General features: G+C 45.1%; 1 protein-coding gene across 1 annotated transcript; it reads right to left on the reverse strand.

The window, feature by feature from the left end:
* Nucleotides 1-4454: 4454 nt before the first annotated feature.
* On the reverse strand, nt 4455-28666 carry psmc4 (proteasome 26S subunit, ATPase 4). The gene is made up of 11 exons (XM_056285609.1): nt 28602-28666; nt 27686-27784; nt 16851-17037; nt 14815-14961; nt 13086-13195; nt 12071-12164; nt 11634-11801; nt 11053-11129; nt 9243-9411; nt 5123-5178; nt 4455-4934 (listed from the first exon to the last, which is right to left on the reverse strand). Exons 1-11 carry the CDS (start codon nt 28632-28634, stop codon nt 4821-4823), a joined length of 1254 nt encoding a protein of 417 aa, XP_056141584.1. The 5' UTR covers nt 28635-28666; the 3' UTR covers nt 4455-4820.
* Nucleotides 28667-72089: the final 43423 nt, after the last annotated feature.

Below are 72089 nucleotides of genomic sequence, written 5' to 3' on the forward strand. Positions count from 1 at the left end.
TTGACAAATACGTTTCGCCACTCATGTAAGTCTAACTAACTGCAGGTATCCCCACCCTTATAAACAATACAGTTGCATAACGACTGAAACCAACGACCACTTTCATATGCAAATGTGGGCGTGACCATTAACTATAGACCACCGGAACACTTCCGGCCATGTGTACTATTTACAGAGAATTCAGGAATGTCACAGCCTTGTAAGGTGGCGACAGATGTCCTCTTAGTCCCCCACCCCACCCCACCCCGTCTCTCTGACTCCCCGTTCAAATCAACGCCCCTATCAAGGATGTGCACATCCTCGTACTTAAATTACAGGATGATCTGTGCCAAGTATGGTGTCAGTACATCAAAGCGTTGTTGAGAAACGCCCTCGGTTTCTGATGACGCGCGAGATTCAGATGGAGGGCAGGAAGTGAAAAGCAGGATGGACGAGATGGAGCTAGTTTAGCCCGAACTGTGCTACTTTAGACGATATTATGAGAGAACGGTATAAATAGAAAGTAAGATATGTTGGACATGATCCTTTATGTTATGAAGAGTGATTTTTTTTTTGACGAAGTGGTCACTGCTCACACGCGCGTTATCCTACTCCGCTCCTCCTTTCTTGCATTTTTTTCCTCCTCATGAACACCGACTTTTGGTACTCAATAAAAACTCCCTGTGGTTTCTCAATTAATGACGCCAAACATGGGTTTGTGATAGTGCTTCATATGTGGAACATTTCCTGCCCGCCATCTGTAGTTCGTGACGTCATATGCAAACAACCTATGGCCATGTGTGCACACGTATGTGCACAGAGGATTTGGGAATGTCACAGCGTCGTAAGATGGCGACAGATGTACTCGTAGTGCCCCCCGCGGTTCAGGGTTGGTCGTTCCCTCTTCAACATAGACAGCCTCTTTAACTCCCCGTTCAAACCAGCGTTCCTCCCTATCAGGAGTGTGCACTGGTCATCCAAGCATGGCGCCAACACATCAGAGCCTTGTCGAGAATGCCCTCACTTCCTGTTTGACGACTTCTCCGCCGATTTCGGTCGACGGTGACGGACGAACGGCTTTGAAAATCAGAAATGCACCGGATAACTTTTGTGAGGCTTGGTCTTGAGATCATCTGTGCCAAGTTCTGATGAAGATTGGGAAAACTTTGTGGCCTGTACATTTTTCTTTTCTCACCCATTTACGCTCCCTTCAATGGAAACCCGTGAGCTCTTGTTTACGACTGGGGGTGGGCTGATCCTTCCAAAAACATCGATACTTCAGATATTACGTCTCGTTTTTTAAACAATAATAATAATATAATAAGCTTTATTTATATCCCGCCTTTCTAAACAACGTTACAAGGTGCGTTAGGATCCATTCTAGCATCAATAGGGTCGAGACCAGTTTAAGATCTAGTTTCTCTCGCATGTCGTACCCACGTCATCAGAGGAGGAGAGCCGTCCGTGCGAACAACGTGGCGTTGTCGTTAACACGTCGCGTGCACTCCGCTTCCCAACTGCCGTTGTCATGTCGCGTGCGCTCAAACAACACGCGGAAGCTTGTGTGTATCCGGAAGCTTGTGTGTATCCGGAAGCGTGTATAGAACAATACATGGCTTTCTTTCTTCTACCGCTTCACACACTTCCCACAGACAGTTTGCACTTCACTATTTAAGTTATTTGCATACTTGTACTTGAACTTACTTGCATACAGCAACTGCACATTGCACACATACGTATTTAACTGGGGTATACCTTCTGTATGTCCCCAGGTATTCTTTTGACTTTTTTTTAATTGTATTGCATTTTTATTTTATTCTAATTTTGTTGTTGTTCATTTTTCTTGTTGCAGTTTTGGAATTGCAAAAAAACTAATTTCACTGCTTATTGTACAGGAAGTGACAAATAAACCTTTGAATTTTGAATCTTTTCGTCCAGTGGTCACCCACCCCACCCCCCGTTCTGTGGCAATCTAAACTTTTTGATTCTGTGCAGTTTCATGATCACGAAACCGATAGCGTTCGCGTGCTTGCTTACCTTTTCTGTTTCGTTTTTGGCGAGTCTCGCGCCTGCTTGCAGTGAAGCTGCCCTTTGTTTTTCTCCAGTCTATGAACTCATGAGCTTCCATGTGAAAGTCAGTGCAGCCTGCTCTAATTTGCTTGCTCCATGTGCTGTCGACTCTTATCATTATCATCAACTCTTCCCTGAACGACTGAGGGCTGTCATCTATGAGCCCGTTTCACTTTAGGGATAGCTCCCTGAGCTTCAGCATGTCAGTAACTTTGATTTGTGCTGCACTGGTTTAACTGGAAGTGCACAATTTCCCCCCCCCAAAAAAAACGCAGAAGCTGTGTTGATATGTTTGTAAGATGAACATGTTAAGGACCTCAGTTATTCTCCTCCCTCCCTACCGAGAGCATCAGACAGGTGGAAATATTTTCCCATACCCAGAAGGTGCAGGAAAACCTTGTCTAGCTCATAGAAAACATTTGGCTTCCTGCAGGACAATTATCACTGAGGGCAACTAGCAAGAGCAGTAGTAGTGGTGATGGTAATATTTGTAGTGGAAGTTGTAGCAGCTTAGTATTTTAATAAAAAAAAAACATGCATTCTAGAACAGGGTTGGTGTTCTAGTTAAAATTGAATCTAAACAAATAACATGTCTACATTTCACAAGACGAAACCATCGATTTCATTGGCTAAAGCACTGGCTGATGGGCTCATTTTATATTTCATTTCACGAATTGATCTTAACTATCAAGCTTCCAACATGCCACAAACCGGATAAGTTTCTGAATATATGCCTTATTATTGTTAGGATAAAAAAAAATCAAGAGGGTACCTGATTCACAGCACACTGAAGACGATTTTTTCCATAGAATATATGCCAGATAAATACGTTTTTATTTTGTTATTACATATTTTAATTCCAGCTCCTCAGCTATGCCATATCAGCTCTTTCCTCTGCATGCCGTACCTCACCAGGCCGGCCTGGAGGCCTTGGTGTCGGCCCTTTGGCACAGGTTCTTCCCCGGACAGCGCATTGGACTAAACCACAAACTGAGTACCATCTTTTCCATGTTGTCCAAATATCCACAAACGGCAACATTACCTATGTGGCTTTACTATTTTGACCAAGTCACTGACTGCCCCCCTACCAGAAACCCAGTGAATTACAAGTGGGTACCATGAATTCATTTTCCATTACAACATTATCGCAGCTGCACCATATTTTATGGAATGTATATGTAAATATTTTTTCATAATTTTATACAATAATAGTAAATTGGTACAATAGTGAGTAGCCATTAGCAATATAGCATATTGGCATTAATGTATTAGTTGTATAGTATATAGGTATATTCTATGTTAGTGCAATTTATGAGTATTATAATCTATGTATAAAAGCTCAGGTATATTTGTTAGCATATTTTATTTATTTCAAACTGGTTTCTACATATGAGATTTCCCTTTGGAAAAATTGTGATTCTCTTCTACTTTGTTCGATTAAACTATGCAAGAGAACACAGCCTAAAATTGTCACCTAATATAGCTGTGGTGTAGTTAGGGGTTAATCCACTTCTCAGAAAGCGGCAGCAGATGAACTTTCTCCACCTTGTGGTCTAAATAAAGGGAGAGGGACAACCTGAGGCTGAGACACTTTGACTCGTGGGCCAACCCCGTCAGGGAGAGCCAAGGGGTCCAGGAGAGGGTGCGAGGTGTCGGGTCGACCCTCCACAACACACAACCGGTGTCTACCTGACTCGACTCTGCCAACTCCGAGATCCAGACATTGCCGGGACTATATCCACGAGGGATTACATTTATCAGATGTACGGCTACTGGTGTTAAGGATGGCCACCAGACTCCGGTACTCGTGAGACATCTCACTCTGTGGGAGCTGCCACCAACTAAAAACATAAATACATGACATGAATCCAGTCTTTGGTTTGTGATGCATTTCTAACATTTTTGGGCAAAGCATGTCAGCAATACGGCTAACATTTTATGAATATTTTTAGGTATTGATAATGTGGCATGTTATCTACATCCCTGCTAAAACAACATAACTTATCTATGTTGCCTAGCAATTTTCCCAACTTTAAATGGCCTTGAAACAAAGTGCAACTTTGGCAAAGTGGCGTGCCAAATGAGGTACTAGGGCAGAACTGCTTTGAAGGTCCTGTATTTTAGAAAACGCCGAGCAGCAACATGTTTTGAGTGGGTCACGTTTCAGCTGCTTCGAGTGTCGTTGCACATCTTCAGCGCCCAAAAAGTAGCCTGTTTATTACAACCTTCAACATTATAACGCCCTCAAGTCATTATACCAATAATCACACCAAAAAGTTACTTCACTAATCACAAGGGTTTTAAACTAATAATAGTAATAATTGATGATAAATCTGTTTAGCAATACATTTTTGTGTGAAGAAAAATGCCAACTGTCATATAGTTTATGGAAAACTTCTTAAATGGGTGTTTTATGGGTAATGTTTATTCAATCGAGTACATACAAACTCTGCGCTGTTATTTGAGCTCTAGTCAAGTCAAATGGACTTATTCAGCTTCAGAGCATCTGTAAAAAAACAAAACTAAACACGGAATCCCGCCTTAGTGTGTGTGTGTGTGTGTGTTTTTGTACGGTCTGGAATCACGGGCCCTGAGATGCCATCAAGCCTTGTGACGTAGCAGGAGCAAAATGAGTCCCAAAGTCAATGATAGTCAGGGTCTGAGAATCCACAAAAAGACGTAGAGTAAACAGACACAAACAGAAACCAAAACCGGTGTCTGAAAACACTGCTTCCTCAAGGAGAGTTGAGGCGGAGGGGGGCTGTACACTTCTACTTGTAGAATTCGTGCTCCTGCTCATCCTTCTTGATAACGGTCTTGTAAGCTTTCTCGAAGTCTTTAGCCAGGACAATGTACCTGTTCTCACGAACCGCCAACATGCCAGCCTTATAACACAAAACAAGAGATGAACAGAAATGTTGACTGGAGTCTGAGAATGCATATACATTCAAATTAATTATTCACTCCAAAAACATTATTGGATTCCATTTTTAGTGCCACTTAAAAAAAGTACTTCTCATAGATAAATATCCAGTGAAAAAACAAACATGTTCATGTGAGAGCTAAAGCTCACCTCCTGGCAGATGGAGTTAATGTCAGCCCCCGAGATCTTGTCTGGTCGGGCCACATCTGCACATTAGTCAAGGACAACTGCTGACCAATAGTAAATGAGAGTCGTCTTCTTTCAGCTGCTCCCGTTAGGGGTCACCACAGTGGCTCATCCGTTTCCATCTCTGCATTTTCCTCTGTCACACCAACCACCTGCGTGTCCTCCTTCACCATCATCCATCAACTTCCTCTTTTCCGGCAGCTCCATATTCAGCATCCTTCTCTCAATATACCCAGCATCCCTCCTCCACATCTCCACATCTGGCATATGTCCAAGCCATCTCAAGCTTGCCTCTCTTGCTTTGTCTCCAAACCGTCCAGCCTGAGCTGTCCCTCCACCCTGCCTCCACTCTCTTCTGCACTCCCCATTACTTTCAACAGTTGAACCCAAGTATTTAAACTCATCCACCTTCGTCACCTCTACTCCTTGCATCCTCACCATTCTGTTGTCCTCCCTTTTATTCACACATAGGTATTCAGTCTTGCTCCTACTGACTTCCATTCCTCTTCTCGACACCTATCGAGGTTCTCCTCAACCTGCTTCCTACTAGCACTACAGATCACAATGTCATCCACAAATGTCATAGTCCACAGAGACTCCTGTCTGATCTCGTCTGTCGACCACCTCCACCTTGAACCCATCTGTCATTCGTACTGCACACCTCACCACTGTCCCACTGCCCTCATACATATCCTGCATCACTCTTACATACTTCTCTGCCAATCCCAACATCCTCATATAATACCAAACCTCCTCTCTTGGCACCGTCATATTCTTTCTCCAAATCCACAATGAAACTCCCTCTGACCTTCTCTATACTTCTCCATAAACACTCGCAAAGAAAACATCGTATCTGTAGTGTTTTTTCCCGGCATGAAACCATACTACTGCTCGCTAATCGTCACCTCTCCTCTTAACCTAGCTTCCACTACTCTTTCCCATATCTTCATGCTGTGGCTGATCAACTTTATACCACTGTAGTTGCTACAGCTCTGCACATCACCCTGATTCTTGAAAATCGGTACCAGTATGCTTCTTCTCCCCTCCTCAGGCATCCCCACACTTCCCAAGATTGTGTTAAACAATCTATCCCAGAAAGTTGAATCAGCCGATTTAACTTTCTGGGATTTCTTTACCTGGATTATTGAGCATGCATCGAGACATTAAGCAATCTAGCTAAAAATTCCACTGCCATCTCTCGTAAACATCTCCTTGACTCCACAGTAAATGAAAGGACAAAACCAATGACATATGAGTAGCCAATGTAAAACACGAAAAAAAAAACATAGCTAGGTACAGATTTGTCTCTGTGCATGTAGATTTCCACAGACAGCAGGTGCATCAATTCTTCTGTTGTGACACAACAGCATTAGAACTATCAAAGACCAACACGGAGGTCCAGGGAACCTCATTGGTCTGACCTGCACTTGATGAAAGTTGCGTGATGAAATGTAATAATGGTGCACTTAACCGAGCGAAACTGCAACCAAATGTCACAGCTCAAATGGTCAACTGTGGGTCAGCCCGGCTGGATGCTGACAGGTAATAAGGATTTAAGTACAATGAAGCTTTGCATTTCTGCCTCTTAACCCCGTTGTTCTAGATTGAAAGATTAAATTACTGGTCTTACTTTCATATACTTTTGATTTCACTGGAAAATACTCTAAATTAAAAAAAAATGTATGCATAACAGAACATGTTTTGACAGCCTCCCTCACATCCCATCATATTCTTGCTGTAGAGTATATCTTTGTACAAACCTAATCCCAAAAAAGTCGTGACAGTATGGAAAATGCTAATAAAAACAAAAAGGGGTGATTTGTAAATTTGATTCACCCTGTACTATACTGAAAACACTACAGCATATTATTTGTTTTAGCTAGTGAATTTGTTTTGTTGAAAATATACACTTTTTTGAACATATTTTAAATCCATATAATTTTGTAATCCTGTTTCAATGTTATATCATTCTCTAACTCCAATGTGTAACTTATGTTTTTTTCGTCTCCTCTCCCATGTATGTGGATGGTGTGATGCAAGTCTCTCTTGTGTGCATGTTTAGCCTGTCCTCCTGTCAGGCCTACATGGTGATGGTGGTCACGTGGCTTGGGTCCTGGGCTGTTGTTCCGGTGGCATCTGGACACTGCTCGACATCCTCCTCATCATATTCATTTATCTTATAATTCCATTATACTTCTGTTATCCTCTTTCAATGTCGTATTCTGTAAATTGTGTACACACAACATCCATTGCATGTCTGTCCGTCTTGGGAGAGAGAGATCCCTCCTCTGTTGCCCCTCCTGAGGTTTCTTCCTATTTTTTCTCCCTGTTAAAGGGATTTCTTTTTAGGGAGTTGTTCCTTATCCAATGCGAGGGTCTAAGGACAGGATGTTGTGTTGCTGTAAAGCCCATTGAAGCAAATTTGTGATAATGGGCTATAGAAAAAAAATTGACTTGACAATTCAAATCTGGTGACTGCAACACGCTCCAAAAATGTTGGAGCATGTTGCAGTGTTTACCACTGTGCAACATCACCACTTCTTTTATAACACTTATTAAGGGTTTGGGCACTGAGGACACCAGCTGATTAAGGTTAGCAAGTGGAATTTTCCCCCAAGTCATCCATTATGCAGGTCTTCACCTGTGCAATTGTACAGGGCCTTCATTGCCATATTTTGTGCTTCATAATGTGCCACACATTCTTAGAGACAGATCAGGAATGCAGGCAGGCCAGTCTAGCACCCGCACTCTGCTTATGCAACCATGCACTTGTAATCCAGACAGTATGTGGTTTAGCGTTGTCCTGCAGGAAAATGCAGGGACATCCTTGGAAACGAGGGCATCTGGATGGCAGCATATGTTGCTCCAAAATTTGTCCATATATTTCTTAATTAATGGGTACTGACACACCTGCATACCATGGCAGATGCTGGCTTTTGGACCTGGCGCTGACAACAGCTTGGATGGTCCTTTACCTCTTTGGCCCAGCAAATACGACAGCTATTTTTTCCAAAAACTATCGGAAATGTTGACTCAACGGACCACAAAACCCGATTCCACGGTTCTATTTTCCGTGTCAGATGAGGCCGAGCCCAGAGAAATCGGTGGCACTTCTGGACAGTGCTGATGTATGGCTTCTACTTTGCATAATAAAGCCTTACCTTAAATCTGTGGTTGCAACAGTGAATGGTGTTGACTGAAAGATGTTTAACGAAGTATTCCTGAGCCCATGTGATGATATCCATTACAGATGCGTGACGGTTTTTAAGAGTGACAGCTGAGGGATCAGCGATCATGCACATTCAGAAGTGGCTTTCAGCCTTGCCCTTTACACACAGAGATTTGACCGGGTTCCTTGAATCTTTTAATTGTATTGTGCACTGTAGAGGGTGAAATGCCGAAAATCCTACCGATTTGTCTTTGGGGAACATCGTTCTCCAAGTGCTGGATTATTCGCTGATGCATCTGTTGGCAAATTGGTGAGCCTTGACCTGTCCTTGCTCTTGAAGGACTAGGCCTCTTTTGGAGGCTCTTTATACACTATAACATGATTACATTAACGTCTCCTGTTTCACATCACCTTGTTATTTCAACTTGTCATATCGTTATTAGTCCTGAACTGCCCCTGTTCCAACTCTCTTGGAACGTGTTGCAGGCATCAATTTAATAATAAATGTGTATCTTCAAAAACAATGTAGTTGATAAGGTACAACATGAAATACCTTGTCTTTATACTGTTTTTGTTTGAATACAAGTCAAAGTATATTTACAAATCACTCCTTTTTGTTTTTATTAGCAAATTCCATACTGTCCCAATTTGTTTGGAATTGGGGTTGTATAATTCTACCTGTCTACCTATCATTTCTGAGAGGCCTGGAAAATAAATTTAAACACAATTAAGTAATGCCTTTATGCATGCCCAATAATCCAGGTAAGGAAATCAAAGAAGGTTGAATCAGTTCATCTGGATACGTTTACGTTGTATCCAGATGAACTGATTCAACCTTCTTTGACAATTAAGTAATAGGTTCGTGCTACCATGACCATGTGCACATAGCACAAATCTGTTGGGTCAAAAGGATACAATCCTCGAGGTCAACCTCTTCAGACAGATTCATCTTACTGGTGATGGTGGAGAAGATGAGGCGTTTCTGCCTACGGTCGGGCAGGGGGAACTCGATCTTTCTGTCCAGACGACCGGGACGCAGCAGGGCTGGATCCAGCGTATCTGCTCTGTTGGTGGCCATGATTACCTGTGTGTGTGTGTAGGGGGGTGGGGGGTGGCAATGGAGGTTAATGGTGGGTGATATGACCTAAAATTCACATCAGATGCTTAAGATATGGTATTGCAACGGACAAGAAATTCCAAATCAAAATTTATAAGCTTTTATTAAAGGTTTAGAAGCTTTATTTAAAGGATGACAAGAGATTTATTTCAACCTTAAATGTCTAGAAAAGTACTTTTTTTTTTTCTTAGCTTTTTTTGTGCAATTTTTTCCACTTCTGGGGTCAAATGATGCAAAGACAACATAAATAAAGGTAATATGAAGTGAATAAAATACAATGTGCAATCAACTAAGAAAATATTTCAAATACTCAGGAGGGTAAACAAAATCAAAACTAATACTGTTGCATGGAAAGTAAAAAATTTCCTCTAACATGTTCAAGATGTTGCCCTTTTACAGCATAACTGGCATCTAACTAAAATTTAATCTAACTAAATTGGAAGAAATCCGTCTGTGTGACTGTCATCCAATTAACTTCACACGTGGCGGGTGTATTGCTGAGGACCCAATGAAGTGCAGTGTGGAGTTGTTTGGATGAGCAGTTCTCGAGAAAACGGCAAACAAGTTTTCAGCGAAGTTATTAGTCATAAAACTTTGTCATAAAACATGAACAGAGCCACTCTGCCATTGCAACCCATAGTGTGGTCAGAGGGGGGATTACACCCGTAGTCCTTCGAGTGCTGAGTGTGAAGTTGTTTGAATAAGCGGTTCTCAAGAAAGCTCCAAGCAGCAATACTGGGCCCAAGCAACTGGCCCATTTTAGACAGGCATTGCACTAGTTATAATGAATGCAAAACTGTTGCTAACTAGAAACTTATCAAGAAATTTTTGGCCAACAGCAAATTACCTACAGAAGCTGAAAGCTATATCACAGTATTGTGATAACCAAATCCCAGGTGACAACAAGTCTCGTATTATGACATCGATATTATATTGATATTTTGTCCAGCTTTTATAGCAGCTGACTACAAATCTATTTGACTGAGGATTCCATGGCACCTTTTACAAATAACTCACAGAAGAGCCTGGATCCTGGGTAAAATTTGATGAAATCTTAAAAAGTGAGGTTGTCAGAGATGTTTGTAATGTTTCCCTGAAATCTAAAGCTGAGAAGTGATATCTTTTTTTTGTTTTGTTTCCTAAATTGACAAAAGGAATGCCACGCTCCATCGAAAGCACCATTTACCTAAATCTCTCCTTAAGAGCCACCAATCGAAGGAATCAGGGATCAACCCCACTGTGCCCGTCACTGGAGTCTGATAAAATCCCCAAGAAGAAAATAGTTCATTGAGATAAGCACAGTCAGCCCTCATGATGACCACAGTCTATGGTCCAAGTTTAAGAGGCACTGTGTTTACAGAGTGCTTGAGGGTAAAAAGGCCATTTGAAGACAGAAAGCATTTCTGAATTATCCTGTGGGAGTACTTCCGAAGCTGGATGAATGGTGAATGGCACAGTGAATGCATGGCTGATGGGTGGGCAGTAGACTTGGTTGTTGTCCGTAGTGCATTAAAGGAACCCAGAGAGCAGGGGACAATAGTCAGAGCAGGAGACAACAGTCATGGTGGAACAGCCAACAGCAGTCTCAGAAGGGCTGAATTAACTCACCTTGACATTGACGTTCTGGTCAAAGCCGTCCATTTGATTGAGTAGCTCCAGCAGGATTCTCTGTACCTCTCTGTCAGCTACAGGATTAAAGAAAGAGGATGAGGTTTGTACAGTAAAATTTTAATCTTCTTCAATCACTGCATAAAGTGATTTGTAATTAACCCAATCTTGAACTTCTGAGGGGAAAAACAGAACCTTTGGTAAATAAAAGTCAATCCTTGTGAAGGAAAACATTATTTTATATAAAAATAATTTCTACATTAATCCATAACTTCTGTCAGCTGGTTACACAACATGTCAGGAGAAAAAAAACAGCTTATAAAATTTGCTTGGTTTATCTGATGTCATTGTCAAGCAGACTGTAAGCCCACTAAACAATGGTCAAACCTAAACAACAAAGATTGTTTTGACTTTGTCAGCTCATTGTAAAAGCCAACATGTTGTCTGCATTAACAGCTATTTTTCTCTGCAGCTGTCTATCATGTCAGTCCAGAGGAAATAGTGGATGCTGCCTGCTAAGGTCTGGTTTGTCTATGTCGAATTGATCTACAGCTAAAGTTAGAGCACACACAGGGGTGTACCTCCAGTCTGTGCATCAAAACGTTTCGTGGCAATGGCATCAATCTCATCGATGAAGATGATAGCTGGGGCATTCTCCTTTGCCAGCCTGAAAACGTCACGCACCATGCGAGGTCCTTCTCCCAGGTACTTCTGAACAAACTCTGAGCCGACCACACGGATAAATGCCGCTGAAACAAGGGGACAGATAAGTGGAAAAATTAGAGATAAATGTATAAGCTGCAGAGATCTTGAATCAAACCCATGGATATCACTTAGGCAACTGAATTTAAGTCATGAGACAATGCGTATTGCATTTTCAATCCAAATTATTTTGTCCAATCAAAGGGAAAATTGCTTTTGACCTCAACTGGTTTACAAAGCAGCAAATACACAACAGCTAATGCCGATAAATACATGTGGAGTTTGGTAATGTGTCAGATGCGCATTTTGTCTTTACCTGTAGTATGGTGCGCCACAGCCTTGGCCAACATGGTCTTGCCACAGCCTGGTGGTCCATACATAAGGACACCTCTGGGTGGGTCAATGCCAATCTGAGAAAACAAAGAGGCATAAAGGTCAATTCATACTTCCCGTGTCCACGAGCGTCTGCATGATGTAAATGTCGTCATCCGTCCATGTTCGCGAGGGTCCGTGCGGACCCCTATGCGGACATCCGTGTGCAACCCAAAATTTGTAAATGCGCAGACTGTACGCATAGCAATCACTCTGACTGCACATGCTCCAGATAAAGTGGATGCTTATTTTGAAGAGGCTGTGCAAGGATAAAAATATTGAAGTAACGGGCTTATAAATAGTGTATTTGATAGTGAAGATGGCAGCAAACACAAAAACAATATGCTAATGTGAGTTACATATACGAACACAGTAATATAACATTAAATGGATTATCTATTTTTATGGCAGTTGGCAAACAATATTATGGTGCATTACCGCCACCAACTGGAATGCAGTGTGAATCAGGTAATACGCATGCGTGGAACGCCAGACCGATGCGGACCCTCAATTGTAGTACGAATGGAACCACGTGCACATCTGCACGACTGGTACAAGTGTGCAGCTGTCCATGGAACGTGAAAAGTATGTACAAGCCTTAAGACAACAAATGACAACCAGTTTTTACATCTTTATGCAACAGGTTGTCACAAGCTAAAGAAAATAAAAACTCATTATAAGGTCAATTCGAGGCCTCAGAATGGCATAAAATTAGTATGGTGGTGCCCCAACACACACCTTCGCAGCAGTGCAATGTCCATCACCAAAAACTGTCAACTGCCATTTTAAAACGCCACATTTTTTGATGAACGTGTGTAGTGTTTCAGGTCTTTGGCTTGATATAACTACCACAACGGTCTGTTAGCATCTATCTAACTGGATGTTTACACACTGGTGGTGTCAAGCTTATGAACAAATTCCCACAACCTTTTCTCACCTATTTGAGAAGTTCAACGCACCTGTTTATAGAGCTCAAAGTGTGTGAGGGGCAGCTCCACTGCCTCTCTAACTTCCTGCTTCTGGATATCCATCCCTCCAATGTCAGCATACATCACATCTGGCTTTTGGTCTGGAAGGAGAAACGCAGAGGTAACAAAACCAAGTAACTCAGATCAATCCTGCTGTTTAAAAGCAGTGTTTACAGAGGGTTGCAATGAAGTCAATGGCATTCAACATGTAAAGAATACATCTAGAGATAAATCAGAGCTACATAAAAAGATGACATCAAGCATTTTTGCACAAACCACTAGTTGGGGGTTTCTGTGAATTGCTATCAATATCTAAACAGAATGTTTATTACAAGGATTTTTTTCATTAAGTCAGAGTGAGTTAAAATAATTTTGAATAAAATGGATGATATCAAGCAAGCTGGAGTAAAACAATTATACTTTATAACAGTGATAGAAAAAAAAGAATATAAAACTGTAAAGGTGTAAAACGAATAAGCATGACAGAAAGATACAGCACAAAAAATAAAAAAGTGCATTGAGATCAGGAATAAGTGTCAGAAAACTGCCTAACAGGGGTGCTCTGAGAGTGTTTTTCAATCGGGTCCTCAGGGACACCCAGTACTGCTGGTTTTCTATTCCATCAGTTCATTACATTCACCGGTTGCATCAGGTATTCCAGCCATGTAATTGGTTGGGTTGTGTTCAGTAGGTAGCCAATCACTGTAGTTTATTAGATTTCCGGCACTGACAAGGTTACTGATTCAATGAAAATGTAAATACCCTGATGACTCACTGACGGTAGCTTGCAAGGAATGGAACATATGAGCATTCGTTCTACTAAGCAATATTTTTATACCATACAGTTTTGTTTTTGCATGTTGTATCTTCAATGTAACTGATAAATCTGTGTCGTGATAGTGAAATATAACATGAACATTCTACTACATCAACATTTCAACTTATTGTCTCAGCCGATATGCAAGCTATGTATTTTTTTAAGCTATGTATTTCCGTCCAGCAAACGCTAACTTCAATGCTTTGCATAGCATAGTAATTGTGTTGGCTGCATTAAGAAATGTAGCTTACTGTGGCTAGGTTTGAAATATGAAAACATGAAAAAGCATGGCGTTAGCCATACATGTAAAACACACTGAAAAATAAAGAATAAACCGTAAAAACTGTCAGCATATGTAGCTGTATTAATGCTTGATAAGATTTGGTCTCTCGTCTTCCATCTTGCCTCAGCTCAGAAAGGGTAGCCACAGCCTAATAGGAGTTAGATAACTTCAAGGTAGTGAGCAAAGATGGTCACTGGTTTTTATGGTGAATTCTGGGACTTTTCCAGGTGGCTCAAGTTTCAGTGCACTGGAACAGTTTTGACATTGAGACAACCTAGAAAATGTCTGACTCCCATGACAATTCACTATCTACTGAACTAAGAAGCGGTTTGAGACACAACCAGAGTTTTTAGAAATGGCAAAACAGGCAAATATCATTAACTACCTAGCAAAAAAAGCAGCGTTGGGTGGGGGGTGAGTTCCCATAGGACTGGATTGATTACTGCTTCTCTAAATGAAAGGCTATGCTTTCTGTCTTCAGGTCAATGTAAAATCCTCTGCGGATTGTGAATAGAATAGAACTTTATTTGTCATTGTACAAGTACAACGAAATCTGAAAGTGCAGCCCCACAGTCTCTGTGGTCCTTACATATGTACCTAAGTAATACTGAGTCTTTTACCTGATGTCAGCATCATGATGCTGCTGTCAGCCTCTGGGGGGAGCACGTCCACCAGGGCATTGCTGTGCTTGTGTAGAGCCACTGAGGCGTTGGGCTTCAGCAGCTCTCTGTCGATGGTGCTCAAGATGCGCACATAGTAGTTGGAGCCTGAGAAGGCAATACAGCAGATGAAGAAACAATAGATGGGAGTATGAGAGAATACCATTACCGATTCATTGCAAATGCTTCAGATGTATACTAGTTATAGTTAGAATACAGAAATAAAAGTGGCTTAGTGCAAAGTTGTTGTTTTTTTTAAATTTATTCTTGACACTTACATTTATCTGATTTATTGTATCCCAATGATCTCTGTAAAAAAAACATTTCATTCTACTGTAGTCAGGGGTTAAAGCAAAAAAAAAAAAAAAAAAAAAATCCTGAGCCTGAACTTTGTGTCTTTGTGTGTGTGTGTGTGTGTGTGGGGGGGGGGGGGGTTGTCGTCCTGTGGCGTGGACACATTCGCAGGGTAAAAAAAAAACAATTGGAAATGAATGATTGCAGATTATGGTGGGCCTTTTGAAACTGCAATAACAAGAAAGGTCAGTAGGTGGCAATAGTAAAACGAACGAGGACATTGAGGACTTTGTCCATGTTCTGGTTGGCGGCTTCGTCGACATGTAAAAAAAACATGCCGTTTTTTAGCTTTTCCGAAATATGTCTTTTAAACTCTGGTGTTATGCCGTGTGTGTTCAAATAGCTGGCATGCTGATTAGATATTGACAGTTTTGTCAAAGCAATTTTGTCTTCAGCTATTTTTTTGAATAAATTCACCAGGGGTTAGGCGAGCTTGAAAGACAGATCGTGCTCTGCGATGAACGTGCACACGCATATTTTCAAGTCACACACACGGTCAGTTATTGATGCCGGTACATCAGCTGTGGTTGTTGCTCCTGGTAACCGCGTTGTGTGTTGGAGAGAACGAACAGCTGCTCTATGAGCGGGGTCTGACTCATGACGTGGTAGCACTTTTTTCCCGCTAGTTGCATATACTAGCTTTCTCGAGCACAAAGTGCAGAAGCAAGCACCTGCTTCTCTTAACTTCTTACATCAGCTACCAAAAGGCTTACCGTCCTTCCCTATCTCTTCTATCCACGGCCAGCGCCATTTATTTTTTAATCCTTTATCAACTAGGAGGGCATCTTCCCCAGGATTTATGAACTTACTCTCCATCCTACTCTCCTTCGACGTAATGTCTCTCTACTCGAGCATCTATGCAGCATAGGACTCGGTTGAAGCACATTTTCCCAAGACCCGCCCCATTCTACTTCTGATTGGCTAATAATGTTAGTTTGAGAGCGGGAGAGTTGTGCTCCTCTCATATCATTGGCAGACTAACTCATAAACTCGAAAGTGATGTTGATGATATCAAGACTTTTTTTTTAAACAAAAGACTTTTTTTTAAAATAAAAGACTTTTTTTTTTCCTGCAGCCAAACGCTGCACGCCGGAAATCCGGCACGGTGCTGGAATACTTTAAGCCCTGTGTAGTGTATTCTATTTCATTGCTGTGGGGTTCAGTCTTAGGAGACTGTCTCATTCATATTAAATAATACACAATTTAATGTGCCACCATTCCAACTGAATCAATGGACAGTAAATGTGCTAACTGAAGGCAGGATTAACAAGAGCTCCATCTGTACTTGCTTCACAGATGACCATTTTGATATCAACCAAGATTCTGTGCTACAATTAACTTTCATGTCTGGTAGTAAATTCTTTCATTCAACAAAAAATACAACTAGTTCAAAACATGGTACTGTATTGGAGAATTTCTAAAATCTTAAAATCTGATGGCTAGCACCGCATGTAACATGTCAGAAAAAAAAGTATATGACTGACATTTTTGATTGTTTATACACACAGATTGGCATCTAATGATGGATTTCAAGCTTAGCTGAGAACTGACAACTGGTTTAGGCAATAAGAGGTGCTTTCATTATATTTCTACCACTGATAGGTCTTACAGAGATTATACTTGATTTTTCCTGCTAATGGTACCTGTGGTGGATCCAACAATGGCTGTGTTCTGGTCCACAGCCTCTAGGAACTGGCCAATGACCAGTGGGATGCTTTGTATCCTCTTCACCTCCTCCTGGGCATGGAGGAACTCCTTCTTCAGGTTCTTTTGTTCATCTTTGATGTACTCCTCCTGCACCTCCAGGAATTCCAGCTCCTGCTGCAGCTTCTGAAACCACAGCAGGAATAGAGATTGGACAGGCTTTCAATGTGAATGTTTTTAATGTGCTGAATGCATAGCGTTATATCAGAAGTTCAAAGTCATAAAAGAAGCTAGGATCCACACCGAAAAAATTGCTTTTTGTTTTTTTTTATATTTTATTCAAATTACCGCATGTAGCCTATATACTGCCATATGTATGATGTTTTATAACAACAGTATGTTTTATGTCATGTCATGGTGGTGAAACCTAAGACAAATTTCCACATTGTGGATAATAAAGATTTGAAGCATATCATACCGTATTCATTCCAAATCGCTCAATTAATAGAGCAGCATTGTGTTGTGGCTGGACTGCAAATGCATTGCATAAATCTACACCATTATGCAACGGAAAGTATTTTTGTAAAGAATAACATTGTCATAAACATGATACACAACATTAATTGATATAATCCCTAAAATTAAATGTTTACCTAAGAGAGTAATACCACAATAATTATACAATTCAAGGTAAACTAGTTAAATATGGGCAAAATACATAAATTTTTTAAAACTACATTCATTATGAGACCACAGCTGTGGAAACTTATCTGTATCAGCCTGCTATACCTGGAAAGGAAGCAGGCCATACAAAAATGTGCATGGGTAAAAGAGCTCCTAAGGACCATAGTTATAAGACTTTTGTCCACCTTCAAATGCAGGTGAACCTTCTGTATTGCTCTGCACTGTATGTGCATAAAGATGAGACACACAAACAGAAGTTAGACATTAATTGCATTAACACTGTTAAGTGGTAAATGTTGTCAGCATGGTGAGTTTTATGTAGATAAGAGTTGTGACACATCATATATGAGCACACAATTTCTAGAACAAACAAACATTAGAAAGCATTCTGAAGCATGAAGCCAAGAGATAGCACCACTCTGAATCATCCAAAAGACAAGGAAGCGATGTAAGATGTACAGTATGAATCACATTTTCACTATGGTGAGAAGCCAAAAGTTCTTTTAAAGGACTGCTTCTGTATAGGTGGGTGGCACCCTATACTTAAAGAAGACAATCTCTTCTACAGGTAGCCTCAGCTAAAAGAGTCAGATTCTAATTATATGAAGGCATAGTGCTTGGGGATGTTTTTTGTTTTGGTTCCAAGCATGCCTCTGTTCTTAATCCTATTCATAGCACCACCAGAGGGTGGTGAATTTAAAAGTGTTTTTGGTGTGTGTGTTTTTTGTTTCCCCTGAAAACATTGATGCTAGAAATCAGCACTACATTTAAGTAGGGTTGGGTATCGTTTGAATTTTATCGATTCCGATTCCGCTTAATGATTCAGGTTCTTATCGATTCCGAGTTTCGATTCCAATAGGGTAAAAAAAAGAGGTCAAATGTTTAGGTAACAAAAATAGCTTCATTTTTTTAAGCATTAACTGAACATTAATAATGCTAACACACATGGGCGACATTACGGGGGGGGCAAGGGGGGACAAATGCCCCCCCTAACTCACAAAGAATAATTAAAATAATATATCACATAACGTAATTTAAAAATATAGAAATATTTGCTGTAATTACACCTACGAGCCGCTGGGGGCAATGTAACGATCTGAAGCGAACCATTTTATCAATAGCTCCGATAAAGACGGGCGCGGCCATAACATCTGTACACAAATGAGCCACTCATATCTCTGGCTCTGTTTGCGACGGGCGTTGGTAAACATCGAATCACAAAGAGCCACACATATCAATAGCTCTGACAACGACTCCTAGAGGATAAATTCTGAGTCTCATCCCCAGCCAGTCAGACTAGCTTGGTCTAGTTAGTCCATGGGCCAGAGCCCAAAATTTCCTATTTCGGTACACTCAAGGTGGCAAAACTTACTTATAATTTTTGAAAGGATCCATGTCTATAGATGATATTTTGGTATGATAACCATTCCTGAGTGGCAGCTGTATCACAGTTATCAGCTCATGAAGTTAACCACCCCCTAAAGTAAATTGCATTTTAGACGCTGGTGTATATCCTGGTTTAGCCTCATGGTCAGGACATTTTTCAATGTTCTATAATATTGTCTTTGGTATCATTTTAAAGGGGACCTTCTTAGCTTTCATTCAAGCCCTGTTGTGGATATTTCTCACAAATATAGAGGTCACTTGAGCTCTTCAACCCGTCAATAACACACATCTTTCTGCAATGTTCGCCTAAACTATATACTTTCTTTTAGCCCTGTGGCATCTAGGAATATCAGGGACACAAAACACAAAAACTGGAATACTCACAGGACTGTAAAGATTCAGGAAATGTATAATATACCCATACTATTTCATTGTGTGAGGTGATTGTGAACCTTAAATTAGAAGGGCATTATTACTAAGAAACTAACTAGACCAAAGCCAGTTAGTCCTTGGGTCAGACCAGATATCGATATCACCCAAGGTGACACAACTTCACTGGTGCCATTTTATTTGGTACACTAACAGAAGTAAAATAATACATGATAACCTTTCCAAATGAGCAGCTATTTCATTTTTCTTTCAGGAAACCTGTTTCTGTGCCTCTCACGATTGTGTATTTGCCCAGATTTTTACAAATATAGCATTTCAACACCCCTGGTACTGATTAGCCTAGCTTAAACTCTGGGACAGTTCTTAGTTGGCCAACAACCAAGGATAACCAGTACTGTGTACTTCCATTCATTGTGCTAAGCTAGGCTAACGTGCAGCCAGATAGCTTTCTACTAAACACATATAGAGGAAACTGGTATCTATCTTCTTGTCTCACTCTGGAGAAGATTGTAAGCTAATTTCCCATAATGTTAGCATGTTCTTTTAATGTATATGTTAATATGATTAGTTAAAGTGGCTACGAGGAACTTTCATCTTGTGTTGATTTTAGCGGCCTCATGTGGACAAAATACAGCTGTTGCATAGCAACTAGGTAATGTATCTATGTGTGGCTATGTAAGATAAATAATGGTAATATGACGCTGGTGAAGCAAAGTAAACTTTGTTTTAGTAGTGTTCATACACCTAAGTTACATGTATTTGTTTGTATGTGGCAGGTGAAAACTGACTGAATATGGCCACTGGTGAACAAGCAAGTTTTTACCCAATACCAAAGCGCCCAGGGGTGGAGTGCATTATCCACTGTTCTGATGATACAGATAAGCTGGTTTCACTACAAAGTGTCGACTCATCGAGAACTCTGCTCAGGGCAGCTCAGATACGAAATCATGCACCAGTTTTGAAACTGGCAAAAGACATTCCTGAGGGACAGATTCCAGCAATCTACTACCACAGAAAGTGTCGCAGTATCTTCACTATGCAGCAAATTCTTGATGGCCTCCTTGCAAAAGAAAAGAAAAGTTGTGTCTCTGCTGAAGAGAAACAATCTAAGAGAGTAGCTCGACATGCTCCAAGTACATCTAGGACTTATGATGTAGAGTGCATATTTTGTCAGAAAAACAGCAAATATTCCAAGAGACAGAATACGAGAGAAGTACTGGTGCAGTGTCGAGAACTGCGAGCTGATGCAAAGATCAGGAGTGCAGCCACAAAGAAAAGGGACAGCAGAATCCTTGCCATTGTGAGTAGAGACCTTGTAGCAGCTGAAGGGCACTACCACAGGTCATGCTATAGACTTTACACCAAAGAAGAGGTTTCCAAAGGAGAGGTTGCCAGCAATGAAGATGATGATGCTGCAGCCCAGTATGAAGCTGCTGTGAATAAGGCATACAATGAGCTGTTCCTCTTCATCAGGATGGAGCTTTTTGGCAATCCTCAAGTGATGACAATGACTGATCTCTCTTCTAGACTGGTAGCTTCAATGAACTCCCAAGGCATTGCCCAAGTCAGGGAATCAACCAAGAAGCACATAAGGCGAAACCTGGAGAGTGAGTTTGCTGGAGCCTTGCAGATATTCCCTGATGAGAAAGGAAAATTCCTCCTCTATCCCGATAACTTGTCCATGAGGGAACTTGCCAAAGAAAATCAGTCTCTCAAAAGAGAGCTGCAGACCCTGAAAAGTGTCAGTGCACAAGATGTTATAGCCAAAGCAGCCATCAAATTGAGAGCAGACATTAAAAGTCAAGATGTTCCTCAAACCTGGCCGCCTGAAGTCAAACCAGAAGCAGAATGTCCTACCATTCCAGAGTCGCTCATTATCTTCCTGTACTCTCTACTCACAGGCTCAAATGATCCTGATCATGCATCCCAGAGAGTGCAGTGCCTTCTGCAGTCATTTGGCCATGACATAGTATATGCAGTGACATGTGGAAATACCAAGCCTTCCAAGCACATTGTTCTGCCATTCAGTGTCAAATCGTTGACAGGAAATGTAGAGTTGATAAACATCCTCAACCGACTTGGTCACAGTGTGTCCTATTCACAGATGGAAGAGATCAACACTGCCCTGTGTCTCCAGAAACTCTCATCATCAGGGAGTGGCATTGCCCTTCCAGCTAACATCCATCCTGGCATATTCACAACTTTAGCCTGGGACAATATCGACCGTCTTAAAGAAACTGTCAGTGGTGAGGGAACATCTCACAGAGTCAATGGGATTGCTGTGCAAGCAAAGCCAGTCAACCCACTTCCTGTCCAACCCATGCCCACTGTTCCCAAAACAAAGAAGAGAAGCATTGATGGACCCCCACCAATGTTACCAACTTACAATGCTGGACAACGGGTAGGGCCACCACAAAGCAAAAAGTCAGATGCCGATACTGCAGCCAATACTAAGCTTGCCAGAGAGAAAAACCTTCTTTGGGTCCTAGCACGCATGTCACAACAAGAAGAACAGTCAGTCAGCAGCTGGACAGGCTTCAACATCCTGACTCGAGGAGAGATGACGGTCATCCCCGACAATATAGGCTATCTGCCTACCATCAATGCTCCAGCGACACAAATGTCTACTGTCAACGAGGTGCTTAACCAGTCACTGAGCATCATGCAGTGCTTAGGCCTGAGGAAGATTGTCTGTGTCTTTGACCAAGCCCTGTATGCGAAGGCTGTCGAGATCACATGGAAACACCATGACAAGTTCCATGATATCATCGTTAGGCTTGGGGTATTCCACACCATCTGCACACTGCTGGCAATAATAGGAAAGCGTTTCCAAGATGCTGGACTCAAAGACATTGCAGTCTGGCATGATTGCAGAAGGCTCAATTGCTGGTGTTATGGATGGCCGCAAGTACAACAGGGCAGTGCGACTACACAAGCTCCTGTATGAGGCTCTCATGCGACTGACCTTGAATGGTTTCCTGTCCTGGTTGGAAGAAACTCACAGGAATGACATGGTTCACCTGAATGAGACACTGAAGACCATTGACAGCCTTGGGAAAGAAGTCTCACAACATGCTTTGAAGGAGGTCCTCGAGAACAGCTCTTGTACACGCATCATGGATCTATTTGAAGTCTACCGTGAGTTCCTTAGAGGTGGAAACGGCAGCCTCTCGAACTTCTGGATGTCCTATTTGGACATGGTTGAAATCTTGTTGGGGCTCATCCGAGCATCCAGAGAGGGAGACTGGATGCTACACTTGGCTAGCATTCGAGCAATGATCCCATGGTGCTTTGCTTATGACAGGATGAATTATGCACGCTACCTCCCCTACTACTACGCCCAGATGTCTGAGCTGCCCATCACACACCCAGATGTGTACACAGAATTCATGGAAGGAGGCTTCTCAGTCCAACTGGGCTCCACCAATCCCTTTGGCCGAATCCCTGTTGACCAAGCTATAGAAGAAACGGTGAACAAAAGACACCCAAGCAGCTGGAGGGACAAAGGGATTCAGCTTGAAGCCAGGAGCTGTGACCAAATATTATCTCACAGCTGAGTATAGAAGCATGTACCTCAGACCGCTGAGAGACCTGACAGGTCAAGGCAGGTGCAAATGGTCTCATCCAGATCTACAGAGTCCAAGGATCAAGAGAGATGAAGCAGATGTCCAGTCTCTCATGGACCTTATGGAGAATAACTGGCTCAATCCTATGTCCCCTGATGAGATTGATTTGGTTAGCCTCTCCACTGGCAACATGGCTCCACCTGATGTGACCATAGATCTCTTGAGAGCTCTTGAGAAAGGAGAAGAGACCTACCAAGCATTCCAGCAAACAAGGTTAGATGCAGACCCACCACCTGTGAAATTCCACGACAAGATGACCAAGCAAAGTCTGAAAACATTCTCCAATGTCAGCACAAAACAAGCTCATGGAAAGAAAGCACAGGATGTGGTTCTGAAGGCAGATAGAAACCTTTTCAGTCACATGATCCTGGTGGCTGAAAGCAGGAAGGTGAATCTGAAGGATGTCCTTGCCTACCCATTGGGCCCACTACCATGGGCACTGGCAAATGCTGATGGGTCCTTACGAAAAACAAACAAGGCTGCACTTGCCAGAGAGCTTGAAAAGAATGTATCTCCTGCAGAAGACATCCCAATCCCATCTACTTCCATCATTGATGGGATGAGCCTGGTCCAAAAAATGAATGGCAACAACAAAACCTTTGCACAGGTGGCAGAGTCAGCCTTGACCCAGGTCCTCCATGAGGGAGCACAGAGTGGGAGGATTGATGTTGTTTTTGATGTCTATCACCAGACTTCGATCAAAGATGCTGAACGACTGAACCAGGGTGGAGACATCACTCTCCAGTACAAGAATCTTGCAGGGGGACACCACGTCCAGCAGTGGAGAAAATTTCTGTGCAGTTCCTCCAACAAGACCAGTCTCATCAAGTTTCTGGTGGAAGAGTGGAAACTCCCACGATACAGAGCTATGCTGCATGGCAAGGTGTTGTACATGACCTGTGAGGAAACCTGCAACAAGTTGACAGAAGATGGGTGTGAGGAAGCAGCAGAACTGCACTCCACACATGAAGAAGCTGACACCCGTCTGCTCCTGCATGCATTGCATGCAGCAAATGCGGGCTCAAAGTCAGTTATCATCACAGCTGAGGACACTGATGTCATGGTGCTTTGTCTTGGCTTCCAGAAGGACATCACCTGTCCCATCTACCAGAAGTGTGGGACTCAGAACCGCACACGGTTTGTCGACATCACCAAACTGGCAAGTTCACTTGGAGACAGCATCTGTGACAGCCTAATTGGCTTACATGCCTTCACAGGCTGCGACACTGTCAGTGCATTCGCTGGTCGAGGGAAGCTGAATGCCCTGAAGATAGTGAGAAAGCACACTTCCTGCCAAGAGACTTTTAGTCAACTGGGACAGACATGGAATGTGAGTGATGAGCTGTTGCAGAGAATTGAGCAGTTCACCTGTCGGATGTATGTTGCTAATAGCAGCACTGCTGAGGTGAACAAACTGCGTTACCAGCTGTTCTGCACCAAAACGGGAGAGGTTGAGTCCAGCCAGCTGCCACCATGTAGAGACTGTCTCTTTATGCATGTTCAATGAGCCAACTATCAGGCAGCAATATGGAAGTGCTGTCTGCAGGCTAACCCTGTGGTGCCAAGCCCTACTGAGTATGGATGGACAGACGATGAAGGCCAGCTGGCCCTTTACTGGATGCGCTCCCCACCTGCACCAGATGTGGTCTTGGAAATGCTAACATGCAAGTGTGTGCATTCATGCAAAATGCCAAGCTGCATGTGCTTGTCAAATGGACTTCCATGCACAGACATGTGCAGGTTACAGACCTGCAGTAACCAAAAACAGCAGGATGGTCCAGAACTGGACTTTGAACTTGGGGAGTCAGATGATGAGAGAAACGAGCAGTTTGATGAATGACAGTGTGATGATTCTGATGGTATTACTGTGGTAGTAGTCTATTGATGCACAGGATGTTGATTCTGGACTTGGTTACCCAGAGCTTGATAACAATAATGTAACCATATTCACATATACCCATTACCCTACCCATTACCATTACATATACCCACTAATGATATGGGATTACATGTATCATTGACTAAGTATATGTAAATGTCAATGTTGTTTAAAATATTAAAATAGATCATTACCTCACTATGGTATTCCTTTTTATCATGTATTTTGATTGTGTATTTAAACAAATGTATAGAGACCAGTTTGTGACCTAACTGGCTTTGGTCTAGTTCTCATTTAAGGCTCACAATCACCTCACACAATGAAATAGTATGGGTATATTATACATTTTCTGAATCTTTACAGTCCTGTGAGTATTCCAGTTTTTGTGTTTTGTGTCCCTGATATTCCTAGATGCCACAGGGCTAAAAGAAAGTATATAGTTTAGGCGAAAATTGCAGAAAGATGTGTGTTATTGACGGGTTGAAGAGCTCAAGTGACCTCTATATTTGTGAGAAATATCCACAACAGGGCTTGAATGAAAGCTAAGAAGGTCCCCTTTAAAATGATACCAAAGACAATATTATAGAACATTGAAAAATGTCCTGACCATGAGGCTAAACCAGGATATGCACCAGCGTCTAAAATGCAATTTAGTTTAGCGGGTGGTTAACTTCATGAGCTGATAACTGTGATACAGCTGCCACTCAGGAATGGTTATCATACCAAAATATCATCTACAGACATGGATCCTTTCAAAAATTATAAGTAAGTTTTGCCACCTTGAGTGTACCGAAATATCGTCTGGCCCATGGACTAAGTCAGACAAGCACGAACTGAGGAAGCCTCTTGGATGAGAGGCGAAACGTCTTCATGGATATACAGTTGCACTTGATTCAACTCCTTTGGATACAAATTTGACATTGAAACCGCATGTTTTGTTTATTGCACACTAGTTGTACTTTTACATTGATACAATTAAGTGATTAAAAAAAATCTTTGCCCCCTCAATTTTGGGACCCAAATGTCGCCCATGCTAACACATATAAATTAACACATCATCCAAGGAAAATACTGGTGTCCAAACAACACAGTCATATTTGTAGATAATTGGTAGCGGAAAATGCTCTCATCTCTCGTATATTCCACCTGACAACAACACAGTGAAAGCAGTAACGGTTGAACCATTTGCTAACATCACTGAGCTCAGATATTTAAAATGTTAAAACTTTTCCACCTTGTACCATGCAGAAATCAGTTGATCGCTCAACTTATATTTGGGAGGGAGGAGTGTATTTTGAATTTAGGGCCCTGGTCATCTCCCTGCAAATAAAAATTCAACATGACAGTAACTGTTACTGCACAAGTAACCTACCATCATTTTTTACCATCTTGGTTTTTTTTTTAAACCTTTCCAACCTAAATGAAGGGGGTTCGACAGCTGAGAACAGGTGTAGCCCTTTCACCACAAAAGCCGTTACTGCTCCGCAGCACTCCTCAGTTTTCTTTTTGGTCATACTTCATTTTATTGCCAAAGAGAACGGTGTCTTGCGGCTTGCCGTCTTCCCTGGCTCTACTGGAGGTGCTTGCAACGTGCTGGCGCTGTCCAATTCTGACACACTCGCAGTCGGAGACCACATGACGTCAAACACTGTACATTCTTTCAAATCGATGCCATGCTGCCTTAAGCATTTCGTCAGATTTGAGGTGCAATCTGCCTTGCAGCTAATAAACTTCCCACACATTTACTGCACTTAGCCTTATTGTTGCTTTCTTTGGCAAAGTGCAGGCACACTTTGGACCGTTTACCAGGGTCCATCTTTCAAACTGCTGCTGTGATGCTAGTCAAACATGCTAACCGCTAGCTAATATCAAAACAAATGGACATGGAGGTGCGGTTGCGTTAATGTGTAAAGTAGACAGGTCCTGGCAGATATATATGTATATATATCCATCCATCCATCCATCCATTATCTTAACAGCTTATCCTGCTCTCAGGGTCACAGGGATGCTGCCCTCTCTCTCTCTCTCTCTCTCTCTCTCTCTCTCTCTCTCTCTCTCTCTCTCTCTCTCTCTCTCTCTCTCTCTCTCTCTCTCTCTATATATATATATATATCAACAAGGATACAGGAGTTTTCAATATAGAATATCAATACAGAAACAAACATTTCTGTATTGATATGTATCCATCCATCCATCCATTATCTGAACCGCTTGTCCTGCTCTCAGGGTCACGGGGATGCTGGAGCCTATCCCAGCAGTCATTGGGCGACAGGTGGGGAGACAACCTGGACAGGCTGCCAGGCTATCACAGGGCCCATACACACACAATTGTCCCTAGGTATTGACAAAAAGCCACCAAGGTTCTTGCAGACATATGTAGCCGTTGTTTGCAATAATAAAGATTTATCTCTTTTAGGAACCGGTAAGCAGAACCGAAGTTCAACTTTTTTAAATGGGTACCTGGTGCCTGGCATTTTTACTCAGTTCTAATTTGGAACCAAGTTTTGGTTCCCAACCCTACATTTACGTTTTTTTTTTTCAGAGTTAACTACTACTACTATTAACACCTAACAGGAGCAGCCGAAAGTAGTAGTAGTAGTAGAGTTAAATTGGACCAAATTGTACTGTTTATTTCATTTGTTATTTTCTTGAGAGGTGGTTGTAATCTTCTGGCTATCATACACACCACTTCAGAATAAATATATAGGAACCATTTGATGTTATTCACTGGTAGTATTACAACTGAAGAACATGCAGGATGTGTCATAATTGTGTTAAGTTCTTTAACCACAGAGGTTCAAGTGAAATGTAAACATGATGTTGCAATGGTAAAATAAAACATGACGACCAATGAATGCTGACATCAGACCTTGTATCTGCTGTAAAGGTCCTCCAGGTCCTCTGGTTCCGGGGCCAGGAAGGACAGACCTGTCTGAGGTCTGGAGCTGAGCATTGCCGGTACGTCGTCCTGTGTATAAATTGATGTTAATCAATCAATCAATCAATCAAGTTGCATTTTATAAAGCACTTTTCTAGCTGCAACAGCAACTCAAAGCACTTTATAGATTAAAACGTTTAGCAGGTAAACAGGCCCTTGCACTCAGAAAAAATAGCGTGCAAGTTTATTTTCAAGCTTTTATAACAAAAAGGATACGAAATCATAGTTCATAACAGCAAAACATTGGCAACACGCATTGCCAAAGATAAATTCATTTTTTTCATGAATTCATTTTTTCTGTCTTTAATCTACTTTTACCATCACAATTTTTCACCAGTGGAATCCAGTTAATGTCTGTGCATTTGAATGCAGGAAAAGTGCCATATTAGCCAAATACTGATTGACTGAAATCTTATGACGAACTCGCCTGACGACTGCAATACAAACTACCGTTGGCTAGCCGTTAGCCCGCAGGTGAGTAACGTTAGCCAGAGAAACAAACTCTTTAGGGCTCACAAACGACAACACACGCAAGAAATACTCTCGATAACCTTTTCAAAAATACAAAGCAAATAAGCCACTCTGCGTTGGTTTTAACAAATCACTCTCAGCATCAAGCTAATGGTAGCAGCTAGGCTAACCTCAGCTTCAACTAGAATGACATAGCGTTATGAGAATGAATCGGCAGGTTTAGATCTTAGTAATACTACATGAACATATGTGAACTAACCAGAGTAAAACTTCAAATATTAAAAAAAAATCAAACACTTGTACTCAAAAACAACATACAATAACACATTTTTATTCTAATTCTGCAGCTTAACACAATCCTGCTAATGATTCATACCGGGTTCTTTTCCACGGCCAGGATATCCTCCATGTTGGCTTCTTCTTCTTCTGCCTCTTCGTCTTCTTTTCTTGCTCTTGGTTAGGTTAATTGGCAGTTACAAACAACGATTTGGCACATTACCGCCACCAACTGGAATGGAGTTGAGGACCAGAATGTCCATTTACTAAAAAAACGGACTCATAGTTTATCAATCAAACTAGTTATTCTAAGATGTTGAAGTAAAATTCGATAACACTCATTTCCTGTGTTCTTTAGTAGAATGTATATAAAGTCCAAGTTTACCTCTTCCTTTCTGAGGTTTCAAATCAGTTTCCTTCCTTCTTTTTTTAAACTTATATTTATTGGATTTTGCATTTTACAAATCACATAATTAACATATGAAACATCCAGTATTTTTCCCATCCCTCCCCTGCTCCCTAACATGTCGTCAACCCCCTCATCCCATCCCATCCCATCCCATCCCATCCCATCCCATCCCATCCTCTGAAATGACATCAAGTACAAATAAATATATTGTTGTAGAGCCGAAGGAACGGAGAAGACCGTAGGTTCACACTTCAGCCGTGTAGGCAACTTTCTTTAATCAACGGTAAATCAGAGAGATAACAAAACCACAGCTCGACTGAGCGGAGGCGGCAAGAATAACCAGAAAACTGGCTGAACAACCATAACTTAACCCTGCGTTAACCTGCCAGGGCAACCCTGACTTAACCCTTAGTTCCTGGGGTGAATTCTATCCCCAATACGTGTCCACCACATTGTAGCCAATTCGGGGGGGGGGGCAACCACAGGAACCGCCACAGCAGGGACGCAAACCCGTACCTCCCGCACCGCGGAAGACGTCGCTAACCGCTCGACTAAAGGGTCCGTCCCGTTAGCCAAGGGCTACCGAGCCTATTCATCCGTGCACGTTACATTATCCCCTCCCTCCTTCGGGAAGCGCCTCCGACGGAGGGGACCGTCATAGACGGGACGCGAACCCGGCTCTCCCGCACCGCGAGCGACAACGTTAACCAGTTGACTAAAGGGTCCGACCCGTTAGCTAAGGGCTAACGTGTCTATTCTTCCGTGATCGTTACAATATGACAGATATACAGCGACCTCGTTCACATCAACACAGACAAGGGAGAAAAGAAAAAACAATAATTTAAAAAACAATAATAATGTAACGTGCATGGATAAGAAGACACGCTGGCCGCTGGCTGGCTGGCGGGTCTGACCCTTTAGTCGAGTGGTTAGCGATGTCTCCTGCGGTGCGGGCGATACGGGTTCGCTTCCCGGCCGCGGCAGCTCCTGTGGTTGCGTTGTCTCCCGAATTCGCTACATTGGTGTCAGAAGTGGGATGGAGCGACCGTAAGGCCATCGGAAGCGTAGGCGCCCTGAGGCGTGAAGGAGCTGATATGCTTAAGCGCGGGGACGCGCTTCCCGAAGGAGGGGGGTAGTGTAACGTGCATGGATAAGTAGACACGTTGGTCCTTGACTGACGGATCGGACCCTTTAGTCGACTGGTTAACGTTGTCGCTTGCGGTGTAGGAGATACGGGTTCGCGGACTGGCTCCCGAATTCGCTACAATAATAAAAAATACACTCATTTTTATCTTTTTAAACTAATTCTTAATTAGACTGCTACAGTTCTGCTTCAACCAAGAAATTGGCCTTTCGCAAAGTACCGCCCCAGAACGGTGCTTGTCCAATCCTACCTTGGCAACAGTCCGTCAAGCTTTCAAACACACAACAAAATGCTGAAACGGTGTGCCTATGGGATCTGCAAATCGGATACTAGATATCTGAAAAGTTTGGAGGGGGTGTAATTTTCTTTCCCCTCCCGAAACCCAGAACGCAAGAAGCGCAATGTTGGCAATAGATTTGGCAGTATAGCAGACCCCATGGCCAGCTTAATCCATCCAAAATCAACAACAATACCTGTCTGCTCCAAGCTAAGCTTGCTGCCAGCTAATATTGATAGCTGATACAGCTAACGTATTATTACTGTTACTTTTACCCACACAATGCGCTGATTTCTTCCTTCATGTTTTGCTGTTTTCCGGCTACTTCCTGGATAGTTCTGAAATGCTTGACGGGCATAGCAACAGTAACTAAGGGAGGCGGAACTTTGCGAAAGGTCAATTATTAGGTTATGAACTATCCCAGTCTGTTATTTGGGTTAGGTTATCATAAGAAAAGGCTTCCAGACTCAAATGTATTTTCATTCCCTTTCAAAGTAAATTAGACTTTTTTTCTTTCTTTCAAGTTTCAGGTAATACATAATCTCTTTAAACCATCTTGTATGGGATGGTGGCACAGCTCTCTTCCAATTGAGGGGGATGAGACGCAGTGGCGCCCCCAGAAATTTTTCATCGGGGTGGCCAAATGGGGCCACTGAAAATCTCACCAAAACCAAAAGCCATGACTGAATTTTGGGAATTCTGTGCTGCTGTTGTAGTATTCTGTATAGGCTAGTTGAAAACTGTCAATATGAGAGTTAAGAAAAATATACATTATTGATTTAAATGAACAGCACCTAATGTAAGATATCAGATAGAAGCATATTATGCATAATCAGAAGCATATTCTGCATATGCGACTCGTGGCTGGGGGGGCCAGCGGGGGGGGGGGCAGGGATAGTATCAGGGTGGCCGTGGCCACCCCTGGCCACCCCTTGGGGGCGCCACTGATGAGACGTCGAGCTAACAGAGTAGTAAATGCAACCATATTGCACATTTCAGTCCACCACACTGCATCCTCTGGCCTCAGTCCAAACAGGGCAATAATGGGCTGAGGTACAATTGTCATATTATAGTACATGTCACTAAGGGGTTCAAAGACCTTTTCCCAAAAAGTCTGAAGGCTTGAGCATGACCAAAACATGTGCAACCAGTTTGCAGTGGTAGTCTTACATCGACCACAAGTGGGATCAATGTTTGAGTATATCCTTGCCAGTTTGTCCTTAGTGAGATGAAGACGATAACTTATCTTGAATTGTATTAGACCATGTCTAGCACAAGGAGAAAACGAGTGTCCTTCTTTCTGCCTAATATCTTTGACAGTGCAGCATAGCATGCTCTATCCATTCATCTAAGTGACTTATGAATGAATGATGATTTATTTCCGCTTCCGGTGTGGGAAGACGGCTACGCGAATTCACGTTCGCAGCGGCCTCACCCAGTACCGGTGTGGGAAGATGGCGGCACGAATTAGCATTTGTTGCAGCCTCACCCAGTACCGTCGATGCTGTGTCTTTGTCCACGTCTAAGTTTTTGTCTTTGTTTGTGTTACATCTGGCACTGTTACGACAGTGCATTGCTTTACGTTAATTTCAGTGTTGCGTTTACGTCACCTGTTTGCTTGATGGTCAGTTCGGTATGTTGATTAAATGGAGTAGGTTCAGCTCCAAAGGCAGCTCCGGTTTTGTCTGTTATTTCAACATAACACTGGCGACGAGAGATGGCTGATTGTTCTGTACCACCGCCCTCTCCATTCCTGGCCCTGCCGGGCGAGCCACCGATGGCGTGGCCCTGCTGGATATCCTCGTTTGAAACTTATATCCTTGCTGCCGGCTTGGACGAAGTATAGGTCGAGAGGAAACGTGCACTGCTGCTGCACCGTCTAGGAACAGAGGGGCAACGCGTGTTTGGGACTCTCGGCACCGCAAATACGAACAGGCTGCGGAGTTAATAAAAAATAATTTTGCCGCTCCACAAAGTGCACTTCTCCGCCGAGTCATATTCGGACAGAGACACCAACGGTCGGGTGAGTCAATGACACAGTACGTGGCTGATCTAAGAGGTTTGGCTAGCTCGTGCAAATTTGGGGCGTTACAAGACGAAATGATCCGAGACCACCTCATATTGCACACGAACTGTGACAAGATTAGGGAAAGACTGTTGGTAGAAAACGATGACCTGACACTGGCAGCAGCTCTACAACTAGCCGTTCAGGTCGAATCGGCTTTGCAATGCGCTGCTAGTTTGTCTGCCTCTTCCAACTCGCCAGCACAGGAAACGGGCGCACACAGTTCACAGACGCACCCCCTCGACGCGAGTGCAGTCTGCAGACAGCAGCGGGGGAAGCGTACTACTAGCCTCTCAGTCACGTGACCGTCTGCACCAGACGTGTGGGAATTGTGGCTCTTCTACACACAACTCCAGAGCTCAGACCTGCCCTGCCCTGCCCATGGTAAAACATGCTCCAACTGTGGAAAGCGGAATCACTTCCACAAAGTCTGTAGGTCTGCCCCGGCTAGAGCCTCCCAGCCACCTACCACAATCATCCACAATGTCAGCTCAGGATGAGTGCTATTTAAAACATGCTCATTGATGGTTGGTGATGTCACCCTGCCCCTCCTCCTGGACACTGCAGCCACAGTGTCCCTTCTGAACCTGGCAACTTACTCACAGTTCTTCTCCCACAGGCCACTGGGGCCACCCACCACCACCCTGCGTAGTTATGCCAACTCTGAGATTAACATCATGGGCTCCCTCCAGCCGCCGGTGAGATATGGAGAGAAGACACTGCCAGTCTTCAGGTTCAATACTGCATGCCATGGGACCAACCTCCTAGGCCTCGACCTATTCAACGGCCTCGGTTTCACCCTGTTAGACACCACTGGCTCAGAGATTCACACCGTGGCCATCCCATGGCAGCAACAGTGGCCCGCGCTGTTCAGTGGTGTGGGCTACCTCGAGCTCTTCACTCACCAGTCCCTGTTAGACCCGAAAGTGACACCTGTCATCCAGCCTCTCCGCCGCTCTCCCCTGCTAAGCTACACAGCATGCTCGACGGCGACATCATCAAGCAGGTGAACGCATCGCCCTGGATCTCCAACCTGGTGGTGGCGAAGAAGAAGTTTGGGGGGCTGTGACTCTGCGTGGACTTGAGAGCGGTAAACAAGGCCATCATCCCTTGACAAGTACCCCCTGCCAACGACAGAGGAGCTCACCGCCCAGTTCCACGGGTCCACGGTCTTCTCTAAACTGGACCTCCGCCAGGGCTACTACACCCTGAGAGCCGCAACCTCACTGCATTTATCACCCACAAAGGGGTCTTCTGCTACAAACGCATGGCTTTTGGCCTAAGCTCTGCCCCAGCTGCTTCCAAAAGATCATGGCCTCCATCTTCGCTGGAATCCCAGGTGTGGCCATCTACCTTGATGACATCATGGTGCATGGGGCCACCATTGACAGCCACGACGAGTGCCTCCACAGCGTGTTCAGTGCGATGGCCAAGCACCACCTCACACTCAATGGCGAGAAGTGTGTCTTTGCTGCCCCAGCCATCAAGTTTGTGGGGTTCCGCCTCTCGGCCGACGGCATATTCCCACTCCACTCAAACAAGGAGGCCATCCACTGGGTCCTGGAGCTCACCTCAACCGCCCAGTTGGCCTCCTTCCTGGGCATGACAGCGTTCTACCTCCGCTTCCTGCCACAGTACTTGGCCGCAACTGCGCCACGGTGACAGCTACTGAAACATGGCGAGCCCTGGCTCTAGACACCTGCCTGCCCAGATGCTGTGCGCCTCCTGAAGTCCCAGCTCACCTCACCACCAGTTCTGCTGTACTTCAACCTGGCCAGCCCCACCCTTGTCACATGCGATGCCTCCGCCACAGCCATTGGTGCTGTGATGTCCCAGCTGCAAGACGGGATCGAGAGGCCAATTGCCTTCGCCTCATGAGCTCTCAGCCCCAAAGAACAGAGGTACTCGTGGGGGAGCGGGAGGCCCTAGTGTGCCTCTGGGCATGTGAGCGCTGGCACATGTATCTCTATGGATGCTTATTCACGCTGAGGATGGACCACCAGGCCCTCACCACCCTGCTGGCCACATCAGGCACCGGCCACAAATCACTCCGTCTCCACCATTGGGCCGACCACCTGCAACAGTACAACTTCCGCCTGACCTGGTGGTGGCTGACCTGCTATCAAACTCGGTCCCCAGCCACCCTCAGCCCAGCCTCTGGGCCCCGAACGGGACCAGGCCGAGCACGACCTCGTCCAGCTCCTCCACACACCCCTTCAAGAGATAGTGTCCCTGCAGGAGCTCCAGGATGCCTCAGCTGACAACCCCAACCTCTCTACACTCTCGACCTACGTCAGGCAGAGCTGGCTGGTGAGAGTACCAGAGGAGCTGTTCCCCTACTTCAAGGTCAAGTACGAGTTGTCATGTTGGAATGACACCTGCATCGCTCGCGGGCTCAGCACTGTAGCCCCAGGTGCCCTTTGGGTGTGTATCCTTGCTATGGTGCATGAGGGCCACTTGGGCATAATTAGGCTCAAACTGCGGTGTCGCGATGTCGTGTGGTGGCCAGACATCAACAGGGAAATCGAGACCCTGGTCAAGGACAGCACTGCCTGTCTCCTCAGGGCCCCAGCCCCACCCCGCCAATGCAGCCGTTGGACTGGCTGTCCCAACCCTGGGAGCACCTGCAACTTGACGTCTGCGGCGAGCTGCATGGAATACTGCATCACCAGTGCTTCCTTGTCGTGGTCTACGACCGCCACGCTAAGTGGCCTGAGGTGACACCCATGGACTCAGTCACAGCCAAGGTGTTGATTGACATCCTCGATGCCCTGTTCGCACGTTGGGGCCTACCCAAGAGGATCATGACCGACAACGGCCCCCAAATGGTCTCCCACAAGTTGTCCTCCTATCTGGCAGGGAAGGGGATCCGCCCCATCCGCACAGCCTTTTAAAACCCTGCTGCAAACGGGGGGGGGGGGCTGAATCAATCACTGAAAAATGGAATAAGGGCCCACCTGGCACAAAGGTGCATGCTCACCACCAGCTCCTCCAGACGCTGTTGCATTACCAGGCCACCCGACACACCACCACAGGAGTCTCCCCAGCTTCCCTCATGCTGGGGCAGGAGCTCCAACTACCTCTGGACAGGCTCCACCCTACACCAGCTGAAGTCCCAGTCTACCCAGTTCAAGACACAGTTGCCACACACCAACGCCTGATGAAGAATCGTTTCGACAGGGCCCGACATGCCAGACCTTCTCCCTGGCGTTGACTGGTGTTTTTGATGTCGTCGTGTGTAGTGCAGGGAGGTGTGTCAAGGGTGTCTGGCTGGGAGAGCTAGCGCTGGATCGGCTGGGAGGGCTTGGTCTGCTTCGTCCGGTTGCCACAGGGACCACGGCCCCTGCCTGGAGCTGTGCCCGAGGAAGAAACACGGAGGGCGGTCTGACAGGATGTGTAAATTGGGGCAGGCCAGGCTAACTACTAGCCCATGCAGACCGGCGGTTCCGACAGTCATCCTGGCTGGCGTTTGTTCCCTTGGACAGTGATTTATTTATTTTTATTTTTTTTAGTTTGGATATATATGTGTTAGTTTGAATGTGTGTTCTTGTAGTTCTTGAATGTGTTATTGTCTGATGTTGCACTGCTGTGGGCTGGGGGAAACCGCATTTCATTTCATGTGCGCAAGTACATGAAATGAGATGACATAAATAAATGATTCCTCATTAATTTCGAACATGTAAATAAGCAGGATATAACATACAGATAAGCCATTACTGATTCGAATGTACGTCTTAGAATGCACTGGGACACATTAGTGATGTTTCCTGAGGTCCTCGGGTGTTTCACGTCTTTCAACATCATGCACCCTCTCTCAGGCGACCTAGCCAGGGGTGATCAGGCCCTGGCTTGTGTCCCTGCAGCACTGACCCACAGATCACCCCTTCTGATCAAAAGCCATCTGGAGGCCCTCTCTGCAGCCTCCATGGAAGACCTGATGACTTTCCTTTTAGCAGCCCCAGTGATGCCAAGTAGAGTGTAGAGCTTGCACACTGAGCGGCGTTTATTCACTACCAATAACCAACACGAGCAGATATTCACTGCGCGAGCACAAAACCACTTTCACGCACACAAATTTCAAAACGGAGAGTAAAACAATGAGCTGCACGTGGGCTGGTGGACCCTTGTTTCTCCTTGCTTGCGAAGAGCCACTTTCTCCTCGCGCAGAGTAAAATTGATTTTTGTCAGTGTGGGTGCGGGGATGGGGGGGAGATTTATGCTAATGTGTTCACTTGTATGATTGGTCACTTCAAATACGAACCACGTCTGGCTGCACCAGAGGAGACGATGCTCTGATCGTGAGGTCAGCGGTTAACTTACCCTAACATTTGTTATGTTGTTTAGCAGACTACACATGATTACACGTTAGAGTTAGATGAACATAATATAATACTGTCTGTCAGGGTGATTCATTTGATTTATTTATTTGTTCATTTTAGGATGAGTTGATACGTAACGCGGCCATGCATTTGGTCACATTTATACGAAGTTCCCTCAATAGCTCTAGCACCTCCAGTCAAACTTCAAATAATAGTAAGTAGCCAACGTTAGCTGCGGCCAGTTCACATGACTGGCTGACAGTCATTCAGGCTCTGTGTTTTCCTAAATCTTTGAAAGTAAGCTAGCTTTTCTGCAGTGTTATTACATTTGCTATGGGAGTGTTGTTGTCATGCTCATACAGCTCAAATCTACTCTGAGTCCTAAAGCGCCACATTATATGAAGTTACTGAACTGGTTGTCTTAATAAATAATAATAATACTTTATTCCTATATCACCTTTTACAACGTTACATGACATGCAGCTCAAAGTGCTTTACATTGTAGTAGATCGAATAGAAAGCAGAGATAATACATGCATAGACAGAGGCATTTAGGTAACATGAAAAGAAAAGACAGTAAAATTTTAAATAAAAGATCAATTAACATGGTAGAACAGCATAGATAAAAGCTTTTAATCTTGAATGTATTGTGAATGAAGTGCAGGGATAGAGCTACACTCCACCGCAAACTCCCCCAAGGAGTCCTGCTTCAGGCCAGGGAAATATGCCAGGACAGGCACAAGGAACAATCCAGCAAAATATGACCAGGTTTGAGAGATCTGTCTAAGTATAAAGGCAAAGAGGATAGTTTCTATGGAAGCATCATGACAAAGGACTTTGTTGGTCCTATTTAATTAACACAGCCTTGCTGCTTGTTGGTCACAAAACAGGAAGTGATGCTTTTCTCTATTGTAAAAAAGACCATATTTTTGTAGGCTATTTAGAACATGCTATAACAGTAGTCTCTTAGATGCATTCATTGCAGTTATTGCTCTGCTCTCTGAATTTGAGAACATGTTTTGCAAACACAGAATTGCTCATAGAAATGTCTCATGTAGCTAAAATGAGACTCATGGAATATGGTGTTGATGTTGACAAACTGGTACAGATTGTAAGTAAACGCTTGAAATAATTTCATTTCCCTCCATCCCTTTCTTGAAGTGCCTTTCCTGGACTTTATAAGTCAAAGAATAGGTCGACACCTGCCACTAGGTTGGCCTAAAAAAAGTCCAAAGCTAAAACGACCCCTGTTCAGTTCTTCCTACTAAATAAGAGCATCGAGAAGACACCAAAGCCTAGTGAGGAATTGCTGCTACTACAGGCTAGGTCGAGGAGAAGAACTATCAGCATACCAGACGATGCTGACAACTCTGAGGTAAGTCACTAGAAGACATGGTTAATGAAAAAGGAAGTGGGGTCAAATTTGAACCTACATATCAAGACGGTCATATCATAAATTAGAAATTTAATCACAAAACCCGGCATCCATTGCACCCATTAATTTGATCAACTTTTGCAAATCATGCTTATATGCTTTAAATCTATAGCTTGCAGCACTTCTTGTGAGGCATTCTTAAGATGTCAGCATTGGATGGGGCATGGATGCTGCACAAAGCTGTTGGTAAGAACCAGTAAATTGAACTTGTTTTTCTTCAGTGTTACAAAGTGAAGAATATGTATTAACTTGGACTGCTGTATCCTATATATCATTTTAAACTGGCCTATATAATTTGAAATGGCAAAATCCTTACAGCAAGGGATAGAACAGAGATAATTTTTTAAGTATTTCAACCCTAACAGGAGGATCAGGCCAACGCAAACTGAATCTTGTGTCACCGGATGCGGAGGGATACACTGGGACTAACATTGTTAAGGCCTGGTGAGGCAAAGGCTGTCTATACATCATCCAGTGGCGGCGACAGGGTATGGCTTCAGCCCAACCAAGTATGTATTAGCCCCACCTTAGACCCACCACGGAACAACCAAGAAAATTACCAAGCAGAATTAGCCAACCTAGCGCCTCCACATTAGCCTGGCATCGCCAGAACAATGCGCAAATGCGAAGGGAAACTCTCATTTTCGATCTCCAAGCGGTGTTATCTAGGGCACAGACCAAATGCAGCTATTAAAGTGATGATGTGGTGGACGCGTATTGGGGACAGAATTCACCCCAGGAACTAAGGGTTAAGTCAGGGTTGCCCTGGCAGGTTAACGCAGGGTTAAGTTATGGTTGTTCAGCCAGTTTTCTGATTATTCTTGCCGCCTCCGCTCAGTCGAGCTGTGGTTTTGTTGTCTCTCTGATTTACCGTTGATTAAAGAAAGTTGCCTACACGGCTAAAGTGTGAACCTACGGTCTTCTCCGTTCCTTCGGCTCTACACTGGTGACCCCGACGTCGGTTTTCGGATACGTTTTCTGAAACCACACACATTATGGCTACGAACGCCGTTGCAATTAAACTGCCGGAGTTTTGGGAGTCTTCCGCAGCTACATGGTTCGCGCAGGCTGAGGCACAGTTCACGCTCAGAGACATAACAGCAGACGAGACCAGGTACTACTACGTAGTGGCAGCGCTGGGGGGCGCTACGGCTTCCAGGATAAGCGGGTTCATAACCAACCCACCGGCCGATGGTAAATACGCCGCACTTAAACATCTCCTCCTCGACACTTTTGAACTGTCAACAACGGAGAGAGCACGTCGCCTCTTCGCAATTCAGGGCTTGGGAGATGGCAAACCATCGGAGCTAACGAGCAGGATGTTAAACCTACTGGGTCAAGAAAAGCCATGTTTCCTGTTTATGGAGCTGTTTCTGCGCAGCATGCCGCCCCACGTCCAGACTGCGCTCGCTAACTCCACCATCACTGATCCCCGTGAGCTGGCAAAGGAGGCTGACCGATTCTTCGTCGCTACACAACGTTCCTCCCATGCCGGGGTGCTGGCTCCTACCTTCACTGGCCCCCCGTCGACATCGCGGGCGTGGCCCGACGGTGGCGCCATAGCGTCAGACCGCTACAAGCCCTCTGGACTCTGTATGTACCACGCTCGATTTGGTGCGAAAGCTAAACGGTGCCGTTCCCCCTGCAACTACAGGCCGACGGGAAACGAGAGGGCCAACACTCAGTAGTGGCCATGAGTGTTGGCGATACGAGCCAGGCTACTCTTCATCCTCGACACCATCTCCGGTCGGCGATTTCTCTGTGACACGGGCGCACAGAGAAGCGTGCTCCCTGCTACTGACGTCGACATCATGGGCGGGGAGCGGGGCCCCCAGTTGGCGACGGCTGACGGCAGCCCTATCCACACCTACGGCGTGCGGTCTGTAGAACTGTGTTTTGGTGGACAACGTTTCACGTGGGAGTTCGTCATGGCCAATGTAACGCTTCCCCTCCTCGGAGCTGATTTTTTGTGCGCTTACGGTTTGCTAGTGGACATTCAGAACAGCCGTCTTGGTCGATGCCTTAACCTTCTCCTCCTTCGCATGTACGCGGAGGGAAGCGGCCTATGCAGGTCTAGCCAACTCTCTCAGAGGCAGACAAGTTCACCCGCCTCCTCGCTGAGTTCCCTGACCTCACCCAGCCTACCTTCTCGGCACCCACCGCTAAGCATGGGGTGGAGCATCACATTGCTACGAAGGGGTCCCCGGTCTACGCCAGAGCCAGGCGTCTCGACCCCGCCAAACTCGCCATTGCCAAGTCTGAGTTCGAGCACCTGGAACGCATGGGGATCATCCGCCGCTCTGACAGCCCGTGGGCGTCCCCACTCCACATCGTCGCTAAGCCTGATGGAGGTTGGCGCCCATGCGGGGACTACCGCCGACTAAATGACGCCACCACGCCCGACCGCTATCCTGTCCCGCATATCCAGGACTTTTCTGCAAACCTGTCTGGCAAACGCGTCTTCTCAAAAGTCGACCTGGTCCGTGGTTATCATCAAGTTCCCATGCACCCCTCGGACATCCCCAAGACAGCGGTGACTACCCCATTCGGCCTATTTGAATTCCTACGAATGCCATTTGGACTCAAAAACGCGGCCCAGTCCTTTCAGCGGCTGATGGATTCAGTGCTCCGTGGCCTTCCTTTCATCTTCGTCTATTTGGACGACATACTCATCGCCAGCGCCTCCGAAGAAGAACACCTGTCCCATCTTCACGCCCTCTTCACACGCCTCAGCCAGCATGGGCTGATCGTCAACCCGGCGAAGTGCCGGTTCGGGCTGACGGCCATTGATTTCCTCGGGCACCGCATCACTGGGGACGGAGCGGTCCCCCTGCCCTCAAAGGTGGAAGCAGTGGCGGCCTTTCTGCGCCCCCAAACAGCTCGTGCGCTCAGGGAGTTCATCGGGATGGTGACATTCTACCACCGCTTCATTCCCCGAGCCGCCTTTATCATCCGGCCATTGTACGAGGCGCTGAAAGGCAAGTCCCCCAACCAGGCGGTCGACTGGACAGCAGAGGGGGACTGTGCGTTCACCGAGACTAAAGCTGCGCTCTCCCAGACTACCCTGCTAGCGCATCCTTCACCTACAGCGCCTATTTCCATAACCACGGATGCATCGGACTATGCTGTTGGTGCGGTTCACGAGCAGTGGGTGGGTGGGGGGGGGCTTGGCAGCCTTTGGCCTTTTTCAGTCGCCAGCTTACACCCCGAGAGCGCAAGTATAGTACTTTTGACAGGGAACTCCTCGGTCTCTGGCTCGCCGTCCGGCATTTCCGGTTCCTGCTAGAGGGCCGCGAGTTTACTGCGTACGTGGACCACAAGCCCCTCACGTTTGCCATGTCCAAGACGGCCGAGCCATGGTCTGCTCGCCAGCAGCGACAGCTCTCCTACATTTCGGAATTCACTACCGACATCCAGCACGTCGCTGGTAAGTCTAACCAGGTAGCTGACTGCCTCTGTAGGGCAGTGATTGGAGCGGTCTACCTAGGCCTGGACTATGCACAGATGGCCGCTGACCAGGCCATGGACCCGAGCATCCTCCGTCTCCGGACCTCCGACACGGGGCTCCGCCTGCAGGACGTTCCTTTCAGCGACACAGGTGTCACCCTCCTGTGTGACGTCTCCACAGGACAGCCCAGGCCCATCGTCCGGACAGCTGGAGACGCCCCGTGTTTGAAGCTGTGCACGGCCTCTCTCATCCAGGCGGTAAGCCATCCGTGCGCCTGACCTCTGCTAAGTTTGTGTGGGAGGGACTTAAGAGACGTGAAAGCATGGGCCGACTCGTGTGTTGCCTGTCAGCGGGCTAAGATACACCGCCACATTAAGGCGCCCCTGGAACGCTTCGCAGTGCCGGAGAGACGATTTGACCATGTCCACGTCGACCTGGTTGGTCCCCTACCCCCCTCCCATGGGTTCACCTACCTCTTCACTGTGGTGGACAGGACTACGCGCTGGCCTGAAGCTGTTCCCCTGGCATCCACGACGTCTGCTGATGTGGCCCGGGCTTTTATTGGGTCGTGGGTCTCACGTTTCAGTACGCCTTCCGACCTTTCATCTGACCGCGGGCCACAGTTTATCTCAGAGCTATGGAATGCTGTGGGTGAGGCTCTGGGCGTCAAGCTTCACCGCACTACCGCCTACCACCCTCAGGCGAACGGCCTATGTGAGCGCCTCCACCGGTCCATGAAGGCTGTGCTTCGGGCTACTCTCAAGGACTGCAACTGGGTCGACAAACTCCCATGGGTCATGCTGGGCCTGCGGACCGCCCCGAAGGAAGACCTACAAGCCTCCTCTGCGGAGCTGGTGTACGGCACGCCGCTGCGAGTCCCAGGTGATTTCATGCCCAACGCAACGCATTCCTGGTCAGCTGTGGACCAACGAGCCTCCTTGCTGGACGGGGTCAGAGCTTTCACACCCGTCCCTACCGCCCAACACGGCGCTCCGGTGTCCCAGGTGCCCCCAGGTCTGCAGTCAGCGGACTACGTGTTCATCCGTCACGACGCACACCGCCCCCCTCTGCAACCCCCTTATGACGGCTCCTTCCGTGTCCTGGAACGGGGAACTAAGCACCTGGTGGTGGATTTCGGGGGCACGGCCGAGCATGTTTCAGTGGACCGAGTTAAACCCGCACACCTGGACTTGACGCAGCCGTTGGAGTTAGCCCAACCTCTTCGTCGCGGTCGTCCCCCGGCTCCGCCTCCTCCCCCCGTGGAGGCCCGCGCTGCCTCTTCTGCTCCTCAGGCCGACCTCCTCAGGCCCGCGTCAATGCCTCCCAGACACTCCGGCCCCTGTTACCTGGAGCCGCCGCGGACGGCCTGTCGACCCCCCGCGCCTGCCTGACTTCGATTACAAGGGCGAATTCTGGGGGGGCTCATGTGGTGGACACGTATTGGGGATAGAATTCACCCCAGGAACTAAGGGTTAAGCAGGGTTGCCCTGGCAGGTTAACGCAGGGTTAAGTTATGGTTGTTCAGCCAGTTTTCTGATTATTCTTGCCGCCTCCGCTCAGTCGAGCTGTGGTTTTGTTGTCTCTCTGATTTACTGTTGATTAAAGAAAGTTGCCTACACGGCTAAAGTGTGAACCTACGGTCTTCTCTGTTCCTTCGGCTCTACAATGACATCATTTTCGTAAACAGAACGGACCCACATTCGGATAAATTAGCTTGCTAGCTAGCGCTATTGACATTTATTGTAAGTTATAATCACTCATACGAACAATTACACTGCCAAATATGAAACTCTCAGACACACTGTTTACTGTTGGTGTTCAGCACTACGGATAGGCCAATGTGACACATTGTTTGTGTTTATATGCTACATGTTATGTTCTTGTTTTAAATGCTGCCGCCGCACAGCATGCAATGGACGGGTGTGCCTGACAACATGAATGAGTTGAAATAGCATGAATAGTATTGTCTAAACTCGGTAGTAGTAGTGACCGTCCACGTCTGTTGCGCTTGATGTAATTTTGCGTGTGAAAAAAGGAGCGTGCAGTCATCTAACCCATAGTCGCCTAATGCGCGGTATTTCTAGCTGTTGGGAGGGGGTGCTATTCTATTGTGTATATATTCACATTTGAAATTCTTTTTTTTTCTTCCCCTTATCCCACCCGATTAACCCAATGGCATATGGCCAGAACTCTTGTCGAATAACTCCCCTGGCTCACGTTTCCACAGGAAGGAGATAGGCGTAACACCAGCTTCCTTCAAACTCGTGTCGGCTGCTCTCGCTATTTTACACGCTGAAGCCTCGCATGGATTGCATCACCTTCAAGCCGCGAAGGAGACGTAGAGAGAATGCTTTCGGTTGCTTGGCTGCAGGCGCCCGGGTGGGCCAGAGGGGTCGCTGGAGAACGAGTCCCCCAACACTACACCGATCTACACCCACCATCCCTCGGGTAAGGGTGGCCTAATGACTACCTTACCCCGTGGACGCTCTGGCCGTGACCGGTTACGGCGAGTCTGGGACACGAACCTCCCAGCCACATGACGAGCGGATTGCAAGAACGGCGGTTTATTCCGCTCGGCCATCAGAGCGGCCTCACATTTGAAATTCTGACTTTGATTTGAGCCCTGCCACTGTATGGATTAGCCCCACCGTAATTTAGCCAAAAAAAATACTCTGCCGTCGCCACTGATCATGCCTATGTAGCATACTTTGGCTACTTCTCCTTTGCCATACGCCGCAAATGACTTTCAGGCCATGCCAAAAGCCCGATGTGTCTCCTGCCATGACTGTGTGCCTCTACAGCTCCTTGGACTCTATGTGGAGACATGCTCAGAGATTAAGTATGAAACTAAAGATGAGGTTGTGGTGACCCACATCTATTCGCGTCTTAAGCTATGACGTAGGCACGTCCCTGTTGCGTAGGCGCGCGCGCGCGAATTTGCTTCCGGCTCCATCGACTTGTTGACAATATGCCTCACTGCTGTGTCCCCCTTTGTTTAAATCGATCAGAGAGTAAAACTGAGACCAAACTGTCTTTCTATCGCTTTCCTCCGAAAGACAAAGATAAGAAGAGGTGGCTGCAGTTAATACGGTAAGTTGCTATTGAAGAAATGCATTGAAAATCGAAGTTTGGCGCCGACTTTTGTGCTAAGTGCAGACTAGCTACCCTGCACTGCAGACTAGCTACTACCGGTAGCTACCCTCTTGTTACCGTAATCCACGTTACATACTAGACAGGTATTTAGATTTTTAGCTAATTCAACAAGCGAGGATCAATATATGTGCTTTTCCATATGTTTTTTCTGCTCAATAAGGCTTTAATCAGAGTGTAGTGGAGGGTAACAAGCATCGGTTAGCCACTTATGTTGTTACTACTACAACCCTGTCTGTGAAGACATACAGTTACTGTAAGCAAGCATTATGTCAGCTACACACTCGGAAAACTGCATTATTCTATGCATTCTTAGCCCATGATTATCTAAAACGAGATGATGCATCTCAAGGGGATTATCATTAAAGAGACTTGGAGTAAATGCATGAATAAGCAGGGGTACATAACGTTAGATAGTCCAGGTGAATGTGCTGTTTCTGCCTGTTTTGTTACAGTAGTGTCACCTCTGACTTTTCCCATATAAATCAAACAATGAAACTTCATATCTACAAAAAATAATGTTTCTGTAGGGAGACTGACATCTAATTCTAAAGCCTTACTATGTAACCTTTCCTTTATGAAAAGGCTATGAAAAGGCTATAATATTTGCCCCCCCCCCAAAAAAAATCTGTATTGTATAGTATGTGAATACAATATAACTTGCCCAATCTGTATGGTAGACTGTTTGTATAATATCATTATACAATCTTTACAGAAGAGTATGTTAACACAATAGAAATTTTGTTTTAAATAATTGATGGTTAAAATGGCATTCTTTAACTTTTTTTGATAAAAAATAAAGTTGATTCTGGTCACAATTTACCACTATCTTTCACTGAAGGAGGTAACAGAGGACTGATTTAGCCTATTTCCCATTCACAAATCCTTCACCATCTGTTACAATGCCCATGTTTGTGACTGTGTCTAACCAGACACAGACACAAAAATGGGCATTGTAGCAGATGCTGAAGATTTCATGAATGGGAAATAGGCTGAATTAGTACAGTGTTACCTCCTTCAGTGAAAGATAGTGGTAAATCTTGACCAAAATAAACTTTATTTTTTATCGAAAAAAGTTAAAGAATGCCACTTTAATTGTTCAAATCCAGGGCAGACGATAAGTTACAATGCAGCTTCAAGTTTTCATTGCCAATCATTTCTAAATCTCTCATTCTTTTTTTGTTTTACAGGCGTGATGGCTTTACACCAAGCCCCTGCTCAAGGGTGTGCAGTTGGCATTTTCCAAATGGCAAAGCTGCTGGCCCATCACGTTTTGCTTGGAACGAGGGGAAGACTTTCCCAGGCCACCTCAGCCTTCCACACAAGAAGAGAAAAACAGTACCACTCCCTCCCAGTGGTGAAGAAGGGACAAATGAACTTGAATTACAAAATTCAGACATTGCAACCGCAGAGCCCCCTAGTACTTCAGACAACCCAACCGCAGAGACCCCTAGTACTTCAGACAACCCAACCGCAGACACCCCTAGTACTTCAGACAACCCAACCGCAGACACCCCTAGTACTTCAGACAACCCAACCGCAGACACCCCTAATACTTCAGACAACCCAACCGCAGACACCCCTGGTACTTCAGACAACCCAACCGCAGACACCCCCAGTACTTCAGACAACCCAACCGCAGACACCCCTGGTACTTCAGACAACCCAACCGCAGACACCCCTGGTACTTCAGACAACCCAACCGCAGACACCCCTAGTACTTCAGACAACCCAACCGCAGACACCCCTCGTACTTCAGACAACCCTTTTAACAGTGTTGCGCTGCTAGAGATAGAGGTTGACATGTTGAGAAGAGAATGAAAAATTGAAAAGAGAATTGGAGAAACAAAAACAGACCTTTTCCTTCAGCCAAATATCTTCCAATCGTGTCAAAGTAAAATATTTCACTGGCTTACCAGATGTTGCTACCGTCCTGGTTTTGGAAGCACTCTTATCTAAGTTTTAGCTACAATATCATTCGAATTGGACAGTCCAGTCTATGCCACTAGTCGATCAGTTGCTACTGACTTTGATGAAGCTCAAACTTAATTCTGGTCATGAAGACCTTGCAACCAGGTTTAATTGCAGTACAGCCACAGTTACCAACATTTTTATCACCATTGTCAGTGCCCTGTATGACATTTTATATGTTGGTATGCTTGAGAACAACATCCCCTCCATAGAGAAGAACCAGGCATCGTTGCCAGAGTGTTTCCGTCCGTTTCCTAACTGTAGGATTGTGCTCGATTGCACAGAGTTAGCAGTCTCCAGGACAGAGAGGCTTGACAAACAGAATCATTTATGGAGCCAGTACAAAAAACGGACCACACACAAAGCCTTAATAGGTGTGGCTCCTAATGGAGTGATAACATTTGTCAGTGACTATTATGGTGGAAGTGCCTCAGACAAGGCTATTACATTAGATTCTGGAGTTCTCAATCATCTACACCCAGGAGACATGGTGATGGCAGATAAAGGCTTCACAATCCGGGACATCTTGCCAGAAGGGGTTTCACTCAACATCCCGTCTTTCCTTGTTAATGGACAGTTCACACAAGAAGAAGTTAAGAAAAACAAACTCATATCCAGTGCTAGGATCCATGTGGAGCGCTCCATTCAGAGGTTGAAATTGTTCAGCATTTTGGACAATATCCCATATCAGTTCACTAAAAACATAAACAAAATACTGAAAGTGTGCGTGTGTCTTACCAACCTACAAACACCAATTCTTCGGGAAATAGCATGAAATGACTTGAATAAATGTAAGCAGAATCAGATTCATGTATTTATACTTTTAATAAAGTAATACTGAATTAAGAACACTGCTTGATTTTTTTAATCAAAACACATTTGTAACAAAATGCATAGTGCAAAGACTAATGTCACTGTAAAAAGTATAAAGTGCAAAACATCAACATTGGTAACAAAATGCATAGTGCAAAAACTACTGTCAACGTAAAATGTATAAAGTGCAAAACATCAACATTGGTAACAAAATGCATAGTGCAAAAACTACTGTCAACGTAAAGAAGAGGATCACCATATGATGAATACAACATTTAAATATGCAAATTTGCATATTTAAATGATAATGATGTACCGTGCATGTTCACATCATGTATACTTTACATTACTTAACCACTTATCCAACCCATATGTTTGGACAGAGTCCTTCAGGGCTCTAACTAAGTGTCTTGTGTTTTATGTTATTATGTTATGCTCTCCTCGAACCATCACCTTAACGTGGTGGAGAGGTTTGAGTGACCCCCATGAATCCCGAGAGCTATGTTGTCTGACGCCTTGCGCTACTGTAGGGTCACACATGGCAAACTGGTCTAGGAGGGAACAGACTAAGAATGGTTCAAGAGCTGTGAGGAGTTGTGCCCCACAGTCCTTAAATACGCACAAAGGTTTAAATTTGATTAATTTGATTAATTAAATTTAATTAAAACCCTTGGCAAACTCGTCTGAGGATGACTAAATTAATGCTGGGGTTCATGTGGTTAAGACCATTCTTCTAATATTACATGTTTCCAAACATTTTGGACAAAATAGAACATTTTACATCAAGGTGCCCAGAGATTTCCTGGTGCCCAGCTGACCTGTATCCAACGTGGCCTATAACGTTAATAAGAAACAGATCGTAGCACACATGGTAGCCCTAAAATGGCTGTGATCTTACATGTAAGTCTATATTTCATTAATTCCTAATATATATTTTAAATTCATTAAACCTTTACAGCGTTACAGTATGTACGATCATAGCCATTCTGGAGCTAGACACATGAAAAGCTAGCCTTGGATCCAAGAACGTCAGAGTTATTTTAACAAGTCAAACGTCGGAAAACAATTATCTACCGACAAAATAAAGCACTGGCAGTCTTTATCCAAGGCTTATGAATCGCCAGTAAACGTGGGATATAACATCAGAAGCCAGAATACCCAACATTACCAAGCTAACGCTAGCTAACCCTGTTAGCTCACTCACCTCAACCTGATAAACTTTCTGTTTCATGGAAGCCTGTACCTTGCCTTTTATAATGCCCCCTGAAACATTTACGTTCACAACTCTATCTGAATTGAAAGCATTGAGACCCCTTTTCACCCTGAGAGGTTCGTCTTTAAAAAAAGACGTTAATGTAAATATATTTACGGGTTCAGACATATTGTTTTGAGTGGAAAATAATGCAGTGAGATTCCCTAAGGCACCGGAAGTATAACTCCGCCCACACGTGACGTTGCGTCGTGCGTCGTGACGTCGTGCTTAAGAGCCGAATATAACTAGAGACATTCACCTAAGAGATAATGCACTTCCGCTTCCGGTACCGAGTTCAGTGTCGTTGCCGAATGTATGACATGCAAAGTTGGAGGTAGTAAACTACCTCGACTACGTCTACTCTCACGTCTCCCGTCTCGTTGTTTTCTAACTCCACATTGGTGACCCCGACGTGATCGAACTACTAATACGAGTATGTCCAACGACGACGCCGGTGCTAACAACATGGCTATTGCTAACGCTAGCATTTACACCGCTACTGTGAAGCTACCCGACTTTTGGCAGCATAATCCACGGCCGTGGTTTCAACATGTGGAAGCCCAGTTCCAGCTGAGAGGGATAACGCAGGATGCAACGCAGTACTTCCACGTAGTAGCGGCGTTAGACGCATCGACAACGGCGCGAGCAATGACACTGTTGGAAGCTCCGCCAGCTGCTGGCAAGTACGATGCTATAAAGACATTCCTCCTGAAACTATTTGAACTGTCGGAGCTGGAGAAGGCAGACCGTTTACTGTCCCCGAATGGCCTCGGCGACGGCAAACCGTCTGAGTTAATGGAAAAAATGCTGTCTGTGCTGGGATCGGCTGATCCGGCCTTTCTTTTCACACACATTTTTCTGAGGCAGCTCCCCGCACCTGTACGCACAGCACTGGCCAGTTCTCCTCTCGCCGCCTCCAAGGACTACCGTTCTCTGGCTGCTGAAGCAGACAGGGTTTTCCTGGCCAACCGGCAACAGTTTGTGCATGCCCTGCTACCCCACCAGACCGCCCCACCACCACCTGTGTACGACTATATGGACACCGCGGCTGCGGTGACAGCCCGCCGCCAACCTGACGACGGGCTCTGTTATTACCATGCCAGGTTTGGGGCAAAAGCAAAACGGTGTCGCAAACCCTGCAGTTACAGGGTTCAGGGAAACGCCAAGGCCGGCGCTCGTTAACGGCTATGGGCGCCGGCCGTGACTGCAAGCTGTTGTTCATCAGAGACTCCTTGTCGGGCCGACGGCTGCTGGTTGACTCTGGCGCTCAACGCAGCATACTACCAGCACAAGCGGTGGACACGATGACCGACAGTCACGGCCCCCAGATGGACGCCGCCAACGGCACGTCCATTTGGACGTACGGTATCAGACATGTGGACGTGTGTTTTGGCGGCCGACGTTTCGGCTGGGACTTTGTGATGGCTGCTGTATCCACCCCGCTCCTAGGTGCGGATTTCCTCTGTGCTTTCATCCTGCTGGTGGATGTTAAAAACTGTCGCGTGATTGATGCCGTCTCTTTTGCGTCATACCCCTGCACGCTTGGGGGCGCTGGAGCGCTGTGCCTCGCTAACACACTCTCCACCGGGGATCCATACCAACGCCTGCTCGCAAATTTCCCCGAGCTCACCACACCCACCTTCTCCTCGGCGGTGGCCAAGCACGGCGTGGAACATCATATCAGCACAGTGGGCCCCCCAGTTTACGCCCGGGCCCGACGCCTCGACTCGGCCAAGCTCGCAATAGCCAGGGAGGAGTTTTCGACTATGGAGCGCCTCGGCATTGTCCGCCGTTCTGACAGCCCGTGGGCTTCCCTTCTTCACATGGTTACTAAGGCCAACGGGGGTTGGCGCCCGTGCGGGGACTACCGTCGCCTAAACAATGCCACGACCCCCGACCGGTACCCCATACTGCACATACAAGATTTCTCTACCCACCTGGCGGGCGCTGCCATCTATTCCAAAATCGACTTAGTGCGGGGGTATCACCAAGTGCCGGTCCACCCACTGGATGTCCCAAAAACGGCTGTCATCACACCCTTTGGGCTCTTTGAGTTTTTACGTATGCCTTTCGGCCTTAAAGGGGCGGCGCAGACGTTTCAGCGCCTTATGGATTCTGTGCTCCGCGACATGCCATTTTTGTTTGTGTACTTAGACGACATCCTCGTGGCCAGCGCGTCGGCGGAGGAACACATGACGCACCTCAGACAGCTGTTTGACAGGCTCAGCGAACACGGCCTCATCATCAACCCAGCTAAGTGTCAGTTCGGGGAGTCGTCCATCACCTTCCTCGGGCACCACATCACTCCACAGGGGGCCGTTCCCCTCCCTGCCAGGGTTGAGGCTGTCACCATGTTCCCCCGCCCCCGCGCTGTACAGTCGCTGCAGGAATTCCTGGGCATGGTGAACTTTTATAACCGTTTCCTGCCCCGTGCCGCCCACATCATGCGTCCCCTGTATGAGGCCCTGCGGGGTAAGAAGTCTAAGGACGAGCTGGACTGGTCTTCGGGGATGGACGAGGCTTTTGTGGCCGCCAAGACCGCGCTGGCCAACGCTGCTAGCTCACCCGTCGCCTGCCGCCCCCATAGCCCTTACAACGGATGCCTCCGACTATGCCGTGGGGGCCGTGTGTGAGCAGTGGGTGGGGGGGGGCTGGCAGCCGTTGGCGTTCTTCAGTAAACAACTCCGTGAGAGCGAGCGCAAATACAGCACCTTTGATAGGGAACTACTGGGTCTCTTCCTCGCAACGAGACACTTTAGGTTCCTATTGGAGGGCCGACAGTTCACCGCTTTCGTGGACCACAAACCGCTGACGTTCTGTATGGCCAAAACCTCAGAACCGTGGTCTGGGCGTCAGCAGCGCCATCTCGCGGCGGTTTCCGAGTTTACCACGGGCAAGGATAACTCCGTCGCCGACTGCCTTTCACGGGCGGTTGTTAACGCCGTTCACTTGGGACTCGACTACGCCGCTATGGCAGCGGACCAAGCCAAGGACGCAACCGTTCAAGACTACCGGTCGACCCCTACGGCGCTACGGCTGGAGGACGTGACGTTCGACGCGGCCAACACCACCCTCCCCTGTGACATCTCCACCGGTCAACCGCGCCCCCTGGTGCCTACTTCCTGGCGGCGCCGAGTTTTCGACACCGTTCACGGCCTTTCCCACCCGGGAGTGAAGGCCTCGACCAAGCTGGTGAGCGTCAAGTTTGTTTGGCCTGCGCTCCGTAAGGATGTTAGAGCCTGGGCCGGCTCGTGTGTGGCGTGCCAACGCGCCAAGGTGCACCGCCATACCAAGGCCCCTTTGGCGCCGTTTGTGGTTCCAGAGAGGCGGTTTGACCACGTCAATGTTGACCTGGTGGGTCCCCTGCCCCCCTCCCGTGGTTATACGTTCCTCCTCACTATTTTGGACAGGGCCACCAGGTGGCCAGAGGCTATTCCCTTGTCCTCCACGACGGCAGCAGAGGTAGCACGGGCGTTCATCGGCTGCTGGGTGGCCCGTTTTGGCACGCCGGGTGACATCATGAGCGACCGGGGCTCCCAGTTTACCTCGGAGCTCTGGACGGCGGTCGCTGAGCACCTGGGGATGAAGATCCACCGCACTACGGCGTACAACCCGCAGAGCAACGGACTTTGTGAGCGGTTCCATCGGGACATGAAAGCCGCTCTGCGGGCAAGCCTCACTGGCTGCGACTGGATGGACCGGCTCCCATGGGTCATGCTCGGCCTGCGTTCGGCCCCGAAGGAAGACCTCCAGACCTCCTCCGCTGAGCTGGTGTATGGCCAGCCGCTGCGAGTTCCGGGGGAGTTTCTTCCGGATGCTACGGCTCCCTGGTCGGCCGCCTCTCACCTCAGTGCGTCCCGGAGCGCTGCCAGTGCCTTCGCTCCCGTTCGGGTGTCTCAACACTGCCTCCCCCGGTCCTACGTCCCCAAGGATCTGCCATCGGCGAGGTACGTCTTCATTAGGCACGACAGCCATCGGTCCCCGCTGCAGCCCCCATACGACGGGCCCTTCCGCGTCCTGGAGGCGGGGGATAAGAACTTTGTGGTGGACATGGGGGGCAGGCCGGAGCGGGTCGCTATAGACCGTCTCAAGCCCGCTCACTTGGACATTGGGGAGCCAATGCAATTGGCCCTACCCCCGCGGCGGGGACGCCCTCCTAGGTCGGCCCTGGCACCTGCCTCTGTTCCTGCTTCGGCCCCACCTATGGCCCGGGTTTCGGCCCCATCTGTTTCCCCTCCTGTGAAGCGCAGCCGTTATGGCCGCAGGGTCCGCCCCCCGACTCGTCACTTGTTTTCCCCGTGACTTTGCACTATGTCATTGACTGTTCTGTTGTAGAGTCTATTTTTATGTTCATGACTTGCGCTTTTGCTGTTTTGCATTGTTTTGTTTAGGTGAATTCTGGGGGGGCCTGTGTGGTGACCCACATCTATATAACTAGAGACATTCACCTAAGAGATAATGCACTTCCGCTTCCGGTACAGAGTTCAGTGTCGTTGTCGAATGTATGACATGCAAAGTTGGAGGTAGTAAACTACCTCGAATACGTCTACTCTCACGTCTCCTGTCTCGTTGTTTTCTAACTCCACAAGGTACGGCTTGCTTACATACAACTTCGTTGGCATTCTACTGTTCTTTTTCATCCATGTTAGATATACAGGTGGGTGTACTACCTGCTAGGCATCGCTGCCTCCACCGATGCCCTGGAGCCAGCTGCAGGATCGTCGGCTAGGAGCCACCTGTCGTTTCATCCCTTTAATCCCAGAGCATCTGATGGGTGGTGTGACCATGGCAGGAGTTTCCCTCTGCCACCCCCGCAGCTGGCCCCAAACTGGCTAACATGAAACTTAGGGATACTGTTGTTCTTTTTCATCCCTCAATGTTTTTTTTTTATCTTGTCACACACTGATGATAACATTATCAACATATACAACAATGACAACTATAACAATAACATGGTGAGCTCTCACAAGTCTTAGTTTTGAATCTGGTATTCCTATTTAGCTGTCCATGTTATTGAGTCATTGAGTCATCCTTTAAAAATATTCAATTTATTTGTAAGATCTAGGCATTTATGTCACAACTGACCCAATTACATGTTTTACAGGCATCCCCTGATGTTTATCCATCCAGTTCGAAGAGTAAGGTGAGCAGAGCACGGTGCTACATCAGATTTCCGAAACATTTCTTCTAAAAAAAAATTTAATTTATAAATGGCTAGATTCCACGTTTTGTTTTTTTTCCTTTCATAGGTTGCATGTCCTTTGTGCTCTGAATTGTTTTCAGAGGATTACATACATATCCCAGCCACTGAGGATGCACAAGCCAGTGCATTCTTAGTGCCGGTCCCAAGCCCGTATAAATGGGGAGGGTTGCGTCAGGAGGGGCATCCAGCATAAAATCTTTGCCAAATCAAATATGCAGATCATAAATAAGATTTCCATAACGGATCGGTCGAGGCCCGCCTTACCAACGACCACCACCGGTACTGTTAACCAGCAGGGTGCCAGTGGAAATCATGCTACTGTTGGGCGAAGGAGGAGAGGGGGAAGGCATGTTCAGAGGCAGTGAGAGAGGAGGAAAGGTAGGAGTGTAGAGGTGAGAGTCGGAACTTTGAAAGTTGGCACTATGACTGGTAAAGGTAGAGAGCTGGCTGATATGATGGGAAAAAGAAAGGTAGGCATACTGTGTGCAAGAGACCGAGTGGAAGGAGAGTAAGGCCAGGAGTATCGGAGGTGGGTTCAAACTTTTCTACCATGGTGCGAATGGGAGGAGAAATGGGATAGGGGAAATTCTGAAGGAAGAGTATGTCAAGAATGCGCTGGAGGTGAAGAGAGTGTCAGACAGAGTGATGAGTATAAAGCTGGAAATCGAAGGTGTATTGCTGAATGTTATCAGCGCATATGCACCACAAGTTGGGTGTGAGATGGAAGAGAAAGAAGAATTCTGGAGTAGGTTGGATGATGTGGTGGAGAGGGTACCCAAGGACGAAAGAGTGATGATTGGAGCGGACTTCAATGGACATGTTGGTGAAGGGAACAGAGGTAATGAGGACGTGATGGGTAGGTATGGTGTCAATGAGAAATGTGGAAGGACAGACAGTGGTGGATTTTGCAAAAAGGATGGAAATGGCTGTGGTGAATACATATTTCAAGAAGAGGGAGGAACACAGGGTGACGTACAAGAGTGGTGGAAAGTGCACAAAGGTGGACTATATCTTAAGGCGCAATCTAAAAGGGATTGGAGACTGCAGGTGGTGACGGGAGAATGTAGCTAGGCAGCATCGGATGATGGTCTGTAGGATGACTTTGGAGACCAAGAAGAGGAAGTGAGTGAAGGCAGAGCCAAAGATCAAATGGTGGAAGGTGAAGGAGGAAGACGATTGTGTGGAGCTCAGGCAGGAGTTAAGACAGGGACTGGGTGGTAGTGAAGAGTTGCCGGATGGCTGGGCAACCACTGCAGAAATAGTGAGTGAGACAGCTAGGAAGGTACTTGGTGTGTCATCAGGACAGAGGAAGGAAGACAAGGAGACTTGGTGGTGGAATGAGGAAGTACAGCAAATTATACAGAGGAGGAGGTTGGCAAAGAAGAAGTGGGATAGTCAGAGAGATGAACAAAGTAGACTGGAGTACAAGGAGACGCAGCGTAAAGCAAAGAGAGAGGTGGCAAAGACAAAGGAAAAGGCATATGGTGAGTTGTATGACAGGTTAGACACTAAGGAGGGAGAAAAGGACTTGTACTGATTGGCTAGACAGAGGGACCGAGCTGTGAAGGATGTGTAGTAAGTTAGGGTGATCAAGAATAGAAATGGAAATGTGCTGACAAGCGAGGAGAGTGTGCTGGGAAGGTGGACGGAGTATTTTGAGGGGCTAATGGATGAAGAAAATGAGAGAGAAGGTTGGATGATGTAGGGATAGTGAATCAGGAGGTGCAGTGGGTTAGCAAGGAGGAAGTGAGAGGGCAGCTATGAAGAGAATGAAGAGTGGAAAGGCAGTTGGTCCAGATGACATACCCATGGAGGCATGGAGATGTTTAAGAGATGTAAGGGCTGCTGTAGCTGTCCTGATAAAATAAATAAAAGAGAAGAGCCTCATGGTTGATGCATGCTCCACTTGTCTGTTTGGTCCAAGAGTGATTCTTCCTTTGCATTTTAAGTAATTATTTAAACTTCCTTGAAGACATACAGTGAAATAATTAATTGCATCCATGAAATAATAACTTTTAACCTGACCTAATACATGTGTACACAAAGCTCAAATACACATAGGCTATGCACGGTCCAAAAAACCGTGTGGCTCCATCCTTCCATCAAGGCAACTCACTCTTTGCTTACTTCCTCTTTTGGAGTGCTTCAACCCAGGAACACCCTTCTCCAGTTCTTAAAGTGACATGCACCTATCTAAGACTACACAGCAAACTTAATACATACATAAAAAAAGCAGTTACCTAAAGTATATGATGTGTGAAAAATAAGTATTTAAACTAATTATTCAAATTACTAATTAAAACATTAATTATCAACCGTTAGGAGACATTTGGCTCCTACATTACCAGCCCCTAACTGTTCTGATAATGCTAAAGCCTAGAACAATTACCATATCCATAACAAATTCCATATCAAATTACATCAATACATAAAATGAACAGGCATTTGTATTATCACACATCTGATGTTACAAAATATGAAAAGGAAGTGCTTGGTAAGCACACAGTCCAATATTTTGCCAGTCAGCTTGACAGGTCCGTTTTCTGAAAGAAAAAAGAAAAACAGAGAGAGAGAGAGAGAGCCAGAGGTTTCCAGCACATGGGTCATCGTGGGGGCTCAGTCTTTACCACCTGCCCATTCAGATTCCATGAGGAGACAGATCTTTGTGATGGGTCTGTCCAAGATGTTGGTCTTTGTCTTGATGCAAACTCTGCGAACAAGCCCCTTCTTGTCTGGAATTGCCTCAATGACTTTTCCCATAATCCATGAATTTCTTGGAGCACAGTCATCCGCCAGAAGAACCACATCTCCTTCTGCGAAGTTTCTTGATGCTGTGGACCATCGTTGCTGCTCCTGGAGTTGAGGTAGGTACTCTTTAATCCATCTCTTCCAAAACAAATCTGACATATATTGCACCTGCCTCCATCTACGCCGTGAGTAGAGATCATCCTTGTCGAATAATCCTGGTGGTAATGATGGTTTCACCTTAAGCAGCAGTAGATGATGGGCGTCAGTGCCTCCAAGTCACTTGGGACTGATAGGTCGGCTGTTGATGATCGACTCAACCTCACATAAGATTGTGTGAGGGCTTTCTTCATCAAGGACTTGTTCTCTCACAGTGGAATTCAGCACCTTTCTAACTGATCTTATTAACCGCTCCCACACTCCACCATGATGAGAAGCTGTGGGAGGGTTAAATGTCCATTTAATCCCATATTGATGAAACAAATGCTGAAATTTGGAGGTGTTCCAGTCAGCAATGGCTGGCTTCCGCTCACGATTGGCCCCAACAAAGATTGTCCCATTATCTGAATGAATCTCTTTCACTTGTCCTCTCCTTGCTATGAAGCACCGGACTGCATTTATGCACGACTCTGTGTTTAATGATGAGGCAAGCTCAATGTGAACTGCGCGAACAGCTAAACGACTGCACATAACACCACATCTCTTTGTGAGGCTTCTTCCACGTTTCACCTCAAATGGTCCAAAATAGTCCACCCCAACTCTGTTGAAGGGTGGATCATCTGGCATCAACCAATGTCGTGGAAGATCAGCCATTAGTTGTTTCCCAATTGTTCCATGTAAGCGACGGCAGTAACACACTTGAGAGAACTTTTTGAATGGCTGTGTTGGCACTAGGGATCCAAAATCTCTGTCGCAGTTCGGAGAGCATATGATTGCGGCCTCCATGTCCAGTATCCTCATGGATCTGTCGTAGAACTACATCAACAATGGGAAAGTCTCTAGACAGAATGACAGGCTGCTTACAACTTTCTGGCATAGCCGCTCTACATAGCCTTCCACCAACTCGCAACAGACCATTTTGAAACAGGATTCAGCTTATACAAGTGGCCACTGTGCTTCACATTCTGTCCCTTGAGCTAAAATCTCATCAGAAAACTTCTCTTTCTGACAGAATTTGATCACATCGAGCTCTGCTTCGTTGAGGTCTTCCACAGAAATGCATGTATGCTTGAAGCTTGCTTTAAAACGATCAATATCCCTTTGGATCAGCTGGACCTGTTGACCATTGGCTGCACGCAGCTCTTTATGTTTATGACAGTGCCCCAACAGTAAAGCTTTGAGCTTCAAGAACCAGGCCACACTTCGTCTCAGCTTCATCCACGATGAGAAATGGTTAATCAGTCTCTTGAATGGAGTCATATTTTCTTCCACCTTTATGGAATTTACCTTAACTCTTTTGATCTCAGGATCATCTAAAGTGATTTATGTATGACTCACTGGAATCCTTGGCCAGTACTCAACTGGACCACAGAGGAAATCTGGACCGGACGACCAAGCTTTGTTCTTTATGCATTCTTCCACCCTTTGCCCTCTTGAGGCACAGTCGGCTGGATTCTTTTCAGTGGTGACATGTCTCCACTGTTCTACTTCAGAGCCTTTCAGAATAGCTGAAACTCTGTTCGCGATGAATGTACGGAAACGCGTGGTCTCATTTTGGAGATACCTGAATACCACTGTACTGTCAGTCCAAAAGATCGACTGCAAGATCCAGTTGTAGCTCTCTTCTCATAACACCATCCATTTTCACAGCTACTGTCACTGCAGTCAGCTCCATGCAGGGACTGGTAGGTTGCCTGAGAGGCGCCACTCTGGATTTGCCCATCATAAATGCACAATGCATCTTGTTATCCATGTTCCGCAACAAAAGGTAACTGACTGACCCATATGCGTCTTCACTTGCATCAGCAAAGTGATGTAATTGCGTGAATGCATGAACTCCAAATCTCTCAGGTTTAAGACATATTGGAACTGAGAAGTGTTCCAAAGCTGGAAGGCCAGCTAACCAGTCAGACCACCGCTTCTTAATGTGTTCAGGTAGGTCGTCATCCCATCCGATCTTCAGTCTGCATAGGTCTTACAGAATAGTCTTTGCTGGCAAAACCACTGGTGCCAGAATGCCTAATGGATCGTAGACTGAACCAACAATGGAAAGCAGTCCTCTTCTGGTAAAAGGATGATCTCTGATGGTGATCTTAAACTTAAATGTGTCTGACTCAACACACCAGATGAGATCAAGGGCTCTTTCCAGGGGAAGCTCATCCTGGTCCAGATCTAAGTTCTTCATCTCTCCTGCCAGTTCAGACTTTGGAATGGAGTCGAGTACCTTCCGGCTGTTGCATACCCATTTGTTGAGATGAAAACCCCCTTTGGCACAGATTTTGATCAGATCCTGACACATTGATATGGGTGCTTCATCTGTAGCAACACATTTCAGGCAGTCATCCACGTAGAAATTCTGCTACACTGTCTCTACCACTTCAGGTTTGAACTGCCCACTCTGGTCTTCAACACACTTTCTCAGAGCAAAACTGGCACAGCTAGGCAAAGATGTATCCCCAAACAAGTGTACAGTAATTTTGTGCTCAATCAAGGCTTGGTTATAGTCACCACCTGTCCACCAAAGGAATCTGCGTAAATCAGAGTCGTCATCAGGCACTCTAACCTGGTGGAACATTGCTTCCACATCTGCCATGATTGCAACGGGTTCTTGTCTGAATCGGATTACAATGCCAATTAGACTACTGGTCAGGTCTGGACCTTTAAGAAGCTGCTCATTTAAGGATGTGCCCTGACAGGATGCAGTGCAGTTGAACACAACTCTCAGTTTCTGTTTCACTGGGTGGTATACTGCATGGTGCGGTATATACCACACTTTCCCTTCCGTGTGTGTCAGTTCTTCATTGGACAACTGCACTGCATAGCCCTTTTGAATAAGCTGTTCCATTAAATCTGTGTATTCCTATTGAAAGCAGGCATTCCTGATGAACTTCTGCTGTAAGTTGTGTGCTCGTTGTTCAGCTATCTTGCGATTATTTGGCATATTGACCATTTTTCTCTTTAGCGTTAAACATATGGTGTGATGACCATCCACCAGTTTAGCCGATTCCATGACCATGTCCATGAACTGATGATCTTCTCTAGACATCTCTACTTCATCATGTTTTTCTCCCTCAGGGAAATTCATCTTGAACTGTTGAAGCCACATGTTCTCTAAACAGGCCACAGATATACGATTTACCATTGTCTTCATTGGTTTTCTCATATCTGCATTACTGCAGAGTTCCCTTAAGGGCCCATTCACGGTCCAACCTAGTTTGGTTCTTACAGCGTATGGTCCATTACCAACACTGCTCAACACTGCTCACCACTTCCCACGGCTCCATAGCTTTGGGTACATTTGCTCCAATGAGCAGTCCAATGTCAGCCTCAATTTGAGGGAGATAGATTTCTTTGAGGTAAGACCACCTTTCATTCCACCTGCTGGGGTATGTTTTTTTTACCTACAGGTATTGACCTTTGCGTGAAGATATCTGGAAGTTCAAGGAACTCGCTGCCTGACAAACTGCTGACCTCCAAGCCAGACACCACGTAAGTGCATAATGGTTTCTCTTCGTTCATGGTTCTCAGCAGTATGTCGGTCTTCCTTCCACTGAGCTTTAATTTATCCATCAATGCCTTTGTACAGAACGTGGCAGAGCTCCCTGTGTCCAGAAAAGCACAAGTCTGCACCACCACACTTCCCTTCTTGGCTCTGACTTAGACAGGAACTATTGCGAGTGTGCAGTCATCTTCTCTGGCCCTAGTAAACTCATAACCATCAGACTCTGCACAGAAAAATGCACTCAAAACTGTTTGACCTTAACAGCTATCAGTCCTCTTCTTTGGCTCAGCAACCGTGTCCTTCTTCTTAATGTGCAGCAGTGTGGGATGAGCTGAGGAACACACCTGACAGCTCACCTTTACCTTACAGGCTTTGCTCATGTGACCATGCTTCAAGCAGCTAAAACACAGTCCTTTGCCCCTCAAGAATTCCAACTTGTCTTTGTGTGGCTTGTCTTTTAGTTTACTACATGACTCTATGGTGTGTTCACCCTTACAGAAGAGACAAGTCCTTGTCGTAGGTGTGATGGGATTTGTGTGTTCTGTTTGCACTGCATCTTTCGTTTGATGATCCAATGGTATAGTGCCTGTGGTGAACGACTTCATGATTCGACTTCTTTTCTGTGCTCTATGATCGTCTTGTTTATTTGTGGATCCTTTAGCAGTTGTGCCATCCTTTATATTGCCAAAGACTGGATGAAGTGCAATTTTGGCCTGTTTGTTTACGAACTCAACCAGATCTTTAAACCTGACTCTCTTGCCACATTGCTCCTGTACACTACCTCCCCAAGTACACCTGACACTGCTGCGGGCTGCCCACATTCAGGTCATTGGTCGGGACTCACCTCTTCAGACTTCATCTGTGATTTATGATGTTTGTTTTTCTTTCCCTTTTGTATCTGTCCAAGTCGGAGAGTACTGCTGGCATCGTGTGTGGCTGCCGCTTCTCCCTCTCGTAGCCCCCCTTCCCATCCACCCCTGTATGTCTGTGTTATGTTTATCTGTCGTCTTGTTTCAACCCGTTTATTGTAAAGCGACTTTGAGCATTAGAAAAGCGCTATATAAGTTTAATTTATTATTATTATTATTATTATTACACACAACAGCTCTCCACCTTTCACGTAGCTTGTATGGAAGCTACGACAGCCTTTAAGTTCACAACATTATCCAGTTCTTCCATGTAACTCACTTCAGTCATGGTATTACAGCATGCCGTTAGAAAGAGTGAAAATGCATTTAAAGCTTCCCCATCCTCTGGCTTGATAGGTGTCCAGCTCAAGACCTTGTTCATGTAGGCTACAGCAATCTTGTAATCATTCCCAAAATGCTCCTTGAACAGATGTTTAGCCCTGCAATAACCTACATCTGACTTCATATGAAGACAACTTTTTATCAACTCTTTAGGTGGACCACTAGTGAACTGCTCTAAGTAGAGACGGTCCTTATAGCTTTCAGTGCAGGATTCTACTTCATGTTCAAAGCCTCTTACAAAAAGATTGTAGTCTAAAGGATCACCGCTGAAGATAGGGATGTCTAAAGGTGGTAAGTTCATAATTTTTTGCCGCTTCACCATCAACTCTGTAATGCTAATCTGGCGTGCCATGACACTGCAGAGCGTTTCTACTGCATGATCATCTGCAATAAAGTTACTAGACTGACCTACACCAGTGGGCTGGGGACAAAGTGGCCTGAATTCTTCACCTCCATTTTCTGAGTTGACGATTGGCTCTGCATGTGATGGTAGAACTCCAGATTCAATAGTCACTCGACATGTAGGACTTACTTGGGATAAGCGCTCAGTTTCAAAATTTTCTAATACTTTGATTTTAGCATCAGATGCAGCAATAGCACTTTGTAATTCTAATGCTTCTCTTTTTGCTTTCAACTCAGCTTCCTGACGTTCAAGATCTTGCTTCTACTTGAGAGCAGCAGCCTTTGCAAGTAATGTGGCTCTCTCTACCTCAGCCTTGAGGCGCGCTGAGGAAGCACTGGAGGACGCCTTGCTTCCAATGTCTGACCCACGCCTTCTACTCTTAACACTCGAAGCAACGGATGCCATTGATACACTCTCCGTAGGCTTTACCTCTGCATCACAGCGTCTAGCTTGCTCTACCCACTCCTGGACTGCCTTTAGCCATGTTTCCACTTTTTGTATGAATCCTCTTATACAACTTATTTTAGGCTCATATGAATTTTGATCTTCAGAGAACTTGTCATCATGGATTAATTGTTTTATATTATCATTTAGCTTGTTTATTTCCCCAAGCGAATCCTGATAAGCCAAACGTAATTTCCTTTTCACTGCATTTACGTTAGCATCATCTTCCATTAGCCGCTCAAGCTCATTTGCCTGGTTGGTTAACTGACCTAGCTGAGCTCTTCTAGACTGGTAACCTATGCAGTTTGTCCTCGACTGCCTATTCCGTCATTTTAGCATTCCACTTTTGACAAGGTAGCTCCTCAAACCCTTCTTCCATATTTCCACATTACTTTGAAACGTCTTCAAATTAAACCATGCTAGTTTTACTGCTTACCGTGCTGCCTTTCTTTTTACCGTCGCTCACCAGTGCTCGGGTAATCCTTGTCAGAGTTTCCTTGCTGTCCACAATGCCTTGAATCCGTCTCAATTTTCCTTTTCCACTTGGAGCAAGAGGGTTTTTCTGACAAAGATGTAAGGGCTGCTATAGCTATCCTGATAAACTAAATAAAAGAGAAGAGCCTTATGGCTGACGCATGCTCCACTTGTCTGTTTGGTCCAAGAGTGATTCTTCCTTTGTGTTTTAAGTAATTATTTAAACTTCCTTGAAGACATACAGTTAAATAATTAATTGCATCCATGAAATAATAACTTTTAACCTGACCTAATACACGTATACACAAAGCTCAAATACACATGGGCTATGCACGGTCAGAAAAACTGTGTGGCTCCATCCTTCCATCTAGGCAACTCACTCTTCACTTACATCCTCTTTTGGAGTGCGTCAACCCAGGAACAACCTTCTCCAGTTCTTAAAGTGACATGCACCTATCTAAGACTACACAGCAAACTTAATACATACATAAAGAAAGCAGTTACCTAAAGTATACGATGTGTAAAAAATAATTATTCAAACTAATTATTCAAATAACTAATTAAAACATTAATTATTAACCATTAGATGACATTTGGCTCCTACAGGAGAGAGGCAGTGGGTTTTTTTTTAAACTAGATTGTTTAACCCAATCTTGGAAAGTGAGAGGATGCCTGAGGAGTGGAGAAGAAGCATACTGGTACCTATTTTCAAGAACAAGGGCAATGTGCAGAACTGTAGCAATTACAGAGTTATAAAGTTGATCAGCCACAGTATGAAGATATGGGAAAGAGTAATAGAAGCTAGGTTAAGAGGAGAGGGGACGATTAGCGAGCAGCAGTATGGTTTCATGCCATGAAAGAGCACCACAGATGTGATGTTTGCTTTGAGAATGTTGATCAAGAAGTATAGAGAAGCCCAGAAGGAGTTACATTGTGTCTTTGTAGATTTAGAGAAAGCATACGACAGGGTGCCAAGAAAGGAGATGTGGTATTGTATGAGGAAGTTGGGCGTTGCAGAGAAGTATGTAGGAGTGGTGCAGAATATGTATGAGGGAAGTGTGACAATGGTGAGGTGTACAGTTGGAATGACAGATGGGTTCAAGCTGGAGGTGGGAATACATAAAGGATCGGCTCTGAGCCCTTTCTTGTTCGCAATGATGATGGACAGGTTGACAGGCAGGAGTCTCCATGAACGATGATGTTCGCGGATGACATTGTGATCTGTAGCGAGAGTAGGGTGCAGGTTGAGGAGAGCCTGGAGAAGTGGAGGTATACACCGGAGAGAAGAGGAATGAAAGTCAGTAGGAGTAATACGGAATACCTATGCATGAATGAGAGGGAGGACAGTGGAATGGTCAGGATGCAAGGAGTGGAGGTGACGAAGGTATATGAGTTTAAACTTGGGGTCAGCTGTCCAAAGTAACGGGGAGTGCAAGAGAAAGGTGAAGAAGAGAGTGGAGGCAGGGTGGAGTGGGTGGGGAAGAGCATCAGGAGTGATTTGTGACAGAAGGGTACCAGCAAGAGTTAAAGGGCAGGTTTACAAGATGGTTGTGACACCAGCTATGTTATATGGTTTGGACACCGTGGCACTGACGAAAACACAGGAGGTGGAGCTGGAGGTGATAGAGTTGACAAAGCTAAGATTTTCACTGGGAGTGATGATGAAGGACAGGATTAGGAACGAGTATATTAGAGTTAGAGGGACAGCTCAGGTTGGACGGTTTGGAGACAAAGCAAGAGAGGCGAGATTGAGATGGTTTGGACATGTGTGGAGGAGAGATGCTGGGTATATTGGGAGAAGCATGCTGAATATGTAGCTGCCAGGGAAGAGGAAAAGAAGAAGACCAAAGAGGAGGTTTATGGATATGTTGAGGGAAGACATGCAGGTGGCTGGTGTGACAGAGGAAGCTGCAGAAGACAGGAAGAAATGGAAACGGATGATCCGCTGTGGCGACTCTTCTTTTTATTTTCCCTCCCCCTAGTGTGTTAGAGAGCCTCACTCTGATTGGCTACAATGGAGGATGTTTGCCTGATACTAACCTTATCATATACAACTATACTCAGAATAGTTGCATACCCTACACAATCTATAGATTTAAAGCATGTAAGCACGATTTGCAAAAGTTGGTCAAATTAATGGGTGCAATGGATGCTGGGTTTTGCAATACATTTCTAATTCATATGACCTTTTTGATATGTAGGTTCAAATTTGACCCCACTTCCTTTTTCATTAACCATGTCTTCTAGTGACTTACCTCAGAGTGGTCAGCATCGTCTGGTATGCTGATAGTTCTTCTCCCCGACCCAGCCTGTAGTAGCAGCAATTCCTCACTAGGCTTTGGTGTCTTCTCAATGCTCTTATTTAGTAAGAAGAACTGAACAGGGGTCGTTTTAGCTTTGGACTTTTTTTAGGCCAACCCAGTGGCAGATGTCGACCTATTCTTTGACTTATAAAGTCCAGGATAGGCACTGCAAGAAAGGGATGGAGGGAAATGAAATTATTTCAAGCATTTACTTACAATCTGTACCAGTTTGTCAACATCAACACCATATTCCATGAGTCCCATTTTAGCTACATGAGACATTTCTATGAGCAATTCTGTGTTTGCAAAACATGTTCTCAAATTCAGAGAGCAGAGCAATAACTGCAATGAATGCATCTAAGAGACTGCTGTTATAGCATATTCTAAATAGCCTACAAAAAAATGGTCTTTTTTTTACAATAGAGAAAAGCATCACTTCCTGTTTTGTGACCAACAAGCAGCAAGGCTGTGTTAATTAAATCAGACCAACAAAGTCCTTTGTCATGATGCTTCCATAGAAACTATCCTCTTTGCCTTCATTACTTTGACAGATCTCTCACACCTGGTCATATTTTGCTGGATTGTTCCTTGTGCCTGCCCTGGCATATTTCCCTGGCCTGAAGCAGGACTCCTTGGGGGAGTTTGCGGTGGAGTGTTGCTCTGTCCCTGCACTTCATTCACAATACATTCAAGATTAAAAGTTTTTATCTATGCACTTCTACTATGTTAATTGATCTTTTATTTAAAATTTTAATGTCTTTTCTTTTCATGTTACCTAAATGCCTCTGTCTATGCATGTATTATCTCTGCTTTCTATTCGATCTACTACAATGTAAAGCACTTTGAGCTGCATGTCATGTAACGTTATGAAAGGTGATATACGAATAAAGTATTATTATTATTTATTAAGACAACCAGTTCAGTAACTTCATATAATGTGGCGCTGTAGGACTCAGAGTAGATTTGAGCTGTATGAGCATGACAACAACACTCTCATAGCAAATGCAATACACTCAAGTACAGCTAGCTTACTTCTAAAGATTTAGAAAACACAGAGCCTGAATGACTGTCAGCCAGTCATGTGAACTGGCCGCAGCTAACGTTAGCTACTTACTATTATGTGAAGTTTGACTGGAGGTGCTAGAGCTATTCAGGGAACTTCGTATAAACGTGACCAAATTCATGGCCGCAATAACGTATCAACTCATCCTAAAATACTACTACTACTACTACTTTCGGCTGCTCCCGTTAGGTGTCACCACAGCGGATCATCCGTTTCCATTTCTTCCTGTCTTCTGCATCTTCCTCTGTCACACCAGTCACCTGCATGTCTTCCCTCATCACATCCATAAACCTCCTCTTTGGCCTTCCTCTTTTCTTCTTCCCTGGCAGCTCCATATTCAGCATCCTTCTCCCAATATACCCAGCATCCCTCCTCCGCATATGTCCAAGCCATCTCAATCTTGCCTCTCTTGCTTTGTCTCCAAACCACCCAACTTGAGCAGTCCCTCTAATATAATCATTCCTAAACCTGTCCCTCTTCGTCACTCCCCATGGAAATCTTAGCATCTTCAACTCTGCCACCTCCAGCTCCGCCTCCTGTCTTTTCGTCAGTGCCACTGTCTCCAAACCATATAACATGCTCTGATTGCGATCAGAGCATTGTCTCCTCTGGTGCAGCCAGACGTGGTTCGTATTTAAAGTGACTAATCATACCAGTGAACACATTAGCATAAATCTCCCCCCCATCCCCGCCCCCACACTGACAAAAATCAATTTTACTCCACGTGAGGAGAAAGTGGCTCTTTGCCAGCGAGGAGAAATACTTTACGAGCAAGCAGAAATAAGGGTCCACCAGCTCGCGCGCGGCTCGTTGTTTTACTCTTGGTGCTGAAATTTGCGTGTGTGAAAGTGGTTTTGTGCTCGCGCAGGGAATATCTGCTCGCGCTGATTATCGGCAGTCAGGGGCTCCGGTTTCCTCCCACAGTCCAAAGACATGTAGGTCAGCTGAATTGGCCATACTAAATTGTCCCTAGGTATGAATGGGTGTGTGTGTGTGTGTGTGTGTGTGTGGGCCCTGTGATAGCCTGGCGGCCTGTCCAGGGTGTCTCCCCGCCTGCTGCCGAATGACTGCTGGAAAAGGCTCCAGCATCCCCACGACCCTAAGAGCAGGATAAGCGGTTCAGATAATGGGTAGATGGATGGATGTATGAATCATGCATTAATCATAGCTTAATTTTACACCTGGAGAGGAGATACGGACCACCAGGTACTCCCCCTACTGAAACACAATGATGACTCAACTTGTTGAGGCATCAGCTGTGCTCTTAAGACCTCAAAAAAAAAACCATTACGGAACTGATGATGATGATGAAGACAGAAAAATAGAAATGCATACACTGTAAAATGTATTAAGTTGGCTATACTTAAAAAAAATTATGGAAACTCGTTGCCTCAAAAGAATTAAGTAAAGTAAACTTAAGATGGTGAGTTAGAGTAACGTGCTTATTCTGAGTGTGAAGTACTTAAATTAATTCCTTATTAGTTAGTACAACCAACTTAAACTTTTTAAGTGTATGTAACTTAAAAGTTATGCTTTGTGATAACTCAATTTTTTCTTTTTGTGTGCACTGCCTGATACAAATTGAACCCTACTTAAATCAATCGCTAACCACAACTTAACACTTTTAGTTCTACTCCCTTATCATTTTCAGGTTCACCTAATTTAAACAACTAACTAACTAACTAACTAAACCTAAAAACAATAAATTGAGAAAACTCATTCCATTGAATTAGCTGCATTTCATTTATTTTCAGTCATTCGACCAACATTGAATATGGAACTGACATTTGCTTGTCTTTAGTTTTAAAACACAAAACACACCACAAAAAAAACCCAGAAAAAAAGCCTTGTCCCTAAATATACATTCAAGTATAAAGCATTTGCTCATTCAAGTATAAAACATCGCTTCCTTGTCCCTGAAAAATACATTAGCTAAGTGCCTCACAATATTAAACAAGTATAAGCACCTGTTAACTACAAAACTGTGAACATGCTGGTAAAGCCAACCAATTCTGACACATTACATTAAAACATTGTGTCCCAAGCCAAGCATCAGTCCTAGGATGAAAACACTACAATCTTCAAAGAAATAACAGAAAACAATAAATAACAATAAACGATCATAACAATCAACAGTACAATTTCCCAAAAGTATAGGACTTTTCTCTCATAACAATTAACAGTACCATTACAAAAGTATCGGACTATCTAGTTTCACAAATATCTCTCATAACAGTACTTTTTCACATAACAGTACTGTTTCACAAGTATCTGACTTATCTCTGTACGAGTCTCATAGTACTATCTGACAGGTATCAAGACCCCTATAGCTGTAGGTTAGCTGGTCAAGACCCCCATAGCTGTAGGTTAGCTGGTCAAGACCCCTATAGCTGTAGGTTAGCTGGGTCATAACAGTACTGTTTCACAAAAGTATCTGACTTATCTCTCATAGTACTGTTTCACAAAAGTATCTGACTTATCTCTGATAGTACTGTTTCACAAGTATCTAACTTATCTCTCATAGTACTGCTTCACAAAAGTATCTAATTTACAGTATCTCTCATAGTACTGTACAAGTATCTGACTTCTCTCTCATAGTACTGTACAAGTATCTGACTTCTCACTCATAGTACTGTACAAGTATCTGACATATCTCTCTCACTACTGTTTTAAAATGTATCTGACTTATCTCTCATAGTACTGTTTCACAAAAGTATCTGACTTAAAGTATCTCGCATAGTACTGTACAAGTATCTGACATATCTCCATCATCCAAAGCAATTGAATCAAGTGCAACTGGACTTGGTATATATCCGTGAAGACGTTTCACCTCTCATCCAAGAGGCTTCATCAGTTCGTGCCTTTCTGACTAGACCAAGCTAGTCTGACTGGCTGGTGATGAAACTCAGATATTTTATCCTCTTTGGAGTCGTTATCAGAGCTATTGATGTCCATGGCTCTTTGTGTTCTGATGTTTAGCAACGCCAGTCGTTATCAGAGGTATTGATATGCGTGGCTCTTTTGTGTTCCGATGTTTAGCCACGCCCGTCGTTATCAGAGGTATTGATGTACATGGCTCTGTGATCCGATGTTAAGCAGCGACGGTCGTTGGGGGTGTTAGCTTTGACTTCGTTAGTGCTCCATTCAGTGGTCATGAGTTGTTGGAGCCGTTCGTGACCGACTGTTGTTCTTGGAGGCTAAGCTTCTTGAGTCTCCTGGGTAGAGATAAAAGGACGGCATTGTAAGTGGGAGATAGGTGGTGTCGCAGACCTCCTCCTCTGTTGAGGGATGGTTTTTCCAGTTTCGCATAGATGGCTTCCTTCACCCCTCTTTCAAACATCTATCTTCCCTGTCCAAAATGTGTACGTTGCTGTCCTCGAAGGACTGTGTCTTCTCCTTTAGATGTAGATAAACTGCTGAGTCTTGTCCTGAGGAGTTTGGCCTTCTGTGTTGGGCCATCCGTTTGTGTAGTGGTTGTTTGGTTTCTCCTATGTATAGGTCAGTGCAATCCTCATTGCATTGTACAGCATACACCAGACTGCTTTTTTGGGTGTGTGGTACACGGTCTTTGGGATGAACCAGTCTTTGTCAGAGTGTGTTGCTGGGTTTGAAGCATACCGGGGTGCGGTGTTTGTTAAAAATTCTCCTGAGTTTCTCGGAGACCCCAGAAACTACGGGATGTCTATGTTATTATTTAGCCACGCATATCAATACCTCTGATAATGACGGGCGTTGCTAAACATCGGAACACAAAGAACCATGGACATCAATAGCTCTGATAACGACTCGAAAGAGGATAAATATCTGAGTTTCATCACCAGCCAGTCAAAGTAGCTTGGTCTAGTCAGAAAGGCACGAACTGATGAAGCCTCTTGGATGAGAGGTGAAACGTCTTCACGGATATATACCAAGTCCAGTTGCACTTGATTCAATTCCTTTGGATAACCATGACCTGGATGAATGAGGACATTCACAGACATATCTCCATCACTACTGTTTCACAAAAGTATCTGACTTACAGTATCTCTCATAGTACTGTACAAGTATCTGACATATCTCTCTCACTACTGTTTCACAAAAGTATCCGACTTTTCTCTCATAACAATTGACAGTACAATAACAATAGTGCAACGGTTAAGTGCTATCTGATAGCTGATGACTCTTCACTGGTGTAACCCAGTCGACTATTTTTCAGAGTTAGCAGTTTTGGTGAGAGAGTTTTGTTTCCCAATCCAAGCATTACTGTTTGGATGAATTTGAGTGTATTGGCCATGAATTTTGGGTAATCCAAATGCAAAGCATATGTAAGCCCAAATAACAATTAAACTGCCTGAGGCAAGTCTCTAATGTTGTCCATGACAATACTTCCCTCAAGTACGATGGCATTGGAGATGGGCTGGGGGTGCATTGAGCTTGGACCCGGCAGAGGACCATCTTTACCATCTTCACTGAGGACAGTCAGCACACCAACTGTGACGGAAGCTAGGGCCTCATCTCTCGCTGTATCCTGCAAAGAAACACGTGTTCTTTAGAATAGCATGTTATGTTTGCTACGCATTGGATTTGCTCTTCTTATGAACATTCATTTTTGGTGTTAGTATTTGCTAAAGAATACAGCTCTAAATACACATTCACGATGCATTGTAACACTGTAGCCAAAGAAATATATGTGGTATGAATAAATTAAATCTACGGAAGCATATACGACGGCGTCAGTACATTTTTTAACAGTGACACTGACTTTTCACTCTAGACTCCTGCTCCTGAGATTTGTCAATTAATGACTATAAGGTTCAAGTGGCAACTTACAGTTTTAATTACATTGCATTTACATGGTCCATAAGATGAACTGTGGAGGAATGTGGGGGCACAAAACATGTGTCACTGTACAGAAACGTACAGACCCCACTATATTGTGCAGACAGAGTTACATCTTTATTCTACGTCCGTATGAGTACTGGACATGATTTCTCAATAAATGCAGACCAAACTGTTTTTTTTTGGTGTGCAAGTACTTATAAAACATGTCTTGTAGAATTCACTGGAGTCATCGCCAAGTACAATGGAAATGCCTTTGAGGACAACAGAGCGCTGGGCAGTCATGTCTGGGGTCAAATGATACAGAGACAGAAAAGATCAGTTAAGAGACATTTACAGGGCACAAACAAGTCAGACAGGGAGTGAAAAAGTTTATACCTCCTACTATGATACTTCACGTTACCTAGGAATATAAACACCGCAGTGTCGCTCCGCCACTCTACTTTCACAGAAAAAATAAGTCCCCACAAAGGTACCCCCCCCCAGGTCCCCCTCAAACGATAGTTTGACTTAAAAATTACGGTGTAAACACTCAAATTAACCCCTGGTGCACTGTGGAGTGTTTGAGTGAATTTGGTAGTGGATACTAGCCTGTACCATTGAATGTCATATAGTGTGTCCAAGGCATTAGTGTCATCAATAGACACTAAGGATTACTCAAAAGTTGCAAAATGAAATTACTTACCACCGAGTTGATGTGCTGCATTAACTCGGTCAGTTTCTGTCCAACAGTTCCTTTTTTGGACTTGAGGAGTTTGATGAAACGTGGGGTATGCTGGTCCAGAGCCTCAAAGAAGTCTCCCACAAGATTCTTACTGGCAATTGGATTAAACTCAGCAAATATCTGAAAAGGTAGAAAGGGGGGGGGGGGAGAACCAGCACATTAAGTAGACATCGATTCAATTAATAACCGTTGTGCAAACCCACAACCGTTACAGCTT

Source organism: Lampris incognitus, chromosome 9 (assembly GCF_029633865.1).
Source record: "Lampris incognitus isolate fLamInc1 chromosome 9, fLamInc1.hap2, whole genome shotgun sequence".
Lineage (NCBI taxonomy): Eukaryota > Metazoa > Chordata > Actinopteri > Lampriformes > Lampridae > Lampris > Lampris incognitus.

What these genes read in the sequence shown, in the direction of transcription:
- psmc4 (XM_056285609.1), bottom strand. Translation starts at nt 28,634, where the DNA reads ATGGAGGATATCCTGGCCGTGGAAAAGAACCCG. An exon ending in CATCATGATGCTGACATCAG is followed by an intron (nt 13,196 to 14,814) that starts GTAAAAGACTCA and finishes TTCTCCTTCCAG; the next exon opens with ACCAAAAGCCAGATGTGATG. An exon ending in ACTTTGAGCTCTATAAACAG is followed by an intron (nt 12,165 to 13,085) that starts GTGCGTTGAACT and finishes TTGTTTTCTCAG; the next exon opens with ATTGGCATTGACCCACCCAG.